General features: G+C 41.5%; 2 protein-coding genes across 2 annotated transcripts in view; both read left to right on the top strand.

The window, feature by feature from the left end:
* The first annotated feature begins 13,131 nt into the window (after positions 1-13,131).
* JAKMIP3 (Janus kinase and microtubule interacting protein 3) lies at positions 13,132-51,997 on the top strand. Its single transcript, XM_009325849.1, has 21 exons — positions 13,132-13,266; positions 16,538-17,035; positions 27,929-28,144; positions 29,760-29,879; positions 30,333-30,479; positions 31,364-31,495; positions 32,004-32,039; positions 33,444-33,503; positions 34,983-35,111; positions 36,597-36,725; positions 38,785-38,868; positions 41,849-41,911; positions 42,309-42,407; positions 43,429-43,527; positions 43,617-43,670; positions 46,401-46,466; positions 46,921-46,989; positions 47,094-47,171; positions 50,378-50,581; positions 50,931-50,996; positions 51,947-51,997. The coding sequence occupies exons 1-21, from the start codon at positions 13,132-13,134 to the stop codon at positions 51,995-51,997; spliced, it is 2,535 nt and encodes an 844-aa protein (XP_009324124.1).
* Positions 51,998-60,839: 8,842 nt separating this feature from the next.
* Positions 60,840-70,713, top strand: part of DPYSL4 (dihydropyrimidinase-like 4) — a 29,178-nt gene continuing 19,304 nt past the window's right edge. The window contains exon 1 of the mRNA XM_009326006.1: positions 60,840-60,893. Coding sequence (XP_009324281.1) covers positions 60,840-60,893 — 54 coding nt within the window. The remainder of the gene's footprint in view (positions 60,894-70,713) is intronic.

Here is a 70,713-nt window from a genome sequence, read left to right as displayed (position 1 = left end):
GTTTCCTCCTGACTTAAGTGAAACTTGGCTCAAGTCCCTCATTCGTAACCCAGTGGAACAGATGGAAACAGCCTGGTTTCAATGGGCCGTGGGTGAGGCTGCAAGGGGATACGGCAATTCCCAACAGCATCGTTCTTCTCTAGCATCCTTATTCCTTGCAGAGATGCATTCTTTCTAAAGATGTATTGGAGCTCTTGTATGAAGTTGGCTAACACTTTTTCCTTTTTTACAAATCCTTTTCTGTTTGCTAAATATTTCTATATTTTCTCTTAACATGTATTTTATTCAGAGCATAACTTAAAACATGCAGTATCAGTGAGCTGGGTATTTTGACTTCATTTCTTCATAATGTTTATTAGGTGTGAAAAGACACTGCTCATGTGCTGATTATTGGGTGAATTGTGAAATCTGTGAAAACTTACAAAACAGTTAGATATGCAGCAGTTCATATTAACAGTGATCTGGTATCCCTAAGGGTACTAGTGGTAAATTCAAAATTCAAAAAAAAAAAAGAAAAAGATTTCTGATATTTTGTAGCCAAGTGTATAAGCTAAATATGGCAGTTCTGCTCTCTGAGCAAGATTTACATATAAGTGAAGGTTTGGTTTGTTTCTTTTTCTTAGTGTCTCCGTTAGTGATTTTTAACAGACAATTTGCCCAGAAGACACGGGTGAGACACAAATGTGCTGTGGAGGGAAGCCTTGTCTGGTTGGGCTGCTGACTTATAGCTAGGATGCTCAGGAGGTGTTTCTAGCTGTCGTCAAATCTCTGCCTGACTTCAGGTGTGACACCTGGCCCATCCCATGCCTAAGATTATTTTCAGTGGGAACCAAGCTATTCATATAACTTTACACTCAGTAAATTCGCCTGCTGTAGCTGCCACAGGGAAGTGGGAAGCCCCAGTTCTACAGGAGAACAGTGATGACTTGCTGTTGCTGAAGTTAGCGCTACTCCAGCTTAGAACTGCTGTTCTGACTTATGAAAACCTTGGCTTTTTAACTAAAACTGACAGTAGTAACACTCTCGTTTTGTCTTTTGTATCTGTGTATAACTTAGACCTCTTATGTGTGTGTCTCTGCAGCTCTTTCCTTTAAGAAGACAAAATTTGTCTCTCAATTTGTCATGAGAGATTGTACAAGTACATGGATGAACACCAATAATTAAATTCAGCTCTCACTGAATCCTGCAGAGCTTTGGTATATTGAATTGCCAGCTTCCTTCAGGAAGGAATATAAGGCTGAGTTAATAACCCTCAGAGCACATAATAATTTCCAGAACTGTTTTTTATTTCCCTTCCACATGCTATGATGTTATCACGTGATAGAAATCTGTGTACCTAAAATAATTCCAGCTAATTGAAGGGGGCTTATAAAAAAGATGGCGGCGAACTTTTTAGCAGGGCCTGTTGCGACAGGACAAGGGGGAATGGCTTTAAACTGAAGAGGGGTAGATATAGACTAGATATAAGGAAGAAATTTTTTAGGCTGAGGGTGGTGAAACGCTGGAACAGGTTGCCCAGAGAGGTGGTGGATGCCCCATCCCTGGAAATATTCCAGGTCAGGTTGGACGGGGCTCTGAGCAACCTGATCTAGTTGAAGATGTCCCTGCCTACGGCAGGGGGGGTGGACTAAATGACCTTGAGAGGTCCCTTCCAACACAAACTATTCTATGATTCTATGATTGTGTGACAATACATATAAATGACCATTATGTTCATTACAGTTTTCCCATCCTAGTTCCAGTTCTCACACCAAGTATTCATTTAGTGCTGCCCACTTCAAATGTTAAGAAGCCCCATTGTGTGATACTGAGCACCAAATCTTAAGTGATGGTAATGTGACATTTGAACAGCTTCTCTTTTCTGAACTCGTTTGTCATCTCTAAATTGGATATCTCTCTCAGCTTTATCTTCTCTAGCAATGTTCTTGCCAGAAACTTGCCCAGTGTGAAAAGCAGCACATTGTCTCTTTGGTTACTATAATGCAGAAGATCTCCCTTTCACCAGAATTTACCTAAAGCTCTCTTGGTCTTTCCCAGGGACCATCTTCCCGTCTGAGATCATGCTGGAAGGCTCACACTTGATTCCATGAGATTTTGGACCTCCAGCCCCCGCCAGGACTGCCCTGGTCAAGCAGATGTTTGTGGGAGAGGAATGGTGTTAATCCCCAGCGCTGTCACCTTCGGTGGGTACTGCAGCTCATCCCCCTAAAGCATCATCACAATAAATCTCCAACAAGTCTGTCAGTTTGATCATATTTTTGCTTCCTTTCTAAATCAGTTTACGGGCCGAGGGACATGCTCACTAGTAAATAAATGGGTAGAGATGGGCTGAAATTAAGGAGGGGAGTCTCAGCAACTGTCAAGAAAAGGTTATTTAAACTAGGATATTTAGTAGTGAAAAATCAGGTTTAAAATAATCTGATCCTCATTTTTTTTCAGGCTGAAGGAGCAGTTTTTCATTAGAGTTTGATGGGCATCTAACAACTTGCAACTGTTTTCACTTGGGAGATTAATCGACTTTCCATTCAAATTCTTGTCTGTTGCTGCTAAATGTAAATTTTTATCTTAGTTTAGAACTGGGCACACATCTACTGAGAAACAAAACAAACTGTCAAATAGAAATATCTTTTTTTGGATAACCATGGTCAGCCTAAAAAAAGGTTCCTCCTCCTGTCAGTGCCCTTCCAGGCTGCCCAGTTCCTCAAAGCTGAGTTTGATGAGGATGTCATTCTGGAAATTAGTCTTAATTCTGAAATCTAAACCACAATGTTTTTGTTGTCACACTAGAGTCTGTTATTTTCAAGCTTATTTATAAATTGAATAAATCCAAGAACTGAAAATCTTTTATAACAGTGTTGCAGTTAAATACTGCCTTTTCCACTCTCAAATCCAGCTGTGTTGTGTGTTCATGCGGAAGAGGGTTGGAGAGGTAGTGTTAAATAGTTATTTAGGGATGTTAATAACATGCTTAAAACATTTCCATAAAGTGCTTTTGGATCATACGATGCCATCTGTGTTACAGTTGATTGTAGTTAATTATACAGGCATGAATTCCTTGGGAAAATGGATGGCATTACTCAAACAGTTTGTTTGTGATCGAGATAATGGAATGACACAATATTAAACTGACAGAATTAAGTCTGAAATGCATTCCTCACTAATAATCCTCCACAAATCAGTGGAATTATTCTGAGTTGCTCCAGTTTAACCGAGAATTTGGCTAGGTGTACTATGTAATATTATTGCAATAACTCCCATGTATTTTTGTACCTTAAGTGTTGTGGAGTATCTGAGAAAAAAGAAAAATTAGCTTCCTACATAATAGCCACTGTTTATTATTTCACTTTCTGCAATTTAGCCATAAAAGATGTAGAAGTTAAACAGGTGGCGTGCTTAGATGACAATAAACTTGTGTTAAGATATACATGTTGATATTTAGCAGCAATTATGTCTTCCAGTACTGAAATTCTATTAATCTCTTCTGTTTTACTATAAACCATTAACTACTCACATAATTGACACCCAGCTGTGTTTTGCATTTAAAAAAAACCCAACAAACTGTGTAAAACTTATGATGAAAAATCAGTGGATGTGATTTAGTTATGTATGTGTGTGATGCAAACAGGTAACGATACACACAAGTCTGCATATAGGAATCTATGTAAACTACATATGTATAGCTTACAAGGCACAGGATTTGCTTGGGTTTTGTAAACGTGGTCCACCCATCAATGAGTTAAAGCTAACTATGGTTGAACGATTAATCTTTGAGGAAAAAATCAGGTCAGTCAGGATTTGACATGTGTCTGTTAAAGCTGTTGTTGGAATTAATCCTAAGCAAAACATTGGCTAGACTTCCATCTGCAGAGACTCATTACTGTATGGTGGGGTTTGGGGGGAGGGGGTGTTTGTTATTTTTAATTGAAATCAGATATTATTTCATCAAAGACAAGTTTCAGAACTTATTTCACACTGGGAAACATGGGTTGGTTGGTTTTTTTTTTCCCTTATGGAAACTGAGATTTGCTCTAAACCAGCCAACTGTTGGTAAAGGAGTACATTAACTTTGCAATATGGGTAGCCCACGAGGGATTTGCTAGCATATGGTAGTGTGTAGTAGTTCTGTTTAGAGTAGAAATCTTCAAGACAAGACACTATTTCCCAGTGAGCATGGCACTGGATTAAAAGCAGGGCCCTGCACACAAGTCTCTCTCATACTGAATTAGTGTCCTGTGTACTCGGGCTTTGCTTACACTGGTGTCTTCTGCTAGTTTTAATGAGAAGTTTTGTTCTGAACCTGAAAATTTCTCAGCAAACACGTGGTCAAGACAGATATGCTCCATTGGAAGTTTGGGTTGAGTTAACCACATTTGGTTGTATTCTACAAAAAAAAAAAAGTGTTTTATCAAACTAGTCTCAACTTAACCATTATCTAAACAGCACAGAGAAAAAAATCCTCATGGGATGTATACAGAAAATATGCAACATAACCATATATACATGACAATACATGTCTTGGCAATTATTTCTTGATCTTGGCACTTTCAAGACTTTCTGCCTGCTTACTGTATTTTCCATGTAATTTCCAACAGATTTTCTTCTCCTCACATTGCAGCTGAGTGAATAATATACTATTTGTGACAAATGTTTGTACAGGGGAAAAAAAAAACAACACAAAAAAAAACCCACAAAACCAGCACGTGATGTGATTACATTGGCAGAGCACTTTGGCTTAGCATGAAATACCTTTTCAGAGCAAAACTCATTTTCTTGCATTCAGATCTGTAGACTGCTGAAATCCTAAATGAAAAGTTGAGATTACTCAAGAAGAACTTCCCCATATGAGGAAATGGAAATTCAGCCATAGACAATATTATATTTTCTTTCTATTAGAATACTTTGAGATGCACCAGAGACTCAAAAAGGTTTGTCTAAACTAATTATAATAATTTGTCAAAAAAAGAAAAAAACAGTGTTCACAAGGCTGTATCATCATACATTTAAAACTTTCAGTATTTGTAAGAATAGTGTTTTGCTTAAGCTATGTTTTGCTTGAAATATTGGTACTCTGGGTAGGGATTTAGTCATTTATTTTTAAGTGCAGTGAAACATTGATTTCAGAAACTACTCTCTAGAAAACATGTTCTCCAATTAGCCTTGATGTCTGAATTGCAAGTCAGGAGGCAAAAAGAATGATGAGCCCTGCTAAAGGCAGCTTATGATGCATTATTAATGCTATTTTCAATATCAAACATGCCAGGAATCATATGCATAATATATTCTCCCAAAATCAAAAATATGAAGACCTTTCTGTTCTATTAAGATGATGTGTCTTGTAGATGTCCCCCTCTACATAACTCATCACACACAAAAAAAAAGGTAAAAATACAAAGGCAACGTAACTGGTTTTCTAGGAAATGGCTTCTGTGCCCACTACTGCCCAGCACTCCAATGATGGTGTCCCACTGAGCTGGTCTGTTAGCTGTAGGGGCCTGGACTTTTTAAGGGTCTATGGTCAGTTTTGGCACCTCGGCATTAGCCTCCTGGGCTTACCTCATGTTAGCTTGCTGTCAGAGCAGAGCACTGAGCAACCCGGGAATGGCAGGTTTGCATTCCCCCGCCAGCATGACAAACCATCTCTTTGCTGCGTTCTGTATCAGCACAATGATGTTGGCTTGGAAACATTTTTTGTGGAAAGTTTTTCTCCCGGTATTTGGGAGAAATGTTCTTTTAAGACTGGCATTTGTCCACCAGTCCCCAGATGGCTTTTCTGTGCACAGGCATGCACCAGCAGACACTGCTGTCTCTGGATTACAAGACCGGCACTTTTATTAATACAGATAACTACTTTCATAGTTCCCAACAACGATGCTTGTCCCATTGCATACACAGAAGCTCATGATTGTCACTAGAAAGCTGTCTTACTCTGTTGAGTCTGATTTCCCATTATTATCCCTGAAAATAACAAGCCAGCATACACCAAATGGACCGATGACTCGAAACTGTAAATCCCTTTATGGTCTGCAGGGCAACAAATATGGGAGGGGACCTCTGTGTGTATCACCAGTTCTTGAAAATAAAACCATTGCTTTTGGGTTTTCCCCTTCAATCTGTACAGCAACCTGGCTGTTTGAGAAATTTTGGTTGGGAGCCCTGGCCCAAAACAATTCTGCAGTTATTTCCCCATGCAGTCTGCTGCAGCCCACGTCGGTGTGACGTATACCTGCAGCCAGAGGCACATCTGTGGGTGGGAGAAGGGAGCTGGGATTCCCTTCGCTCTTGTTTGTGCCCATTCTTGGCAGTATTTTCCTCTGTGATGCCCAGCTCTGAGAGATGTGCCATTTAAGGATGAGGAAGCCACAGCCCTCTGGGCTGTGCAGGCACGCCCGGGGGGAAAGGTGCCAGGGGAGAAAGGGCTCCTGTGCCCCCATGTCCCCTTGCACCCGTCCTGCTGCTTCCTGCACCAGTGTCTTACCCTCAAACCAGAAACTAGTGCTGCCTGGTAGGAGCTGGGCAGGAGGACAGGAGGCAAAGTGCTTGGTGCAGTGGGCTGAGACCTCCCAAGGAAAGGCAGAGCAGCAGAGAAATTATCTCACCAGAAACAGTCTGCTTCCGGGGAGTAAATCACAGGTCATGTGTCAGACCGCAAGTGTGTGAGTACCTGTCTGCTGCCTGCTTTTCTTTTATTTATCCTTCCTGTAGCTTTCTTCAGCGTGGAAAAAAACAGTGATAAGTGAATGGTGTATGTAATGTGTTTATTGAAGCTTTTATTCTCTGACATGAAGTCTCTGTTGTAAATACCAATAATGGTTGCTTTTTGATGGTTTTGCCTTCAAAATCAATGTCCTTGCAGGTGAACAGCAAGTCTGATTATGTTTCTTGGTTTACCAGAGATAAATCAACCTGGTCAATATTCATATATACTGCTCACACTGTTTTAATCTTTCCATACTTAAAAGTTCAAGAGCCTGTAGGCCTCATTAGTTTAAGGTTTCATAATGTCTTTGAAACCGATGGAGTTTCATGAATGTAGATTATCTAAAGATCTTTGTATTATTACTCATAATTCATTAATTTACATAGGATAAAGTAGAATTACAGGTAAACCGTTGAAGTGAGCATTTGGTAACACTGAAGCTCCTCAGTCCTAGGCTGACTTTCCTTCCCTCTCATCCCCCAGGAAGGACAGAGTTGAGTCTGTAAGCTCAGAGGCATTTGGTCCCTGTCTTGCTGGGAGGGAAAGCGGGAGCCTCCTGGGCCCCAGCTGGCACCCTAGCGAGGGTGGGGACACCCCCTTTTCTGTCATTCTCAAGCATGTGCCTTTTCCGCTTCAGAAGGGACGTGCAGAGCATCTCTGCTAGCTGGGACAGCTGCCAGCAGGGCCTGAGCTTTGATGTATCCAGGAACAAACCCAGCTGTAGCATCACTGATGGGTGCTGCCACTTCTTGACCAGCACTTCCATCCCCCACTGGTTTCTAAATGCATGTGGAAAGGCTGCCACCACCTCCGCAGGCTCCTTCCCACTCCATATAAGCAAATCTACAACTAACATAGCTCATTTTTGCCTTGAGAAAGGGGAAATATACTCCTTTCTTGCAGGTCGTCTTCTGAGAAACCTTCCCTGCCTCCCCCACAGGTTTTTGGAAACATGGCGTGCAGAGTAGTTTTCCATTGTTCTGCAGATCTCGTTGCTATTAGTATGGTTGTGCAGACCGACCATTACCAAGGCTGATCAAATTCCTATTATCTGGATCTCTTAATCCTTGGATGTTATTCTTGGCTATTCAAGTTTTATCATTATGTCCCTTTTCATCCTTAAAGATTTAACTGAAAGAGTCCTCAGCTAATTTCTGCATAGTTCTTTCTGAAGCAGTCTTATTACTTTAAGTACTGGCAAAGGACATGATTTTTCTCTGGGAAAATCTCATTATGGCTTCAGCATTCCAGTCTGGAAGACATTTCTGATGTCGGCCCCTTCACCCACACTGCACCGATGGGAGCCTGTAGGGTCTGAACATCAGTGCTGTCCCCTTTGTCACCTCAAACTTACCATGGGACATGTAGACATGAGCCATAGCTGAGCTTGCAGAGGAGAATGTCTCCTGGCATTGATGTCTGGGGGGATGGATGCCAGATACAGGCGGTGACTTTGGGTAGTGAAGCCTTAGCAAAGCTTGGCTGAGGGTGGGCAACTGCAGCCTCTGGCAGATATTCAGCTTACTGCACTTGGGCTGCTTTCATGGGACAACAGGGAACACCTTGCTGATAATATTTCAGATCATCTTTAAAGGTTTTGTAGACCCGTCCAGAGCAAACGTTGCAATACAAGCCTTTCTTTCTTGAAATAAGCTAACCAATTTTAAATTTTATTTTTTAGTATTTAGGCAGTTGCTTGGCATGAAATGTGTCGACTCATACAATTAAACCTTGATAACATTTTAAACAAAATTTAAAAGCTTAAACACTGAAAGTATGAGGACACGTAGTTCTAGAAATAGAGCTCAGACAGAATTCCCACCAAGCGAACCGTGCTTAGAAACCATTAGGTCCCCAGCTCTGCAGGGGAGGTGCCAGGATGGTGTGCTCCTCTGCATGATGCTCCTGAGAGGCTCTCTGAGACAGTACCAGCATGTGGAGCGAAATGGTCGACCTTCTGCTACTTGGATTCACAGGGACGCCCAGGGAGTGTGTGCGCCGAGTACCTGACTACTCTGTGCTATTACCATGCACTGCCTCCCAGAAAATCAGCTGCTGGGCTTGCACTCCTCCTGGCATGCCTCTAATACCATTTTTGCCTTTCAGCTTACTTGTATCAATTCCTTAGTTTTATTTTCTGTAAACAAACAATAATTCTTGTAGCCCTTGTCTGTCAAAAATAATCCTTCTGATTTGAATTATTTTCACAAATCCCTGTATCATTCAAATTATTATTTGTCTAACATTCAAATGCAAGCAGTTAAAAGCTTGTATTATGCAGGAATAGGGAAGCGATCATCCCCCTATACTCAGCACTGGTGAGGCCGCACCTCGAATACTGTGTTCAGTTTTGGGCCCCTCACTACAGGAAAGACATTGAGGTGCTGGAGCATGTCCAGAGAAGGGCAATGAAGCTGGTGAAGGGTCTAGAGCACAAGTCCTATGAGGAGCGGCTGAGGGAACTGGGGTTGTTTAGCCTGGAGAAAAGGAGGCTGAGGGGAGACCTCATCGCACTCTACAACTACCTGAAAGGAGGTTGTAGCGAGGTGGGTGTCGGTCTCTTCTCCCAAGTAACAAGCAATAGGACAAGAGGAAATGGCCTCAGGTTGCACCAGGGGAGGTTTAGATCGGATATTAGGAAAAAATTCTTCACCGAAAGGGTTGTCAAGCACTGGAACAGGCTGGCCAGGAAGGGGGGTGAGTCACCATCCCTGGAGGTATTTAAAAGACGTGTAGATGTGGTGCTTAGGGACATGGTTTAGCGGTGGACTTGGCAGTGTTAGGTTAATGGTTGGACTTGATGATCTTAAAGGTCTTTTCCAACCTAAACGATTCTATGATTCTCATTTCCTCAGGTTGTGAAATAACCTGACTCCACCTACTGCATCTATTATTATAACATACCATTTAAGAAAATAATTGTAATATGCACAAATGCTTCATTCATCACAGTAGGTAGAATTCAGTGCCTGTGGCTATAGACTGCCCCATTTTTTTATCTATAAAGAAAGAGGGTTTTCTTAAGACCTCCGTTGTAGAACAATCACTGATGGATTGCATCTTCTTACACAAAGAAGCAAGAATCTTAAATGCTAAGAACATCTACTCCTTTTTATAGGTTTTTCAGGCAATATCTGTAAAATGTTATTTATTTCTATTTCTTTGACCAGCCAAACACACTTTTTTAATAGAAACTTCAAGGCTACAAAGCCAAGCCTGACTGAGAAACAACAGAATTAAGACTGTTTGTACTACCTTGGTTTGGTCAACTAATATCAGGAATTTCACACACACACACACACACACACACACACTTTTTTCTCTGTCTCAGCCTTCCCACTCTTACTGTGACCCAGTGGCTGCTTGTCCTGCTTGATTTCCTTGACTCTCAGCAGCTTTGCCTGGTTACTCCCAAACTCCAACCACTTCTCCCGGATGCTCTCAGCCCTCTCCCAGCTTCATATCCCATTTATATATCCCCTGAGGCGGCTGCCTCCCTCTGCTCTTTTCTCCCTAATGGATGCAGGTTTTTGCTTTTAGAATTCAAATTGGGCTGTTCTAGTATTATTAATAATTATTATTATTTCATTATTATTATTATTATTATATTGTTATTTTACTATTATTGTTTCTTGTTATTTTATTATTACAGCTGCCCTGAACTGTTAAGCCTCTTTACTCGTGCTTGGACAGGGAATAGTGCTGCTCTGTTGTGCTTTTGACTATGAGTCAGGATGAATAAACCAATGCATTGAAGGTCATAATCCAAAAAGATTATCCACATTAATAAGGTTAGTATTAACAAGGTTGGAAATATTTTCCCAAATCTGAGCTTTTTTGTGTATTTCTATAGTATAACTTAAACAGATCTTTAAAACAAGGGTTTACTTCAAACTAGAAATGTAGTGACAGTTAAAAATTAATCCAAATAAATTTTTGAACTGAGAAATACATGTAATCTGTTCAGGATATAGTTTTATCTAAGCAAGTCAAAGTTTTCCAAAGTGAAACATTTTTTCATTAGATTTTACATTCTTCTGTAAATGTATATGTTGTTGTAAAAATCCCGATCTGTTCTGCTGTTTGCTCTGAAACAACGAAAGCATGTTGTCCTCGTCCTTGGGTCAGAAGTTGGCCCAAGTCTTGTCTGAGAACTTTGTTGAAAGACAGAGCCTTTACACCACTGGATTTCACATCTCATCTCTCACTACGGTCTTTAGGATCATCCAGTTGTCTGAATATTAATTTGATCCTTCTCTTTGCTGATGATGTTTCCCCATTTTGCATTACCATGAGTGTGTATCTTTTGTGTGAGCTTGTTAGCTGGTCCTCTAGGTGTTTCATTCATGATTTCACTCCCATTAATTTTTTTCATAGACAATTATAAAATAAACTTTGATAGTGAGTCTGAGCTTTGTCTAGAGAAGCAGAGGCAACAGTTTCTTTGCCTGTGTTGCTGTTTATCTTTTAAATAGGAATGAACTGGGTTTTCACAGCTGTAGTCTATATCCACAGATTGAAAAATTGCATGGGATGATTACCAAGGAGCCTCTGCATCAGCGTGGGGATTCTCCTTCCACAGTGCTTTGACAAAGTAGCATTGTTATAAGAGAAGATCCTTCAGAAAGTATACAAAATGTGAAAGAAACACTGGGGAAACATCCATATTTTGGGATAGAGCAGACAGTACCTACGTTCCACTGCTCCAGAGCTAAACAAAGCCTCCAGGACACAGCGTTTTGCCCAGAATTTCTTGCTATCCTCAGGTTTCTATTAAATTAAATCTGTTCATGCTATTGGTGAGCACTGAGTTAAATACCGATCAGAGGAAGAATTGACAGCAACCTGAACACCCTCCTCTACTGACTTGTTCAGCACAGAGTGATCAAGTGCATAATATTAATGGACTGTCTGTCTGCATCAACAGCTCTAAGAAATGAATCAAATTAAGTAAGGACAAACTGTGATACCTTCAGTCAAGTTCACCTCTGTACAGACAACTCACAGATCACAGGGATTTAATTTGATTTGATGAATAGTTTAATTATTTATTTTTACATAGAACTCTGATAGAGTTTTCTGAACCATGGGATGGATGCAGCATAAAAATGGCATTAACAGATAGAAAATACCATCTTTCTCCCTACTTTTATCTGTCTTTGCCTCAGATTTTAAATTCTGCGGAGTGAGTTGGTGTCTTGCTCTTAGGCTCCTTATGCCTGACAGTTATACTAAGCTAGAATATGTTTTTTGCAAGGATATGAGGTTTTCAATAACTCTTGTACTCTTTCCTTAATAGTATTGATTATAAAGGACATTTGAGTTTCATTGATAATATGATCTTCTAAGTTTGGCACAGTCTCTACAGACTTTAAGAATGCTTACCCATTCCAGAATACTGCTGTTTATTCTTGGGCAATGTCTCTGTTGGAGAATTTTGAAATAAAAATCAACAAATGCATGTAGCTTTTAGCACTGTACTTGATATTATGTGTTTTGTTGACAAAACTGAAGTTATCACTATAAATTGTGTACGTTGTATAGTTTATGAATGTGTTGGGATTAATGGGTAGACATAGAGTGCAAACTATATTAATATATGAATTCTGTGAAGCTGGGTCCACTTTTGCCCAGTTCTCCACTGTTTAATAGAATGAATTTGCTTGTCTCAGTTTCGTTTGCTTAGATTTGACTCAAAACCTCTTAGTGCGAATAGAACTCCTACATTGTTACCAGACTTAGATAAACCTATATAGAACTTAATTGCTGTTTTGATGATACACAGCACACTCTTGTATAGAAAGCTTCTGTTGCCTTTGGGTAATCTCTGCTTGCTTCTGTAGCTTCTTCCTTTTTTTTTTAACTTTTATTATTTACATCATGAATATCTGAAAAGTATTTGTAGGAAACCAAACACTCTTTTTCTTAAGACTTTTTTTTTAAAGAACATAAAAGTATTCTGCCTATACTGAAAATAGTTTTCCCAGCTGTTGCTGTCTCCAAGCTGTGACGATGCCAGGGGATGGCACTTGAACGTCCCTCCCAAACATCCACATCCTCCGCACTGTATGAATTCCAGTGCAAATGAAGTGACAGAAAATGTTTATAGTTAAATGTTTTTCTCTATACAGGTATAATACAAAATATTATTACACCTGACAATGTGTCTAGCTCTTACTTAATCCAGGAAAGAGCCACTTTAGCTGGCTGACATGTACCTCGTGCTTTCTAGAAATGTCTTGTGTCTCACTGTGCGTTTGGTGGATATCGCATCGCCTACCCACCTCCGGCACTCTGACAGTAGTTATGTGATTTCCCTCCTTCCAGGCAAGTAAGAAAATGTAGTGGGACGGAGAAAAGGACGAGAAGCCCCGAGCGAGTGCTGGGACGAAGGCCTCCGGGCGGGACTCCCCTCCCTGCCGCGTGGCCTCACCATGTCCAAGAAGGGCACCAGCAGCCGAGCTAGGGGGGAGAAGCTGGACGCCTTGGCTGCCTTGCAGGCTGCCAATGAAGAGCTCAGGGCCAAGCTCACCGACATCCAGATAGAGCTCCAGCAAGAAAAGAGTAAGGTGTGCATCTTTTCCTTTCCTTCCCCCATGAATTAAAATAAAGGTAGTCTGTTGTTTCTGACTGCTAACCATTCTTTGACCCACTTGTAGCTGACTTGTACATGACTTCAACAATAAATCATCAGAGTGCGTGCACCAGGAACTAGCCTTCCGTGGGAAATGAGGCAACCCCTTTATTGCAGATTTTTAAATTGTTCTTGTATTTATAATGTGCATATGGGACAAAAGATCTCTGAAAGAGAGGATGCTTCAGCAGTATAGCTCTTGGTGGGAAAGCTGAGCAGTGAGGATGGCCGGTCCCTGGGCAGGCAGGACTCAGCTTGCAGGCAGCACGCTTGCTCCCGCCAACCAGGAAGAAATGAAGTTGAAAAATTGCATAGCTAAATGCCAGCAAAAGATCTGGAAAAACAAACATCTGCTCAAAACAGATGGCATACTTGTAGTGGTGGGCTGAAAGCTGTCCATGTCCTTTGTTTCTCTCGCTAGAACTTTTTCTAGTAAATATTTACCTATTTACAAGGATGTCTGCATTGAGGGGTTTGAATGCTATTTTCTGTTATTCAGAATTTCTCTTTACTTATTATTCTCTTTCACATTTACTCTAATTTCATTTGGATTTTATGCCTAAAGTCCTTCAAACTGGCTGCATACAATTTTCAGATCTGCGGTAATAGGCCTCAGCTCTGTCTCCCCCTCTGATTGCCAAAGTTTAAGGAGCCGCAATTTCACCCTGAGCCTTGGAGAGAGTGGCAGCCAATGCAGCTTGAGCCTCAACTTTAAGAGCTTTTACCCATAGCCTTCAGACCACTTCTCAGTGAGGGCATGAAAAATTTATTTGCTTTTCCATAATCCCCCAAATTAGTTTCCACTGATAAACTTTGGGGTTTTTTGGTTCCAGAATGCTGATAGAGACATGCATTATCATGCCAGGGACAGAATGATAATCTGCATTTTTCCATTAATTTGCATCATTATCAGGCATTGTAGACTACGAATCTAATTTTTAAGGAAGCTTCTAAGGGGGGGTGTGTGTGTATATATTTAAATAGAACAGCTTTTAATCCTTTTGTTGTGAAGCAGTTTTTGCGATTTTAAGACTGAGGACCCTGTTTTCCTTCCCCCTGTCCTCCCCAGTCCTTTTGATACAACGCTTCTCATCATGGCTCCTCTTGAGTTCATGGTATGGTTTTAAATTGAAATATCATTTGACGCTTCTGTGGTCAGATACAGTTAGTTATCCGTAATGCATAATTCATTGCTGAAAAAGCATCTGATAAAATGCAATTGTTTGGGGCTTCACAGTACCTTGCACAGAGCTTTTTCTGTCTTGCATATGCATGTGCGCACAGCACAATTTGGATCTGCATGCCAAAATACTGGCTTAGCAACTGGTTTCTCATGTATTCTTTCGGGGATGCAGTGTGACAGCTTCTGCAGATATCCAGCTGAAAAATGAAGAATGGACTGAGACTTACTCCACAAGATACTGGCTAATTCCTAAATGTCTATTATCTTAAACATTACTTTGTTTCTAGCAACTATTACACACACATTAGGCTAGTTTCTGAGCATACACTTCCTGTAGTGTTTGGATATTGATGGCTAGTTCAGTTGGGTTTTGTGCTTCTTGCATAACTTTATGATACTTATTTATATTGTGTTAACTCATGCTTTTTAGGGCACTGAATTGGGCAAATTAAAGAATCAATATGATTGCAAGGCATTATTATTTATTTAGAAAAATAGAATATGATGCTAAAATCAGCATTGGTGCCTAGACTTTTATCCTCAGTATCAATAATTTGCAAAATGACAATGATACATTTTTGTTTTTCTTTTTCTAAATATGCAAGTATTTCTGCTTATGCTGATCTCCAGTGAAAGAAAACTCTTTTCTACAAATTTGTCAGGGTTCTTTTTCTGATTTTCACAAATTGCTTTGTCCTTAGAAGACTTCTCGAAGTTCTTTGTAATGTCACAGTTTTTTCTTTACACCTGCATGGGCAGGCTTAGGCATATTCTTAGCAAGGAAACCTTGTAGTGTCAACTGGGGAAGAAAAATGCATCTTTACTAAAGAGAATTGACCTGAACATTTTTTCCCAATAAACACTTCAGTAATTAATTACAATGCAGTGAATATCCACTTCTTAATTTTAGCATTTAAATATGCACATAGGCTGTTCTGATAAACATTACAGGACAGAAAAGACAGAGCAAACAGACGTGCACTCCCTGCCTTGGAATAAACCTGCCCAAAGGAGAGGGTCAGCTATGCAAACACTGCAAATGCTACTGCAAATACGTGCTGGGAATATCTTCTAGTGCAATACCTGCCATTACGCAGCAACCACTTCGATAAAAAGCTGAGGTGGTCATATTTTCCCCTAAGACACGATTCTCATTTGTACCCCAGAAAATCACTGATGACCCAACTCTGTTGTCTCTTCTGGTGTGTATCCACAAATGTAACCTCCCAAGCAGGGATGTGTAGTCACTAGTGCAATGGACAGAATCATAGACAGTAAGATGTACATCAGTGCCTAAGTGCCGTGTTTCATAGCCATAGCCACCCAGAGGACAGGTTGTATCTCAAGGGTTTTAGTCATTGTCACTGTTGATTTTGATTCTGTGGAGCTGCAGTGACAAGGTGAACACTCACTGGTGCTTCTGGAGGGAGGATGGGTCTGGCAGGACTAAAACAGAGTTGTGCCCAGAGTATTTGTGGTAGATTTAGAATCACTTTTACAACCTCACGTTCTCCTAACTGCATTGCTAGATTAGCTGTGTTACTAAAGATCCCCACAGGTACCTGCCAAACCTCAAGTCCAATGACAACTGTGACAGTGCATTGAAAGTATTTGCCATAAATAGTAAAAAAACTTTTCCCTGTGAAAATGTTTTACAGGGTTTTGTAATGTGTATTTTCTTCACACAAAATGTGTCAAGAGAGGAAACTGCTCTTTCCTAAGTCTGCAGCATGAAGGCTGTGCAGCAGAGCACAGTGACCCTAGTTTTACCTGGAACCTCCTTAAAAAAGGGATGCTTAGTATATAATAAAGTATTAGATCATGAAGAATGAACAAAATGCCAAATGTGTAGGTCTGCGTGTGGTAATGCTAACTCAGCAGTTTGGGCGGGCTTTCGCTCTAAGGCACAGACATGCAACCTTAAGGTCTAATATGGTAAAGTGAGCCGTACCATTTTTAGATAATATCATAATTTGTATTAATCATTGTTGATTAAAAATACTTTTTTTTATTTTCCTTGTAGGTCAGCAAGTTAGAAAGAGAGAAAAATCAGGAAGTTAAGCAGATCAAAGAGCACGAACAGCATAAAAGTACAGTGGTGGTAACAGAGCTCAAAGTCAAACTTCATGAAGAGAAAATGAAGGAGCTCCAAGCTGTTCGAGAAGCACTTTTGAGACAGCATGAAGCTGAACTACTTAGAGTAATAAAAATTAAAGATAATGAAATCCAGAGACTGCAGACCCTTCTCAGTGCTGTACGTGATGGGGCTCCTGACAAAGTGAAAACAGTGCTGCTCACAGAGGCAAAGGAGGAGGCCAAGAAGGGGTTTGAAGTTGAGAAAATAAAAATGCAGCAAGAAATTTCAGAGCTGAAGGGGGCTAAGAAACAAGTGGAAGAGGCTTTAACTATGGTCATCCAAGCTGACAAAATTAAAGCAGCGGAGATAAGGAGTGTGTATCACCTGCATCAAGAGGAAATCAGCAGAATTAAGAGGGAGTGTGAGAGAGAAATTCGTAGACTGGTACGTGTTGCTATCTGCATCTATGTTTTTACTAACACTTATGTTATTGATAGTAAGTAAATGAAAGTTCAGTGCTGGACTCAGATTAATGGATAAGGACAGGCATTCAAACTTCTGGAGCTTGCTTCAAATCTCTTTTACATTTACTAGTAGAAATGTCAAAATGTTTTTAAAAAATGATTAGGATGTTTTATAAGGAACTTCTTTATCCATGTCAGTGTTTATTAATATTGTTCACATTTCAGATATCAGGAAGAGGCCTTGGGTCACTAGCTGGTTAGGGGAATTCTACAAAACAGTTATATTTATTGGCCCATGCCTCTATTTTCCCACCATTTGTTCCTTGCTGATCCACCTTGGTCCCCCCCTTTCCCTGCCTTTGCTAGTTCCCCTAAACATCACATCATGAGCTTTACACAGTCCCAAAATGCTCTTTCTTCTGCATCCCATAGTGAGTCCTATACCCTGTAGGCAATGACGCCCTTCACTCTGCAAGGAATTCAGGAAGGGGTTCCTCTCTGTGACCCACCTTGGTGGCTTTCCCCCAGGAGAGGCGCTGGTGCTCCTCCTTTGGTGGCCCCGTGAGCAGCGACTCAGCAGGCCCCCAACCTCAGTAGGTTACTGGGATTCCTCACCCGTCATTGCTCATCTGATCCTCACTGGGTCTTTGTGTATGCTGATCAGCCTTCAATCACCTAATTGAACCATTTGAGTCTCAGGTGCAATAGTGTGATTCACAAAGGCAATAGCTACATGCTTCGGAGCATTCCTCCAGTGTGTTTGGAAACTTGTTGGAGAGATTAAATTGGATCATGTTGCTTGGAAAAGGGGAGAACTTCCTGTGGGGGGGAGCTCCCTCCAAGAGGGAAGTCTTTGCATGAGAGCCTGGCAGGCCACCAACACTCTCTGTGTTTTAGGATGATTTCTTCTCCACTGCCATCTCAGACACTTGCGTTATGATTCACACAGTCTTGTGAGTGCACAGCTGATTTGCAGGACTGTATCCCTTAACTGTTGCTGCCATTCCCAAGGACATGGGGACAAATGTAACACCCATACTCTCATGATGCATATTTTGGGTCTTGTCTCAGTATTTATTTGAAGTTACCATCTTTCTGCGTTTGCCATGCTTTTTTACAGCATTCAGTGTCTCAGTATAAACTCATCCATGTCTCTTCTAAGTCATCATCCCTTGACTATTATCCAAACCTAAAAAAAATTTTAAAATGCACGATCAGCTTGCAGACTGGCCTCAAGTCAAAGCATGGCAGTGCAGACATGCTTCAGCGAATGCCCTGCAGAACCTACCCACCACAGAGTTGGTACAGCATCATCTGTGTCCTAACGAACCAAAGTGACTGACAGCGACTGACACACTGTGCACTGCTCCATTAGTCAGTGGAGCATTATGTACCCTTCATTTAGCCACCTGTTCTCTCAGACTTTAGACTGTTAAGTTTTTTTTCCCCTCATAGATTATTTTATTTTTATGAAGAGGATATTAAAATAATTTATAATCAACAGATCTATTGATACTGTTCAAATATCCTGCAGTGTAAGTACTTTCTTCTCTAAACAAAATTACTAGATGCATTGATTTTATACATCAGAATGAAAGGATGGCTAATGTATATCCTAAATAAACTTGCTGCATTACATGAAAAGTCCACGCTAATGGCCTCTAATGTAGAAGCTATAAAATAAATATGTTCTTAGTTATAAGGAGTAGAGTGGTTTAAGGTTATGGTTTCTAAATTGCCTTTGAAAATCAAACTTTTTTTTAGTTCCTGCTTGAAAGAATCAGATTATCTAACTGTAGTAATTAAACTACATGATGCCATCATTTTACCAAGCCCTGAGTGCTTCCTGAATGACTTTAAGTACTCTCAGCTCCATTGACTCGACTGTAATTGATTTCATTGGGAGCTGTTGGCTCCCAGCACCTTGCAGGGGAGGGCCCTGCCATTTCAGGGGGGAAAGACTGGTGCCACATCATATGATAAAAGTTCTCCTCTCTATGAAAATGAGGCAGTTCTCAAAACACTTAAACTATAACTGAAAACCAGTGGTTTTTTCCATTTTTAAGATGGGCCATCAATAAAGTACACTCATGGAGCCTCACTGGGGTTGCACTGAGATAGAGAGACACACAGAATAGCCTGATGTGAGCAGGTCCATCCATCCGGCAGAGCAATGGGATTGCACCTTCATGTAACAGCTGTGGCAGACATCCAGCCCTGAATTGTTAATGGATTCACATCAGGATTTTAAAAGCTCTGTGATTCATGTACAATGCATTATTTAGCCATTTTAACCAAGGGGGGAAGTAACCTTTGAGCAAATTTTTATTTCATGCCTAGAAAAATACTGCTTTTTTTGTTTAGTCAGAATAGAGAAAGACAAGTTGTACTCATTCATGTTTAGTTTTGTAATGATGTGAAGTCCTTTAATGTAAAGTAATTTTTGAAGTTATTTATCTCTGATAGGTACAGTTCTTCATTTCCAGTCAAGTACATCTATGCAGGCTTAGCTTATGGAAAATACTTCCACACATAGTCAGACAAAGATTGTTTTAAAAAGGTGAGTTAGTACTAATCCATTATTCTCCTTTCAAATTAAAACTAGATTTTTTTCTTTATTGGACAGACAGGAATACATTTGTTGATATCTCACTTTAGACTTTTGGAAAAATGTTAGATGGCCTTTAAGGTAACAGATGTGGTAGGAAGATACGGCATTATGCAAAAAGGAACTGTACAGCCGTCAAATTTACTTCAAGCAAATTGGAGTTTATTTTGGTCTTCGACATCATCGTCTTTTGCCAAGGGAGATGCAGGGTATATATGCTCAGGCTTTCAAAATAACCAGCTCTAATACGAACTTTTCTGTTTTGTTGACTTACAACTTTGAATGCAGTTAAATTGTTGCATCAAGCCAAACTCAGTGCCAGTGAATGAACTTTGTCCTTGCCAGGTTTCTAAGGGGAATCCCTGCATTTTCGCCCTCTTCCAGAAGAGATCGTGGAGAAGGCACAGCTGCACTGCAGCCTGTCAAACCAGTTGTGCCTGCCTGTGCGCTGTACTCATCTCCAGCAGCAAAACTAAATCCAAAATATTCTTGTGGTCAAAAGGAGACTTCCAAATGCAACTGCAAGCTGGCTCCTCCTCAGCTTGCACTCTCATGCCAGGACATGTTTTCAGCAGACCCTACATACACATCAAACAGGCTGTTACAGTAGAGGGGCAATATTTGCAAGTGGTAATTTTGGTAGTTTTGCACTACAGGCACACAGAGGCTTGCAGATTGTAACATCTAACAAGGTGTAATCTCTCGTTAGAAACAGTTCCCACTTAGTTTTTACCAAATAAAAATTCTAGCTATTTATTCTAGTTATTTTTCAGGTGCCAGGGTAACTATTACTCATTGATGCCGATGGCTTTGGACTAATCCCATACAGTAGAGCTGAGCATCTTTCAGTTCTGTGAACAGCATAGGAAAGGAAATAACGTGTTTTGCAAAAGTGTATGTTAAAATTATTCTGGCCGTGTGGTTTCTGTTTGCACATATGGTTTGTGCTGTTTGTGTCTGTAAAGTCTGAGTGTGACGTTCTCCAGAGAAGTACAACTAACCCAGTTAAGCTATCCCTGGCTCAGAAGCTTAAGAAATGTTTGTGTAAAAGATGAAAGTACCTTGCAGATGGTAACAAGTAAGTATGGCAACGACCTTCTTTCTAAAGAATTTCTAATTTTAGTAAACTTTTTTTAAATTTTAATTTGTGCATTTTAAAACAGCTTAAAATACTACACGAATGTATTTAATTATATTCATATGGTCTCCCACTAATAACAGCACGCCCTATGTTAGTGTGTACACGACCAGGGAAAACAGCTCTTCAGTCAGGAGAATTCCCTGAGCTTAACTGGCCTCAAATTTTGCTTAATGGGGACTAAAATTCAATGTGGTAAAGAGCATTTAAATTTTACTTAAATGTAGATTGGTCAGAAAGGAGAAGTGCTGAACAGCAATGGCCACTGCAGCCCCCCTTCCTCCTGTCTTGTTTATAAGGGGACTAAAACAGAAATCAGAAAAACTGAAGAAATGAGATTTGTTAGAGACTGGAAAGTGTTTATTTTCAGTTTAAGAAACTTTAGTTGATGATGACTACCAAAAGGTTTAATAACCTGCTCTGATACCTCATGTAAGACCATTGTACACTGAGACCTTCATGGCTTCCTTATGGCAAACCAACACCACAAAGAGGAGATCAATCTTTTCAGTATCACTCTGAACCTCTCTGTTTACAGGCACTTCCCTCAGATTTCTCTGTTAGGCAGTGGTAAATTAGTGAAGATGTGTGATTTAAAGGACGATATCAGATGAAAAGTGTAGGAAGCTGACTTTTTAAATATTAATTTCACTGGTGATTGATTTAGTCTTTATCTTCTACTTTTTGTTCCCTTATGTGGTGAAAAATTACCATATTTGGTATTATAAAGGTATCTCAGCAGTCATCCTATACTGAAAGGTAGATAAATTATTCAAGGTGAATAATTCCTTCTTGCAAATGTGGATTTTTTTCACCATTTGCCGTTTGAACCTCATTTACAACAGTATTTATCCCAACTAAACCTGGACTACTGAAGGATTTTGTTGTATATTAAAAACTATACAACATTACTCCTACATTTTGGAGGGTCAATACACCTCCTAGTTCCGAGTTGTTCCTTTTGAGTCTTACAGTCCAGTTTTTAAAAACATTTTTCTCTACAGTCCTAAACAAGAAGTCTACTCTCTTCTGTGCTGTAACCACGTTGTTGTTGTGCTACAACACACCTAACAGGAGGCTTGGAGCTCCTGTACGTCTTGGAAGTGCTTTGAAACTGTTGGCGGTGGATGTGAGGTTTCTGCTTTCAGCAGTGTACGTCTGAGACACCACACACTTCATTTTATGGCATTTACCAGTGGCACTGAATAGTTACACTGTCCTGAGCGTGTCCTGAGTGTGAGGAAAGTATGATGTATGTTTGAAGGTAGAGCAAAAAAGGGGAATGCAAAACAGGACAAGTGTGGGAAAAGTCTTTGAATCTTTCTTTATGCACGATTATTTCTCCCATCCAATGTACTTTACTCTTCAAGTATACTATTACATTTAATTCTGTTAGAGTTTTTGTTACAAACTGTGCAAGTTATTTGTTGAAAAATCTACTCTGATTACTATTTTTTTCAATATATCTTAACAAAAATCCAGAAGTATCTGGCAATTTAATATGAGTAGCTTTACATATAACACTACCAATGCTGTGTACTGCAATTCACACCTCACACTCCAAAAGGAACCAGTTTTCAGAAACAAAAGCCTTTAGTCACCTAGCAAAGGAAATTTTTTGGTTATTTATAGCCTGAGTGGGGCAGCAAATTATGATTTTACCTGCACCATTTAACCTTTCTATGTTCAACAGCCTAACACTGAATCTCTCTCAACATCATTCCAGTGATTTCAGTGGAATTATGGTGATTTGCAGGATGGTAATAAGGGTCCAAACCCTGCCCATCAGTGTCAGTCATTTCAGCCGGTAAAGCTGCCGGCAAGGCAGCCACAGCATTCAAGTGCGAGAGGCTGTTCACAGGGAAGCAGTGGCAGCCCGTGCAATCCCAGGGGAGCCGTGCCGTCAGCCCCGTGCCATGGGCTGCTCTGCTAGAGGAGTGGTTTGCCGTGTTGCCAGGTCCTGGGTAGTACTTGACTGTGTGTAACAGTTGCTGTAGCATGTTAACTGTCTGGAAATGGGCATATTACATTTACTGGGCGTGTTATAAACATTTTCTGTTTGGTTAAGTGTAACTGGGATTCAATCAGTCTGAAATAGAATCGTTCTTTGGCCAAAGTTGTAGCGGAATCACATTGCAGAATTAAGTTTTTGGTAATAGATATCGCACGTGTCCTTGTGTAACTGAAAATAGATGACATATCGCCTCCTCTCATGCCTGACGATTTGGCAAGGTTACTGGAACAATGGTCATGCACTGCTGACAGTGAGCACCTTTTTATGAGGCTTAATTCTGGAAGGAGATGTGAGAGAAGTTTCCTGGATGATCCTGGTAGGTACCACTGCACAGCTGATGAACTGCTGTCCTGCGGGACAGTGGTGCTAGGGCGATGCCAGACAGCTTCCAGGCGCAGGTGATGGCTGCCAGTGTGTGAGGGTTGCTTGATTGCTTCAGAAGAAGCAATGGAATAGCCACAGGTTTTTTTCTAATGTCATCTAATGATGACTTTTAAAAACCCGTGCAACCTGGGAGATTCAGGAAATTCAGAGACTAGAGAGCGTGTTTTCACCTTACAGCTGGGCTAAGCTGAGCACACGAGGCTACCAAAGCCTCCAGCCGTGCGCCCCCCCAGCGTCATGCCCACCCCACCTCTCCTGCACTGGGCCATGGACACACAGAGCGAGCCAGTCCAGTGAGCTGTCCTGGCAGAAAATTAACCATGAAAAAGAACAGTTTTCTCATGGACCGACATGATGAGCCAACTTCTCCTATTGTATGACCTAGCACTGGCATAGGGTTTGGGAGGGAAAGGCAGGGTGTAGGACCACCTTTTCTGGTGGGGGTTTGCTCTTGTGTCATAGTTTAACTGCAATGAGCAATTATCCTCTTGAGGAGCTGCCGCTTGTTGTAATGCCTCTAGCAGCAACATCAGCATGAAACGCTCTCAGCTTTCATCTCCTCCCTCAATGATAAGGGATATGCATCAGTTTCTGGCCCCACTCTGCCAGGAGGATCAGTAAAATGGTCTGGGGTGTTCCTGGGAGCCACAGCATGGGTGTGGGAATGACACAAGTGACTGTAAGGAGCATTTTGCTCTTCTAAAAATACATCATGTACTTCGCAATGTGCAGCTTATTATTGCAATATATGTTGTAAAGTATATTGTAACAAGATGTTACAATAGCGTGAGAGGTGATTACACTTCGCATTTTGTTTTTCGTCTGTACTGAAACAGGGAGAATTTTCCTTGGTCAAAAAAAAAAAGAAACCTCAGCTGGCTCCTGTATTGTGTCGGCTGTGTCCCCATCATTTACAGTGGTGGGAATCAATGCGGATTTGGTGCTGCAGCATTGTATGACAGCCTGACTTAGACGTGTAAGCATGTTAGCAGAGTTTAAACACCTTGAGTTAAGAACATTAACAAGTCAGCAGTATCACTCTGCAGTTTGATACATGCTACCGCCACCCCCCCAAGCTATCTGTAAAACATAAATCATAGTAGTTGATATAGATGTGCGGTATCAGAACACCGGCTTGAGTAATTCTTGTAGAGTATTTGGCAAAAAACGGTTAACTTAATGTAGCTGGCTGTTGCTGGTGAGTGATATATATCACCAGGACAAAGGGGCAATTGCATTTATTTCTTTGAGAGCCTTAAGGAAAACAATAGGAAAATGGAGAGGCAAGGTGAACGTGAGCACCACTGCACGTCGGACAGACATCCCCTTCTGCCAGCCTGTGTATGTGAACCCTGTCTCTCGGGGTTCACGCTGGAGGGGAACCCCAACTCCTCTCATCTGGGCCTTCTGTTGTCAGCCTGGGTGATGGGGGCCTGGCAGTTCAGTCCCCTCTGCTCCTGAGGACCGAGGCCCGGGGCAGGTCTCCTCGTGTGTCCTAATTGCTGGCTCTGACACCATGCCCATGGGAAATGCATTTGTCATGTAATAGCTCCAGCTGGAAAGGGGCTTCTCGTTTGCATTTAAAACCGCTGCCTACGAATGACTGGCTGTTATCCACCAGGCACTGGTGACTTCAAAGGTGGATTTCTGGGGTGTGCGGCTGTGCTCCTGATGGTGTCTGTGAATTTGCAGAGCAGCAAAGGCCCCTGGAACATTGCAAGGAGAAATTTCCCGACCAGGGAACCTACATGTTGATTTTACAATCATGATGGAAATAATACATTTAAAAAGAATCACATGGCTTAAAAGCAGCTGCATGTCAGACCATGATAGGCATTGCACTGGGTAGCACAAGGAGCAAATAACAAATTTAACTCTGCATGGGATTATGTTTGCATAATTGGCATCAGCTGTGCTCATGGGCTGGTTATTAATTAGCACCCCCACATAAATATTCATCCCAAGTCGAGGCAGCCTGCTAGAACTAAAGTGGGAATATCCACAGCGCAGCGCAGGGCATCCTCTCAGGTGGTTGGATGCTGTGCTCCTACGCGCGCTGACACCCTTTCACAAGCATGGCTGGTGTCTGAAGCCATCAGACACACAGGTGGGGAGGAGGAGTCCCGCTGGTCCCGCACCCATTGCAGAATGAGGCCGGCGTGTGTGACAGCCTGGTGGGGTGCGCACCTGGGGACCAGCGCATCTTCCAGTGAGTTGCAAGTTGTTTCTTGTCTTTATGTTTTCTTAGTGTTACTAATGCTAGGAAGAAATGTGCTAAATAATATTTTTCAGTGAAATGCTTCCTTCAATTTGTACTATTTCTACAACATTGCTATTTAATAATGGGCTGCAAACATCAAAATGTTATGCATATTTCATGAATGTGAATTTAATCATATGAGGGGAAATGTGAATGTTGATGTTTCCTTCGTTGTTTATGAAGATTATGTTTAGGGTTTTTTCTGGAAAACAAACCATTAGTTGAAATGCTGCGAAATCATTCGTATTTTCTCCAGTTTCTTTGTTCCTCCTGATTTAAAGTGTTGCCTATGGGGTAACATGTCTTTGTTTTCATATAAATTGGGATCAACTACCCAATAGTCTGCTTATTTTAAACAAATAATCATTTGATTATGTGTTACCTTTTCATCTGTACATCCATTTAGATTTCTACCTGATTAGGTATTCAGCAGAAGGACCTCAGGGTACATCTCTTTGTTTCATTCAAAGTTAGTAGACTGTTGCCTTAAGGTAAATTGTTGAAAGCACCTTTAATAAAATGGCACCCAAAGTACATTTGATTTGCTCCGTTTTACTAAAGGAATCAAAATTTTGCATAACCTTGAAACACAGCTTCCACGCAGCTACTTTTGAGTTGTCCTACGTTGTCTTTTGGCAAAGGCTGGCTCTTCCCCCGGGGATGATGCGGGATCTCTCTGGGTTTGTAGCTCCGTTCTTCCTTCCTGCAGCTACCGAAGGGCAGTGCCACCCTGAGCAGTGCGGCCCCTCAGGGAGCACCTTGGTTCTCACCTACAGCTGGAGCAGGAACCACGGAGCTTCCCCAGTGCATGAGGGTGATGGGGTGACAGTGCACCTCGCCTGGCCTGGGTCCGGACGCAGCCTCCACACTATGCAACAGAGGGACATTGTGCCCCAACCTGCTGTGTCCTCTCCTGCGTAATTTATTTCACAGCTGTAAGCTGTAATCAACCCCTCCACCCAAACACACCTAATGGAAGTAATTTCCCGATACCATTGCTGGCTGTGCGTAAACTGCAATCACTTGCTTTTTCCCTGGGTGGGCCATTTTTGCAGTTATTGGAAACAAAGTACTTTGAGTGATCTGTTAATTCACAATGTCATTTTTTTCCAGGTTTACAGACAAAGATATCAAAGATAAAAGTATCAAACGCAGTTCTCACAAGGCAAAATGTTCTTATTTCAAGCAGGCCACATTTTAAAAATCAATCATTTAAATTAAATGTGTAAAGTCTCAAAAACTTACGCCAAAAATCTTATGCATGTATGGTGTCTGAAACCAGATCAACAGACATTTTAGGGGATGTATATGATTTCTTTCTTTCCATAGAATCATTATCTGTAAGCACATTTGGCAACCCTGTGGCGTGTGAGTGTAATTAATACTTTATATTCATGTATAATGTATATGTATGCAATCCAGCTGGGAAGAGCCTGGGATTCTGTTGCAGTGCTGTACATCATCACAGACACAGAAGAAGATTTCAGGCTGTGCTCAGTAATTTTTCATTATTAGGCAGGGCACAGGCCATCCTTGTCTGTCATCCTAAACAGACTCTAAGGGTCTGATCCTGGCGTAAGCCATAGCATGTGCACGCAGCCTGCAGTGCGAGCCACCCCTCTGGCCGGCACACCTCCGAGCACAGCAGTCCACACGGGTGAACATGGCTCAGCTCCATAGAGAGGGAGGCTTTAATTCCACATTAGCATTCAGAGAAAATATCCAGAAAATATTCCTTGAGCACCTGCAAATTCAACATACCCAATCCAATGGCGATGAGCGTGGCTCTCTGAACTCATCGAGAACAGTGCAGGCAAATAAGAAAGAAGAGAATTAGAGATATCTGGACATGAGTCATTTAAGCACTTAATGATTTTGCATAATGTTTATTATGCACAAGCAAAACCTTTAATGGAAAGGGGATAATTAAACAAATTGCTCTCATGGGAGACTTTTGGAAAAAGAATTTTAAAAATTCACATTCCTTCTATATTTTGAAAATTAAAAGGATATTCAGGTTTTAATATTTTTCTTTTAAAATTATGAATCCAAATTTTCAAAAGGTGATGTCCAAACAAAATGCTGCAGAATCACTGAAATGTTTGAGTGAACTAATTCAAATTGTGATATGAATATTAGGTTTTATTTTTTTTTTAAGATATTCTGAAATGGTACTAAGAATATGGATTATTTCCCAATCATTTTCATGAAAAAATTCCAGCTGAAAAGAAAGATTTTATTCTGTGTGGCCTCCAAAAGAAGAGTAATATTCATGAGTTGGTTAAGCGATTCAGTTCATATGTTCGCTGTCAAATATTCATTGATTTCCAAGAGAGCGTTGTTGTATTTTCCGTGTTGAGGGGTGTCAGCTCTGTGCCACTGTTCTTTGGCCGCGTTTGGGGTCATAAGATGCTCTGTTGTTGTCAAGCCGCTGCCTGCCTGTGTGATTGTGTTCTGTTCTCCTTGTAGATGGAGGAGATTAAATTTAAAGACAGAGCAGTCTACGTGCTGGAGAGAGAGTTAGGGGTTCAAGCCGGGCATGCTCAGAGACTGCAGCTCCAAAAGGAGGCTTTAGATGAACAACTTTCCCAGATCAAAGAGTCTGATCGGCATCTGAGCAGCCCCAAGCGGGAACTTCCTTATGCAAGTGGTGCAGGAGACGCTTCAGATCATTCGGGAAGCCCCGTAAGCACTTTCACGTGGTTTCACCTACACAAATGAGCAGAGTGACAAAATGGCACAAAGTGACAGAATCTTGATGAGTGCACCCTCAAGCAACAGCTTTCCCATAGCCGTGCAGGGGAAACCCCGAGGCACCAATTTCTTGCTCTCGTTCGTTAGCCAAATCTTTAAGATTTAAAATCAAATCTTGTTATGGGAGAGCTTTTGCTTTTTTGTTGTTTTGTTTTCTGGTTTGTTTGGTTTGGTTTTGTTAGCAGGGTGAAATTTTTCTGTTCTTTTTCTCTTCCTTTTCCTCACTGTACCATACTTCTGCCACCTGCCTTAATTTGACAGTTTGACACAATTTTGCCAACAAATGATGCAAATGCATTTCTAACCAAGTAATGTATGTGTGCTAGCTTTTGGAACTGCTAACAATGGATTTTGTGAGCAGATGTACAAGGCCAGTTTACAAAGGTAAATGGGGGAAGGTAATTGGTGCATGAAAGTGTGGGAAGTCCCACGGTCCTCCTGGAACACCGCTGCTAGCTCTGGTTTTTGTGCTGCTAAGTGCTCTCGCTTTCAGTGGACCAGAAAGTGAATTAAACACCTGTTAACCTATTCTCTCCTATTTCTTTCCTATAATGCAATATCCAGAATTTTAGTCACCCTTTCACAATGGCTTTTTTAATATAACTATGGCACCCGTCTGCTTTTGCCTTAATTTGCTAATATTAAAAAACCCTTAGTTAACTGACCTCCTATATCTGACATATGCAAATTTTCTTCATTGCTGATTCTCATCAAGATTTCTTTTGCAACAGCCTTAATTTTCTCAGTAGAAGTGTAAATACTTGTACATGAGCAAACCAATCTATTTTATTCTTTGTCCCAAGCCTCTCCTGCACCTGTTGAATGAGGAACCCTAGACGTCCCAAAAGTGCCACCAGCACTACGGACACTAATTTGCTTGTTTCGATTTGTACTCAACTTCCGCCAAACATCAGAACAAGTCCTAGAGAAGGGGAAAAAGTCTGTCACATTTGTAAATAGATGTAACTTCTCTCTGATTCTGAACGAGAACATGTCGTCCTATATTTCTAGTCATTTATAATTTGATTTAAGCATTTTCACTCAGATAAAGTGCTACCCCTTTGGTTTTACAAGTGACCCTTTAGAACCCAATAAGGGCCACAGCTTTATGGAAGAAGAGCTTATGCAATGGTATAATTGCATGGATTTTCCCCATTTGTACTTCAGTATTTTTAATATCATTTTCTTATATCAAAGTCCTCAGAGTGGGTGATGTGTCTGAAGCACTCAGTTCAACAGTGGCATACATTGGAAACATTGCCTTAATTTTTGATATTTTCTTTTCTATTTCCAAGTTTACCATTTGTGACTTTGTATTTGCATATACATACTTCTGCATTTGCATACTTTGTTACATTTTCACTCCTAACTTTCCGTTGGTCTCATCCTGCAGCTTTCAGTGGTCAGTTAGGTTACATATGTTACACTCTGCTGTATAATGTTTCAAAATGTTTGGATTTGGGGTAAGAAAAAGTTTGAGCTTTGAAAAATATTGATATTGCGTGTACACTTAGGAACAGTTATTTGCAGTTGATCTTTGTTTTAGGAACAGCAGTTGGATGAAAAGGATGCCCGGCGTTTCCAACTTAAAATCGCTGAGCTGAGCGCCATCATCAGGAAGCTGGAGGACCGGAATGCGCTGCTGTCGGAGGAGAGAAATGAGCTGGTGAGTGCAGCTGCAAAGCGCGGCAATGACTGCTTGAGAATGTGCTGCTGTGGCTGTGCCTTATCCCCAAAATATCGAGATTTTTTCCCCTGTGCCATTTTGAAATCATTGCAGGAGTAGCAGGCTCCTCCTTACGCTCTGTATTTGGTGGTATGCCACATTACACTCATCTTCGCTTATATAACAATGACTTTTTAAGATGGCATTAGCTGGAATTATTTTTATTTATTTAAAAAAAAAAATACGTTCCCCACATGGTATGTTTGTTGCACAGAGTGAATACCTCATGAAGAAGGAACTATCTGTTTCCCAATGGAAAATACCAAGAATTTTTTATCAATTCTGCTTTGCATTAGGAGAAAATACTGCTAGTGTGGTAGTTAAGGAAAATGATTAATGTATTTGATGAAAAAGAACAGCTCTGGAGGTGTTAATTATCTCTTTATCTTTCAGTTAAAACGTCTTAGAGAAGCTGAAAGTCAGTATAAGCCCATTTTGGACAAAAATAAACGCCTTAGTAGGAAGAATGAAGAATTGTCACATGCCTTACGTCGAATGGAAAATAAATTAAAATTTGTAACACAAGAAAATATAGCAATGGTAAGTCTCTGTATGCTCCAGGAAGAACATGTAATTTAGTACTCACAGGGCTGATGAAGTCAGGCATCATCCCAAACTTGCAAGTTTGATAAGAAACTTTCCCCTTTCCGGTGCTTGCTGAGATGTTCTGCGGTGCGCTACTGAGTGGTTTGTGGCTCAAACATGTTTTGTTTTACATAAAATGTTTTATTTTAGCTTTAAAAACAAATAGTTCTGAAGAAAAGAAATTTGTGTGAGCTTTGCACATTTTGATCAGACTGCTCAGTCACTGGCTGCTCAGCTTCCACATGAGCACAAATCATCCCACTTCACCTTTGACTTTTGTACCAGAATCACCTCATAATCCCTAGGAAATCTGCACTTGTGACTCTCTTCCCTTTTTTTCAGTTGAGTATTGTTAGTGGGCGATAGCCGGTAGCAAGTAGCTGTGGCATTGCATGAATGTAGGAGGGCTGGGGTCATCCCTATGGCTGCTGCAGCTCCGGGACTGCTGCAGATCAAAACTAGTGAGAGGGACCTGGAGAGAAGCAACATTGGTCCCAGCTCTCTGAATTCCTTCTCCACACAGCTCTTGGCAGAACTAAAGAGCAGGTGCAGCTGAGCAGCTGCTAGCCCCCATCTTTGGCAGACTAACAGGCAGGGTGTGATGGCCCCCATGCCTGCTGTCCTCCCCGGTGACCGCGAGCTTCACGTGGTAATCTGAGGGTCAGGAACACCTGGTGTGTTTGCAGTCTAGCTGTATTGCCCAGCAAAAGGGGAGAAGGATAGCTGCCACAACAGCCATTAGATTAGATGCATCACTAGCTGTAAAGGGAAGGGTTGTGTACTGTCCTTTGGCAAAGCCTTCTGATCGTTTCCTCTTCTGCCGTGTGGGTTTCTTTTAGAGGCAAAGAGCTGGAACAATAAGGAGACCGAGCTCTTTAAATGACCTTGACCATAGCCAGGAAGAAAGAGAAGTTGATTTCCTGAGACTACAAGTTATTGAACAGCAAAATATCATTGATGAACTCTCCAAGGTATGATGTAATACTGCCACTCTCATGCAAGGTCAACTAAGGCCATAGCAGAAGAACAGGAGGCCTAAGAAAGGGGTGCTTGGGGTTCTGTGAGCTAATGGGCATAGCTTGCATCAGTGGAACATGGTAGGCATTTCTATGATTACTAGTAATTGAACTGAATATAAGTTATCTGTGGCATAGTATTTGGAAAGATCCTTTCAATCTACATTGCACTTGCATGACAGAAGCATTGCAGCACATCCAGTAGATATGCTGATGGCCGGATCCTGCACCTGCGAGAGAAAATGTCAGAGCTCCTTTAGCTGGAGACAGCATCAGGGCTAAAGATTGCTGTGTACAAGGCGGGTGTTCTGCAATGTTGTGTTTGGGGTTTTGCTTCTTTGTTAATATGTTCTCAGTCTTTGGAAAGAGAAAATACTGAAATCGTAGTACTCCTCAAGAAAATACCTTTTTTTTTTTTTTAAGTCTGTACACTTACTGACATTATTTCATTCTTTTTCATTAGACACTGGAAACTGCTGGCTATGTGAAGAGTGTCATGGTAAGAATGACGTTAACTTCATCCTCATCTTTGTATGCTTTAAATTGCTGTTCATGAAAAGCATGCAGGGTATAATAATATTTATTATCAGTTACATCTCCATTCAGGCAGCAAGCTAACACAGCGTTTCTCGCAGTGTAGATGTTGTCAAAGGCCATATCAGCAGAAGTTGTTCACCAGAGAAAAATGTAGTGATAGTGGAAAGGAAAGCTCTGTTGAGAGAGGAAAGCTTTTTTCCACCACTAGGATGACCTTAGAGGCAAAGGTCAGTGTGGTCACCCTGTCCTGATGGCTGATAGCGAGTGTCCTCCATCTCCGGGACAGCTCTGACACAGAGACAATGTTAGAATTGCATTTTTTTTAGAGTCTGATTACCACTAGCTTTGTCTCACCCCTACTGGCATGTTCTCAGTCACTGCCCTTGCCCGACTCATCGCTTTGTTATTATCAGTAAAAATTTTGTGAAGTTAAGCCACTAATATATATTGATAAAATGTGGGCTGTTTTGTTCTTCATTGCCAAGTGTACAGCAAAGCTTTTGTTGTCAAGCAAAACAAGTATTTGATTTTCTTCTGGCACTGCTGCTGATGTTAGGATTTGCCATTGGGCTGATGGTGTTGGGACATTATCAATATCCCACAATGTCATCGCATCCTTTTACCAAATGGTTAAAATGAAAGATTATAGGGGTTTTCCCTTTAGAACTTTACTCTCTGCAATCCTGGCATTTGCTGGTATTTGCAATCCAGAATAAAGAAATTTTTTTCAGTACTATAAAAAATTGATGCGACTCTATGAAGAGTGTCATCATTTCCACTGAACAGAAAAATTTGCTGGCAGCAATAAATGCTCAAACCCTTTTTCAGAAGCACTGGGAACCTGCAGATCCTTAGAGAAGTCAGCTGAGACTGAAAGTGCTCATTTCAAACAGTCTCTGAATTTTGGGTAGCTGGGCTGTTACATGTGTGCACCTTCCAGAGGGCACTAACAGCCACAGCACGGAGACCCAAGGGAAGTAGTCGGTCTTTGCTTATCACCCCTGGACAGAGAGCCCATCTACCAGAGACGAGCCATAGCACGGGCTTGAATGCGCATGCTTGCTCACGGAGCAGCTCTGAAATGAGGCCTAAGCTGTCAGTGTGTTGTGTTGGTTATAATGAGCTTTCTTTTGCTGTTTTGATTTTCATGAATATAAAGAGCAATTGATACTTGTACATGGCAAACTTAGAAGATGTTGGAGTATAACTAACATTTGACTGATGAAAACATGGTTATTTAATTTTGAGGCAGTGGCCAGCACTGACATCACTATTTCTTGATTGCCTAATGACTACTAGTACTGACATAGTTAATTTAAGTAACAGCTCTTTGAAAACAGCTAACGTATGTATCTGATTCTTTCAGGAACGTGATAAGCTGTTAAGGTATAGGAAGCAAAGGAAAAAAATGACAAGAATTCCTAAGGTAAAAAAAAACCTTGTATCATGACATGCTGATGGGCATGCTGGCTTCCTGGGGTGCTCCAAGCGCCTTGGAGCCATGCGGGGGGACACTCTCCTCAAGGATCTAGAAACGGGTCCTAATCTTAAATTTGGGTTCAAGGACATTCATAGACAGTACTGGAATAATTCAGACAAGATCTGGTAGGGGTAGGGGAACAGTTTGCATTGTGCATTGCAAGCATTTGCATGCTCTGCAGTTACCCTGCGCAGTTTCGGTGTCCTGTGGGACTTCCATGGTATGTGGTTGTCTTAAGATGAGACAGATTTTGTGAATTAACACATCTCAAGATGATCTTTTAATGGCACTGCCTGAAAACATATGTAGGTTGTAAATAATTCATTATGGAGTTTAGTAACATGCAAAAATTGCTGGTTACAAGGAGCAATGGTTAGAACTCAGGGAAAAAGAAAATGTTAGTTAATGAATACTTGGCAGGATGTTAATATAAATATTAACACTGTAACATCATAAGGTATAATGTCAGGGACCTGCGAGTAAGCTGTGCTCTGCATATGAAGAATTAAGGCAGTGATGGAGCTAATGAATCTATAAACAATGAATTGCAGTCAATGCAAGATAACTCCTTAACTCCTGTCATCCTGCAAATGGCAACCAGGCCTTTGAAGGAGAGTTACATTTTGTCTCCTTCAAAAGTTATCCACTGCAAATAAAAAAAAATAATATCCAAAATCTAGAAATGTTTTTTTGTAAATCAACAATTAAAAATATCTTTAAAACTGCGTTTGAAATGTCATCTTTGACTTTCAAGCATTTAACAGTAAATCTTTTTTTACCAGCACTACCCTCATTCTTTTAAAAAGAAAGCAGATTTGAGTGGAAAAATGGATTTCTTCAAACTGTAAAAACATCGCTATGGTGATTAACTTCAAATTTTCAAGTAGAATATTTCTTGAAAATCTAACTTTTCATGTGACAGTTGTGGTAATGACAGGAGGGATATCGTGGTGATGACGATGGATTAACAAAGAAATTTCAATGCATAACTCCCACCCTACACTGAGATGAACACACAAAGAAGTAAAAAGGGTGGTCTGCCTTAGCTGGAGAAATCGGGAGGAAAATACATTAAAAAAAGGCGGGGGCTTTGAGGTTGCACACCATTATACCTAATAACAAACATGATGATTCCATGATTTGAATAGGTTTAGCTATTGTAAAGCACTACCATTGGGGTGAAAAAGCTTTACAGAATACATGTAAAGAACTGGGTGGTTTTTCAAAAACCAATAGGGTGAAAATTACCAATAAGCTGGAATTCAAGTTCCTCCAAAGGTGTATATGTTCAAATCCTACAAAGGCGCAGGGTTTAGCCATGTGTCCAAAGTTGTTGCTGTCCCCCTGATGCTGTCGGGCTGGCGCAGCCGATGGCACCGCTGCCGCGCCACACGGCTGCGCTCACTGACACCTTGTCTCTGTCAGAAGCCGGTTGTGGAGACGTTTTTTGGCTACGATGAAGAAGCTTCCTTGGAGTCTGATGGTTCCTCTATCTCATATCAAACTGACCGGACAGATCAAACCCCTTGCACTCCTGAAGATGACTTGGAAGAGGTATTTGTCAAAAATATGTGTTATTTTGTTTTGAAACCTCACTACTAATTTTTGATGAAATTCCTGGTCTGTTATTCATTTGTCACTTCTGACCAGAAAATTAAAAACTTATGTTAAATTCAACACTGTGCATGTTGGTTAATATCTCTGGATCTCAAGTCTTCAGTAATTTCACAACTTTTAGCCAAGCTGGAAATATTATATCCTAAGAACGTTAGATTTATAATGGGTTTGTAAGTTAGAGGTCTAAAAAGACTGAGAAGTTGGATAACCCTAGGAAGATCTGTTCACACTGAGATTTACTGCAGGTTTGTGCATGTGTAGTTTGGTTCAGGTCCTTCTATTTGTCATTTTAACCCTGGCACAGAGTGCAGCCTTAAGCAATAAGGTTTGTGTACTTCTGGAGAAGTAAGCAGTCACATAAAGCACCAACCTCCAGAGGAAAGGCTGTCTCCTCACCAGTATATTGAGGTCCTAACTTTTCTGGAGGCTCTGAATGCAGAGTACACAAAGGTAGTTGGTAATACAAATACAAGTGATTATTCCTGGTGTTTTGTAGGGCTTCCCTACAAATGCTTTCCCGAGTGTATGTCAGATCACTGTACATGTTTCTGGGTTTAACAAGGACCTCATAATAAACAAAAAATTGCTAATAATGACTTGCAGCCTTTTTCATCTGCCATTTCACCTGTTTCATGGGTTGTAATTTGATCTGTTAAAAGGGAACCTGAAGAATTCCTATCTCCATCATAAAAGATACATGACCAGTTACCAGGTGTGTGCTGCACTGCAGGGAATCTGAATGTATTTTTATACATATGAGCCTATTTATTTTTCATTCCTGTATTGACATTTTTTTCCCTGTTCAGATAGTATGAAGTTTATGCATGCAACCAGCAGTATAATTTCATTTCATGTCGAATGAAATATTCCAGTCAACCTGACATGAAAGCATTCAATGCTGAATATTTTAAGGAGAGTGAAGAAGATGAAGGGGTCTTTTCATGTTGATGTCACCATTTCTACAAGTATTAACTCTAGATTAGTGTTTTAATAATTGAGTGAGACTGTCAGGGCTGGCTTATTCTCCAGGTTGGAAACCTTTTGTTGTTTCAAGAAAGTTGTATTTTTACCTTTAAACGTGATGACTCTGCCTGTTACAGTAATAAAGGGCGATTCAGTCATTAGTATGTTATATGGATGGCGAGTTTTTATCTTTCCAAGGTGGGGCAAATTCTCTTTTTTTTTTTCTATATTGCATTTTCTTGAAGTAAGTGTACAGAAGAGATGCTTAAGGGACAAAAGAGAAATAGTCTGAGGGTACATAAACAAGATCCTTAGTACTGTGCTTCACAAATTGCATTTTGAAAGTAACAATTTTTGCACTTTTTAGAGAAAGCAAATGTAACCCACTCTTATAATATTTTTTACTTTCATTGCAGAAAAAAAGCAACTGGTGCAATGCATATTTGTTTTTAATTCCAGGGCATGGCCAAGGAAGAGACAGAACTGCGGTTTCGGCAGCTGACAATGGAGTACCAGGCTCTGCAACGAGCATACGCCCTATTGCAAGAACAGGTCGGAGGAACATTGGATGCAGAACGAGAAGTTAAGGTCTAAATGGCTTATATTACATGAAAATAAAGGATTGTAATTGTATGGGGGTTTCCAACTGTACTTGCTCAGGTTGTTTTCAAGCTAAATCAGGGTCAGCCAGCCACTCCAGCCCGCTGCTGGCTGAGAGTGCAGGGCAGGGGACTCGGCTGGGCTGGCTGCCAAGGTGGGCTCCAGGGTCTCTAACTCCAGCCAGGTTGTCCGGCATCCCCTGTGAAGTGCTGGTTGGCTGGAGGAACCACCATTACTACGGTTTAGTCTTTTCACCTCTGATCAGTTTAAGAGAAATTCAGAGAGAATTTTAATGGGAAATCCTTAAAATTAAGCTCTTTTTCTATAAAAATCTAGGACAAATAGCCTTAAATATATAATGCTTGGTATTTAATTCTTTCTGGATTCTGTGAGATTACATGATTCCTCATAAAATGTTTAGAAGGCTTATAGCTGAGATTCTTTTTCTTAATTAAATTGCAAAGTGTCCTATGCTATTCTGCCTGCCTATCTGCCTCACACAGCCCATGTGGCTTCAAACATCTGGCATAAAATGTTACATTTATTATGAGTATGGTGTATATTACAAGGACTTGACAGGAATTATCATACACAGAATGCAAGGGTGAATACAGTAAATAAAGGAGAAAATTCTGTTCTGAGCTAACAGTTTCAAGTTTAATAGGAGAAATGTAACTGCAAAGTCTTAATTTGGCTTTATATCTATTGTGTGAGCGTGTTATCCAGGAACGCTTACAGTAGTTCAAGGTAAGGGTGACAATGCTGGGACATACCCATATCATCCAACCTGGTGCCCCCGGTGGGGACACCTCTGGCAGCTGCAGCCCAGCACCACATACCACTGAGCTGTGACTGTCCCAACCACGAGCAGTTCCCTGGCCCCAATTAGACATAAAACAAATTGCCAAATTCCTCTAGCTGAAGTCCATCATTATGCTAATATTTTGGCTTTCCTAGCTATATAACTAATCTGGTTTTCTTCCACTGAATAATTCAAAGAATTAACCTCTAAGTTCTCCACTGTCTCCACTGTTGAGTACCTCTCAGACACCCAGATTTAGCAGCATCCCTTGTCTCCCGGCGACCTCCCTGTTTGGCAATCATAGATCATATCTCACTCTCTCTGAATGCTCAAACTGCGTTAAAACTAACGTTCCCAGAAGCATGCACTCTGCTCTGAAGTGTTAGGGATTGCACATGTAAAGAAAATCGTAATGAAACAAGACATGCCCAACTTGAAAAGTGACTTGATTTTACTTTTTCCATAGTGAGACAAAAAGAGAGAACAATGCAGGTAATGCAAACAAATAAGATCATTTTCATTGTAAATAACAAGATAAATAGCAGATAAATGGTTTGAGGAAAGAAAATGTTCTATAAAGCAATATTTCATGAATAAAACAGCTAATAATAATTACATTTATTCTCCAGAAAACACGTGTAGGAAGATGGTATATATTTAAATAAGCATGAAGCTACAAGTATAGTAAAAAATTACACACAATACAGTAAGACCATAAGATAGGGTACTAAATGCATAAGGAGGAATGCAGTTTGCCAGTTTGTAATGTTACATATGTAGGGTTTGTTCTGAGCTTTTTAACTCGTCAAAAATTTAAAGGAATCAGGTGTGCCCAGAATTGTCGCATAATAATTTTCATTCGTCTTCATGGAGAAATGAATCTTTGCATTACACTGGCTTTTTTAAATGCCTTGTTCTACAATAGGGAAGGCTGCTCACTGCAGACTGTCATAACCAGCTGTAAGAAGCCATTTATATTTTGCTGTCCTACTGTCTACCTAATGGGATGCTGTTTATGGTAATCTTGACTTAAGTCTCAAAATTATTATCTTATCTTACAGACTTCTTTTTATGATTAATGACTAATGTTATGTGCTTAGTTGCAAATTTATTCTGCCAAACAACTTTAAAAATTATTTGTTAGAAGTATTTGATGTTTTAATTATTTTCTGTACCTGTGTTAGCTTTCGTCTTTTAGAGAAAGTTTGATTTATTATTTTTTTCTTCTTCCCTCGTATCCTACAGACACGTGAGCAGCTCCAAGCAGAAATACACCGATCTCAGGCTCAGATAGAAGACCTGGAGAAGGCCCTTGCTGAGCAGGGGCAGGTAATGCATGCAGCCAAACACTGGCCCTTTCTCCAGCCTTCGTGCTGGGGGCAGGAGGGGGCTCTAGAAACATGCCTGTTCATATTACCATATAATACTGCAGATGCTAGTGAGCGTTTATGTATGTATAGAATAATCCTGATGCGACTCTTCAATAGCTGTTTCACTTCATACAAAGCAGACACACTAGGGAAGCAATTATTGTCCCTGTCAATGTGCACTGTAGTGACCTACCCTGCACAATCCCCATCACCGCTGCACCTCTGATTTAGGCGACATTAATGTAATCTACCAAGTACTATTTCAATAAACGTGTCAATTAATTGAAAATAAAACACTCAATACATGTGGTCTAGTTAGTTTCAAGGAGAGTCAGGCTTGCAAGGGCTTTTGAAAACCCCACTCGCCACATTTACATGTGTTAATGTCTCAAACATCAGTCCCCAAAGCCCTGAGTCCCTGTCAGTGCTTACATGCTAACTCCTGAAATCAACACCCATTAAAGCCCCATATATCTTTGCTGATCTCAGCCTTAATGCCTCACTTGCTCCAGTGTAATGGAGAGAACAGCAGGCGATGCCTGCGTGAAAGGATCTGTGATGCGTAGATGTTACAGTAAGGGAAAGCAAAAGTCAGCTGGTAAAGAGGTGCCTGAATTCGGTACACGTACAGCTTTGAAGTCAAAATGGGTGCGATATATCTATAGGACACTGAGAATTTCTCTGCACAGCCAGAGAGGAAATGAATTCCCATGCTTATTGTCACTGCCTGAAGCCCCAAAGCGCAGGGTCTGTTTGGCACCCAGCTGACAGCCATGCCCATTAGTCCTCCTCTATCCCTTTACTTGTCCCTAGCTTAAAATTGCTCTCTGTTGTTTTATTATGCATCTCCTGAAAATTAAATCGGTGAATAACAGGTCAGTTCCCTTATCAATTTGAAGATGAATATAAATACTGAGAAAGTATTATGGCAAAGAGAGGGAACAATTGTGTTTGGCAAGAAGTTGGTCTACTTTAAAATCTCACAGACTACCAGTATTTTTGATACCTAGGAGAAAACTGGGAAGGTAAAATAAAGGAATAATATTTCTTTTCTAATGAAATGTTTATTTAGTCAATGTAGAAGTAAGCTTTCCTTGCCAGCATCTTTCCTTGTAGCTCCACAAGATTTTGCTTTCTTAAAAGGAGAAAATCGGGTGTTAAATTAGAAAGTGGTTAAACGTTTCAAGGGAAGGAGGAAGTGCAGAGCACAGGCTGTGTATTTTCAGCAAAGACAAAGTGGTTCTTATCATGTGAAAAACTTTGCTGTGAATGCTTTCTTTAAATACAGAGTAAATTTGTGTATTAGGGCTATTTGAAGTGTCCAGTTCAGCTGTTTGTGTAGGTCACTGTGCAGCCTGTTCATGCAATAGCTTGTCAAATCATCTCAGTCATTCTTTCAAAAAGGATTAATTTGAAATACAACTGAATAATCTACGAAATTGCACTCTAGGAAATTTAGTCTAAATGATTAACATGAAGCACATCACATTCAACCAAACATCTATTGAGCTCTACCTTTTTCATCCCATCAGGCATTATTAAGATGTCTTATTTTTGCTTTGATGTGTTAAGGCTTACACTTGGTAATTTTAATTTCTGAATTCACTGCAAGGTGTCTGCTTTTGCATGACTGGCTCATTCAAGGCTGGCTTGGTAGTCTGTCATCTTGGTCCGACCTTGAGATTTCATTCTGCAAAGCCAGCCCCACTCAAGTTCTTGGCAGGTTTGCATGCCACTGCAGCTTTCGGTGGGTGACATTCAGCCCCTCGCAGACACCACATTATACTTCTAGCTGTTGCATGCTATTTGGATCCCTTTGGACTGTAGTGCTGCGTCCAAATATTTGCCGTTTGCATACGTCCTTGCCTAGCTAGTGTTAGAAAATTCTCCCTTGTAATGTTCCCCAAACAGAAAAGGCAGCATGGTGTTGGGAGTTTCTGATTCCCTGCCTGCAGAGCCGAGTGGCTCTCAATGCTCACAGTGCAGTTGTGCGGTCCCTTGGATGCAGGAGGATCCTGCGCCCATGTCCACACCACCAAAATCGGGGAGCATCCTGGCAGCGGGGTGGCAACTCAAGCCAAGCACCTCTACTCCACCACGCAACACCCTCCTCCTCATGGCTCAGGTGAACTAGTCAATCCTGGCACTGAGGTTACACAGTCCAGAGATATGGATAAAGTAGCGTAACACAGGAAAAGTTAAAAGGAGAATGCACCTTAAATTGGAAGAGTACAGAGTTTAAAACCACCTCGCACACTGGCATCCAAAGGTGATAAAGAAACAGGCACACCTCTAGCCTTGGGATAGCCTTGAGAATTAAATATCGCAGACTGCAAATATCCAAGCCCCAGCTGGAAATACAAGAAATGTTCCTTGGCTGTTTCTAGCTTGTGTCTTACTTTTCCAGCCAAAAAAACCAACCAAAAAAAAAAACCCAAACCCAGAAACATAAAATGTTTTTTGAGAACATTAAAATAATACTAAATCATTTGATCATTACCTTTCCAGCTTAGCCTCTTATTATTGTTAATAATGTTCTGGGGTTTGTGGCTTTTATATATACATCAAACTAAGAAATTAGTTTCAAAATAAGGTTTATTTTTCCTAGTGTTCAGAATATGTAATTTGTGTTCAGTATAATTGAAATTTAATAGTAACTGCACAGCTAGAAATACCCCTTTTAATGCAAACCAATCTTTTATCTGAAAGTGTTTTTTTTAATCATTGGAGTGTTTCTATTCCATTTGTATACTACAGACTGATAAAATAAGATGGAAAGGGTGAGCTTTCATATCATAGGAAATAACGGAATTACAATTTCATATGCAATATTATTCTGTCCCTCTTCTCTAGATGTGTGATTTAATGAAATACTTGCTACTGTGTTTGTGCTAAACATTGCCAGCTTCACCTACAATATTGGTCATTTCGTTTTCAAGGATATGAAGTGGATTGAGGAGAAGCAAGCATTGTATAGAAGAAATCAAGAACTGGTAGAAAAGGTGTTCAATGTTTCTATTTGTATTATTCAAATAATATTTGTAGCTTAAGGAATGCAGAAGGTGCAATATTTTAATCTGTATCACACAGCTCTACTGGAAATAATTCACATGTAATAACAAGATCCTTATAAACCTGCCAGAAAAAGTGGTTTTCTGGCATTCCCTATTGCCCCATAAAACATCCTGGTGTGAGGTTGTGTGAGGACGTGGTTGTGGGGGAAAGCCCCGTGCTCCCCCAGTGCTGGTGCTGCAGTCCCCACTCGTGTTGACCCCAGGGTGTGGGCTCGGACCCTCGGCGCTCATGCTGACCCCAGCATTTCCCCGGCACGGTCAAAGCGGAGCGGATCTTGAGTGACACTCTGGAAACGGTGCTAACACATGTTGCTTTATTTTGCAGATAAAACAAATGGAAGCTGAGGAAGCTCGCTTACAACATGATGTCCAGGATGTTAAGGATCAAAACGAGCTCCTGGAGTTCAGGATCTTGGAGCTTGAAGTGAGCACGTGTTGCAGCCATGGTCCTGCCCACCTGCCCTGGGCTGCGCAAGCCATGGCCGGGAGCACTGTGGCTTTGGGAACTCGCCCATGTTTATTCTAAAGAGCTGCATTGCACTGAACGAGACCAAAGGGTTTAGTACAAAGTGCTAAAAAAGAGAAAAAAAAAACCTCAAACAAACACCCAGGGATCAATACTGGTGTTCTTGATAGGTTGTTCTGGCAGTCTTACTACTTAAATAATTTTAAGATCCAGAAGATTGGCTCATGACGTACATACACATTTTACTATACTCTATCTGTTCTGAAATGCAAAGAGGTAAAACCAGAACAGATCATATGTGGGAAAGAAAAAGAAAAAGGAACTTTTTTCCATTGCCAAAACTCATTGCTGTTTTTCACCTCTTGCTAAACCTGCAGAGAAGGAATCACATGGCCTATAGACTGCTCTGTTTACTCCACTGAGCCTTCTGTTTTCTGTATCATTACCTGTATAAACAGAATCCATAAGCTCTTGGAAGCTGTTTTCCACGTTCTCCAAAGAGAGAGTAGCAAAGCAGCCACTTACAAGAAAAATTTAAATGCTATTTATATTATACTATCTGTAAGTGTATAGTTTTATTCAAATATATTATGTAGTCAAAATAATAGGTAAGTGGTCATGGTCACTGCCCAATGAAGAAGCATGGTGGGAAAATATTAGCACTGTTAATATGTACGTCTATCCTGCTTTGCAGTGAGGTGGAGGTCTTCCCTGTCAGCCCTGAGTACCCTCACAAAAGCACATGGTCTGGCCAGAGAAATGGCTCTTGCTCCTGGCTGTTAGTGTCAATAGCTACAGGGTGTAGGAAGAAGGGTTTCTGTGCTCTGTTCACCCAAAATAAAGCCACTCTGTGACAGCATTGCTTTGCAATGTGTTCAGTTAGAGTGAGCCTTTTTGAAACCATAATTATCAAGTTCTTGGTGAAGCTGCCATTTGTGACATACCGTAGTGTATAACCAAGCAATTATTGTCATTTCAGGAGAGAGAAAGACGATCACCTGCCATCAACTTCCATCACGGTCCTTTTACAGAGGGGAAAAGCCCTCTCCAAGTCTACTGCGAGGCAGAAGGTGTAACAGTAAGGGATTCTTGCTTCATACTTTCCTTTCCCTAAATAAAATCAGACACACTGTTCTGACTGCTGGTTTTCCATTTCTCTCTTGTTAGGACATAGTAGTAGCAGAGCTGATGAAAAAATTGGACATTTTAGGGGATAACGCCGTAAGTGTATGTTCCTTTAATAAATTGTGCATGCTTTGGTAAATATTTGTCCTCATGTTAAGTTAGCAAAGCCTTCTTGGTTTGCTACTGTACAACCTGTCCTCCCTGCGGTCAAAGTACTGGGCTATGAGCTAAGCATTTTCTCTCTTTTTAAGATTTTGTTAATAGCCTTCTGACCAGTGCCATGGGGGATCTTGGTGTCACAGTATTGCTTTTAAATCTGCAATGATTTGGAAAATATTCTGAAACTTTGGTGGGGGGTTTTTTCTGGTCACTGTTCACACATGGTTTGTTTATTTGCTTACTCTGCATTTGCTTTGCTTTTGCATTTTAGCAGCTGTGTATTTTAATTGTGTCTAATAACCCATAAACCTTCGACAGTAACTAGGATATTAAACAAAAAGTTACAACAGCAGCAAGAAAAGAAGAAACAAATAATATGAAATTTGAAAGCATCTCTCCTTTAGCAAATGGAAGTGATTAATTATACCTATAGTTACGTATATAGAAGATACAGATGCCCTTATATATTTTTTCCTGTACTCTCATCTATCAGCAGAGCCACAGAGCCCCCGTAGCTATGAGGGGCAGAGGAGAGCAGAGGGTCTCACAGAGCCCTCGGCCGCTGCGGGGCTCCTCCCTGGGACAACCCCGATGCAGACATTGGGTCTGCAGAAAGGTCCCCACCATTCTCACAGCTCCTCACCTGAGCTGCCCCAGCTCTCCCCTGTGCCTCTGTCAAAAACACCGTCCCCAGGGCCATGGGGGTAGCCTGGAAGTACCTCTTGTCCACCTCTCTGATTAGACCAGTTGGGTCATCGTGTCTCCACCATCCCCAGTCTCTGATATCTACAAGCTCTGCCCCACAAAATCAAGCCACGAGTTAGTGGAGGAGCTGAAACATATTGAAGCAATTAATAATCTTCACCACTGCTGCAGTTAATGATATTCACACTGGCAGAAATATGAAGAATCCTAAAATCTTTTGTGTGCAAAGAATAAAAAAAAGATACATATAACCTTAATCATGAACGAGCTAAGACTGACCCTACTAATGTGTAGAAAGATAATACCCCTTCATCTGTTAATGCCTGTGCTAACGTTGTCTTCAATGGCATTATTAATGTCAGGTTAGTCCTGTGCAGACTGTTTTGGGACAGCATCCCAAACAGGCAACTTGGAGATAAACAGGAACAGAAAAAGTGATAGCTTTTCTCAAGTTTTCTATTCTCTTTCTTTTCCTTTTGGCTTCTTTACTTACATTAATGATCTCTAGTCTATAATGTTATTTCCTCCTGATTTTTTTTTCCTATTACATACAACAAGTTAACTCCAGATGCGACACAAGGGGGAGTTCTCAGTTCTCACCTCACATAGCTTTAAGATAACTGTAGGCTGTTACCACTTGTTTTTTTCTTGTTTTCACATGTTTAACATCAGACTTAGCCACCGATGGCAGACTCCGCCCTGTGGGTGCATGTTGTCATGTCTGGCTGTTAGGGAGTCTGGGAAAGTGAACCTGTGTCCTGCCTGTGTGCAAGTGATTCCATTCTTTTCTGCACAATTTCTCACCTGCATTTCTGTAAAGCCTCCTGGCAGCTTCCAGCTGCTTCCCGCTGAACTGTCGTGAGTTAAATACGGCTTTGAGTAAGGCAAACCCTTGAGAGAGTACCTCTAGGAGTAGAGCATAAGGTCAGAGGAGTGCAATACATCCCCTGCAGCCTACGGGTTCACTGGGGACAGGCACAGAGAAGGGGGGCTGAGGAACACAGATGCCCTCCTCTTCCCCACAGACAGGGGAGTCAGGTCAGGGGATAACTCACAGAACAGGAAAGAACACCATTAATGTTCTGTGTGGATGTTTTCATTTTTAATGTAACATAACTTATTTTAAAAAAAAATTACATTTATGGAAGAGATAATTTTCAGGGGTCCTCAGGACAGGTCTCCTCCCATCCCTGCCAGATAGCACTTCCACTGTCGCCAGCTTTGTGCATTAAATTGAAGTTCACCATAGTCACCCTTCTTACCACTTCCTAATTACCCTGTGGGAATGATAACACACGGAGACTGGCCCATCCTCCTGTACCTGACAGCAGTGGGTCAGACTTGGCTCTCTGGATCTGAGCAAATATGGGTCCCAAACTAGAAGGATTCACTTCTGCTACTGTAGATGTGGTCAGAGTAAGACTGGTTTGGGATGAATGCAAAACAGCTTCAGTATTTTCATTAAAAAAAACCTCAAAAACAACCAAAACAAACCCCAAAATATTAACTGAAAAACTAACATCTTAACAAGTGTTTTCCAAAATCATGACTTTTAGCTGTGCAGAATAAGGATTGTGTATTAACCTACTGTGCATAAAATGGAACACAGAGGACTTAAGATTGCATCTCTTTTCTTAATGGCACATTGTGCTAAACTTGATTTTGTCTTGTGTAACTGTGTGTTTATTCCCTGCTGGGAAAAAGTAGATCCAGTCTCAATATCTTTTTTTTTTGTAAATGTGGGAATTTTAGAAGAATTAACTATATGTATGATAACAATTCAACATGAATAGTTACAATCATTTTTACAATGTTGCATTACAATACTAGTTTTCTTTGCCTTAGTTTATTTTTCCTCAAACATATTTAATTTCATATTTATTTAAAACAGCAGTAGCCCAAGTAGTGGATTAATAACAAGACACTGGGATTTGTTGTAATTATATTCCTCTTTTGGTGCAGAATCTGACCAACGAAGAGCAAGTAGTTGTCATACAAGCAAGGACAGTTCTCACATTGGCTGAAAAGGTAATGACTGCATCACTCATCAGTAAACGTGTGTCATGAAAGCATCTGACCCTCTCAGAATAGCTCACTTGAGGACACTGGTGATGTAAATGATAGTTTCATCACAAAATGCCCTGATTCTTTATCTGGAATTACACTTACACTAGTTTTTGTCAAAATAAAGGTAACATTCAGACAATACAGACAGACATTGCTTATTTTAAAATGTTACTTAATTAACAAAATGATGTTAGAAGGTAAATGGCTAGGCTTTGAAATAATGCTTTTTTCCATCACCAATATATATAAAAGAAAAGATGTAATAATAAAGTTAATTTTTCCCCTTTTATTTAGAGAATTTAAGTACTTGTAGTGTGTGCTGACACACCCTAAAGTCACAGTGAAAGCTGAATACGCAGACGTGCTTGCCTCTGCTCTTTACGCTTAAGCACCCGATCTCTGTTTTTGTGCACAGTGGCTACAGCAGATAGAGGTGACAGAGTCTGTGCTGCAGCAGAAGATGCTGGATCTTGAGAATGAAAAGGTACGGAGAGACAAGGGGAACAAACCGGCGGGAGAGGCAGCAGGAAGAGCAGTCGCGTTAGGGCCACAGCCGTTGCACTGACTGCCTCTTCCTTGTGTCCGCAGGAGCTGTTCAGCAAGCAAAAGGGCTACCTGGATGATGAGCTCGACTTCAGGAAACAGTCCTTGGACCAAGCTCACAAGGTGAGGAAAACCAGTCTTGACTGAGTTATGCCATCTTGATTAACTTACCTCGTGTAATATGGGTAGTCTGCCCTCTATAGAAAAATTCTTTGCTAATGCAGAGAGCCAAGGACTAAATAGGCTGAATCTTAAACAAACCCTCTATACCCTGAGCTAACAGTGAGTTCCTTATGAACCAAGTTCCTTGTGTTTGCAAGGTTCTTGCAGGATTAGGACCTCAATACTGATTTATTAAACACAAATTGTAATTTAGCAGAGGTTTTGGTAAATGACTGATAAGAAAATGATGTTTTCAGTAATTTCTCTTTTCCTCTCAAAATAAAGATTTTGACCTAGACATTTCCTTAGATCTTAGATTACAGCCTCTGTAACCAAAACAGCTGGAGGTATTATGTGATTCTGTAAATTGGAAATGAAACTGCTTTTATGTCAAGTTCGTCATTAGCTGGTCCTAACCCATTTCAACCATCTCTTCAGTCATCAGCTGTCTTGTTTCCTTCAGTTAGAGAAAAGTTCAATGTATACTCATGAAAGACATAAATGCATAGATTTTCATATTGATTTATCTCATTCTTTCAGTTCCATTTAAATCTTGAGCACAGTTACACTTCCTGAGCAGCAATGAGTATTTATGCCTCTTTTTCTGGATACCTATTACCTATTTGTACCTCAAACCATTTGGGGGAAGCTTTTACTCACTACACTTTCTGTTCCTGTAAGGATGATTTTTAAGACTGATTTTGCCAAATGCTGAGCTATATCTGGAACCAATGTCTATGGACAATGGAAACCCTGGAATGTACACAAGCCCCTTTTACCTGTGGTCTCAGCCCTAACGCCAGATTATCTCCTGCAGCCTTGAGCTGTTCTGAGAAGCAGTTTGGTGCAGCCAAAGATTGAGCCTGTAGGATTCATCTTCAAAGATAAGCCCTGGGAGAGGTTATCCTCTGGGTCTTGGGCGAGTTCTGAAACAGATCCATAAATCTGAGTATGCAGAAACTTGCAACAGCAGCAGAGTGGGAAAAATTGTATGGCATCACTTGAAACTCCTAGTGACGTCATGGAGTCTGCAGGAGAGCTCAGACATGAAGCTGTGGCTGTCGATTAGGGCGTTACTCGGCATCCCTGCGGCTCATGGCCAGCCACTCGCTCTCCATCCATGAGATGGATTTCCAGTTCCAGGATGCCAAATTTACCAAAGAGTCCAACAACTACCTGCTCCTTGGCTCTGCTGCTGGTGGAGAGGGAACGAGCGTAATAAATGTGTTGCAGCCCATGCAGAAGTAGCTGAGGGTTATTTGCATTTTCCTGTATTCTTTGAACGCATCACGCGAGTGTCCCCAGGCAAAGTGATGGGCTTTACTCCCAGGCACAAATGCAGTCTGAAAGCAGCGAGAAAGCTTTGTTCTGCCCCAAAATTTGAGTGGCAAAAGCTCTTTTGATTTCTACAATTTGTTCCACTTCCGTGTTTCCTTTGTGCCCCTTGAGATGAGGAGCCGCTAATCTTCCCCCGCTGACTGCAGCCAACAAGATTACCAGCTGTAACCGCTAAGCTTTTTGCATGGTTTTCACTCCCTTTGGTTGCTGGCAGGGGATTTTGCTCCAAGAAGCACTTGGCTCACACAGAGATTTCTGACACAGCTGCTGCTCTGGAGATCGTGAATTTCCCCACGCTCTTCTTTCTTTAGAAGTCAATATAATCAGAGAGGGATAACGGTTGTGTAATTGAGGTTTGGGACCCAACTGAAATCCATGTCTCAAATAACAGCATTTTGTTGAGACAGTTACAGTTAGCAAGGATGTTAGCATTATTTTTAAAAGTGAAACCAGAATCTGCTTCTGAGATCTGATCTAATCTAATCTTCCTCATAGAGGTACCACGGTTGCTGTCTTTCAGTTACCATCAGTATCCATAACTCCTGCCATGATGTTGTTATTCTTGCAAATGCTTGTATTCTTCTGTCCTGACTCTGCTAAGACATAGTAAGAAAACACCACCAGCAGCCTCAGGTGGAAAAACTTGTCGATTTTGAGCTGAATTATCACAACAGACATCTACAGCATTTTCAAACAGCCTGTCTAGAGGTTCAAGCTGCACTATGGCAGCACTCCTGTTCTGAAGCCATGGAGACCTCTGCAAGGTTCAAACCACACTATTGCAGTCGTGTTCTCCTGAAGCCACGGAGAGCTCTGCAAGATGCCACCAGCTTTGGAGAGGGTGTGCAAAGGTGCCGTCATTTGCTGCTTTGTCTCTTTCTCTATGTCAAACTTGCTGAAAAAGATTTTGTCTTGGTTTTGGCTTGCCTGAAGGAATAGCATTCATCTTGGCCTTTGAAGCAGAAGACATTGTCTGGCAAGGTCACCAGGAAGGTGACCAGGTGTCAGGAGGGTACCAGGCTCAGTGACCCTGGGGAAACATTGCCACTCCGTTTCCTACACACTTCTATATCTCAATAAATCTGGAGGGTACATCTGTCTTTGTGCAAGAGACATTTTCTGATGCAGTGAAGTAAAGGCTCTGCAGCCTGAGGCTGCAGGAAGAGAGCCCAGCTACCAGATACATTTTTCTTGAGCATAAAGCCTCTTGGAGCTGACCGCTCTGCCAGAGAAAGTGCTGGAAACACCTTTTGGTGGGGCATTTCAAGCAAGTTGGTACAAAATGCTGCAAGCACACAACAGGGAGTCATTCCTTTCTGGCAGGAGTATGAACTGGTGCTGCCATGCCCTCTGCTGCTGTGAACAGAATAGCTGGGAAACGTGAACTGAGAGACTGAACATTACATTTAAAAATATCTGTAACTCACAAAATGAGTCTTTTATGACCCTCTTCCCCTTTCCCTTTTCCCCTTTCTCCCTTTTCCCTTTTCCCTTTTCCCTTTTTTTTTCTTTTTGCCTTTTCTCCCCACAGCCATCTCCCCATCTCCAGAAAGGAGAAGCTGACACCCGTATATTTTTTGAGAGGCAGACTAGGTTGGGCCCAGGGGCCGTCCCAGTTCCAGTGCTGCTCAGAGCCCCACAGGATAAAAGCAGCCTAAAGTATTTTCCCCCTGGATTGAGTTTTCTGCACTGTCCTGTGTGGGAGGCTCAGCACACAACCCCTCTACCACTCCCATTGCCTTACCGGGGTAGGAGTTTCAGTTCCTCACAAAATCCTCATCTGACCAGAGACGAGGTCAAGCTGACAGCCTTATATTGTTTTTGATTAGCAAATTCTGGAATTAGAAGCCATGCTCTATGATGCCCTGCAGCAAGAAGCTGGAGCCAAAATTTCCGAACTTCTTTCAGAAGAGGAGAAAGAGAAACTGAAGAGCGCCGTAGAGCAATGGAAGCGGCAGGTGATGAGTGAGCTCCGGGAGAGGGATGCCCAAATCCTGCGAGAAAGGATGGAGCTCATTCAACATGCACAGCAGGTAGGCGCCGGTGCACAGGCATGGCGAGATTTGGGGTGGGACGGTCCCTCAGATGGAAACGTAATGAACTTGTGAGCACCAGCCTCTCCTCATAGAGCTGTACCAGAAATGGCTGGTCCTGCGGCCAGATTTTGATTTGCCTTGGATAATCCCTGCAAACAGGGCATTTTGATTTTCATTAATTTGTCACACATAGTGACATTCACAGAGGACTCATCTACAGCTTAGCACCCAATTTATTTTTTTAGAAGCACAGCACATACAATTTATATCTCCAAAAATAATGCATCTTCTGGGTACATCTGTATTTGGTTGGTTAATAAATATTTTTTTATTTGACATCTGACAGAGAATTAAAGAGCTAGAAGAAAGAATTGAAGGCCAAAAAAGACAAATAAAAGAGTTAGAGGAAAAGGTAAGGTAATGCAGATGAAACAGTTATTGTATGTGCACATGACCACATATTCATTTCACCTTGGCTAAGAAAACACTCTTATAAAAAGTTTGTGTTTGTTAGTGCAGTGAGTTAATGTGAAAGTGCTCCAGGAAACCATTTTGCATTTGCATTAGTCCCTCTGAGAAGGAAAGGTTGCCAGCTTAAATTGAACCTTTCCTTCTGTTATCCTTCAGAAAAGTTTGAAACACAGGACTTAGCAAGGATAGAGGGGTCCATCTGCCCTGGGAAGGGAGTGATGGAGAGCTGCTGGATGGCAGAGGGATGAGGTCTCGCACGTGCTCTGGGGAAGGAGCCAGGGATCTTTTCTCCTTCCCCTCTCCAGCATTTGCACGTGCAGCTGCACTGACCTGCCTTCCCCAGAGGGAATGAGGAGGCTCTCTCTCCTGTCCTCACCTGCAGCCACAGCAGTCACTGCCATCGTGGTTAATGTCATCGAGCTTTCTCTGGTCAAGCCATAACTGTTGAATTTTGCCCTAAAATTACCCTCATCTGAAACCATCTATTTCTAGTGAAATTGCCATGGGAGAACTTGTTCAGGTACAACAGGGACTGAGCTGGACTTTCACCTGAAACTAAACCCAAACCTTAGCACTGTGGGGTTTTTTGAGGTATCAGAACAATTCAGCTAATTTTTTTCCTCCCCATTTTTCCTGAGCCCTTGGCTGCGACTGGGCTGGGCTCCGCTGGGGCAGGAGACGACTCTCATCAGTCCGAGGGTTGCTGGGCTCTGGCTGAGCTGAGCCAAGCCCTGAGCCCTCAAAGCTTACTTCACACTTTATATTTCCTTTCAACTGAGAGTTTTGTTGCACTCTGTCTGTAACCACAGCTTATTTCTCAGCTAAACACACTGTAAACTCTTGTTCTCTTTCTTCTCTTCCATTTTTTCCTCTCCTCCCTCCCCTTTTCAGTTTTTATTTTTGTTTTTATTTTTCTCTTTAGCTTTCATTCTTTGGTCATAGTCCTTCAGGCCACACACAAAAGGTAAGCCCTCGGATCACCTCTGGTCTCCCCTCTTCTTCTTGTAAAGCATCAGAGCCTTCCCCTTGCTGCTCAGGCTTCAGCAGTATTGGGGGTGGTCTCCTGGGTGCCCAGATAACCCCAAAATGGAAATCTCTAAAGCCACTACTCCTCGCCACATGGTTGGGCTGTCTGACATGCTTGTCCTGTCTTCAGACTAAAAAAACAGAATGGTGGGGGGGGGTACATGTCATTTATAAATGTGCATTTTTCCCAGCATCGTGCCTTAGGGCCCTAGATATTGCCCAACCCTGCCTTTTTTCCCATGTAAATAGGCGATAAAAAGCCAATCTGTTTGTGCTTCCAGAGATGGTAGAAATGCCCACATCATGCATGGCACTGAGGGGAACATTCCTTATTAGTCATCAAAGTCAATAGAATACAACACAAATCCTTTTTTATCAGTTTTACAATTCAAACAGATAGTTATAAATATAAACCTTACAGAAATTTCATGCGTGTTATTTTTGCCCAGATATACTTTTTTTTGATCCATGTTTTTATACCTTTTTCTTGTTTCAGCCCACTGAGGAAGCTAGAATTGCTTCTACTGTTATTAACAAGAAGACAGCACTGATTACCAAGACAGAAAAAGAGACATTGCCATTTCAAAAACTCCAGATATCTCTCATATTTTGCTACTGGCGGTGGAAGACGCGATCTTTCTGACCCTTTCAGACTGAAGCTGAACTAGGGTATGTGGAAATTTCTGCACAGGTGGCGTCTGCACCACTGAAACCTCTGACTGAGCATTTTGAAAAGCTAGAACTAAGCTGACAAAGAAGAAAGCCAAAAACCCCCTCCCTCCCCTACAGCCACAGGCTCCTTCCCGGAGTCTTGGCTCTGCTGCTTGAACTAACTTTCAGTGGAAGTCCTGGGTCTGCTGCTTGAAATAGCTCTCAGCTTTACGTAAGGAGCAGTATACTAATTCAGATAAACTGAATATATTTCGGTTCCCTGCTAAGCAGGTAGTAAATTGCTTCTCTGTAGAAGTGACCGTGTCCTGTTTTATATGCCACACATTTATATTTGTTATTCATAGTTATTTAAAAATCTGTCTTGAAAGAAGATTTTAGGAAGAGTTCCAGAGGAGTGACTCACAAAAAGATAAATGTGAATGAAAATGAAGTGGTTTGTTCCAAGGTATTTCTTTATAACAGAGGGTATGTCCAATAGTTATCCCACAAGCCTGGTTTTAGGGAAAAACATGAACCTATGTTTGAACCCTTCAAGAAAGAAAGTTGTAATTTTGGGGGGAGTTTTCAGTAGACCATGGCCCACAGCACGATGAGAAAAATGGCACAATAATTTATAAATTGCTGTCCCTAAATGATGACAAAAGACTTAACATTGTCCCAACAAAAAGTTCAGCCTGGAAAAGAGTGAATGGAAAACACGTTGTCCCTGATCCGCACGCTCTGGGCTGGGGGAGGCGGCAGAAAGGAACAGAAGATTTTATCACCTTGAGGCAAGGGAGCACAAGTACCACAGAGCCCGAGCCCAGGAGGCTAACACAGGAGCCAGGAAGGAAAAATGGATCATCTAGAAAAACGAGTGAAGGAGGGAAAATCCGGAAGAAATCCCACCGGTGTGAGTTGCTAAATGGGAACTGCAGCCGAGCGCACAAACCTGGGGCTGTCGAGGAAGAGCAAGAACAAGCTCCTGTCTGCAGCTTTCCACAGCTGCAGTGTCACGAAGGTCCCCAAGGATGCGGGTGCGAACTGCCTGTCCCTTGAAAGCACGAGGCAGGAAGCAAAATCAGAGCTCCTGACAGGTAAGACTGATTAACTGGAAACCAATTTATTATATAATTATATATACTATGTAACTTCCTTTACATGGCTGTTAGTCCCTCTTGCTCAAGTTAAAATGTTTCTGATGATAATGCAGAGAAAATTTTGAAATGACCAAAGACTTTATGTAAACATTATTTATATTTCTATCTCTATTTTACTTTAGTAATTTAGGTACTGAATTTCAGTATGATGTAATCACAAATGCTTATAACTTTATTTCTTTAGATCAGTGGTCACTCTTAACAAAAAAGTACTAGGTAGGTAATGAAATGCACTGTCAAACTTCTTGTATAAACAGCAAGCAGTCATGCTACTTTAAAAATGTGTATTTTAAATGCAATAGATGAAAATAATTTTCATTTTGGATTGAAAAGACATAGTATTCAGAAAAGTATTTTAATTCACAATTTCACTTACTTTTTTTCTGATTTACACTGGTAATGAGTTACTTGGCTGGTAAATATGATGGGGACAGTAGCAGCGGTCACCCTAGCACTGCCTGAAGCTGTCTTTTTTCAAGAATATTTAAGAATACAGGGACATTAAACAGGGGACCGGAACCCCGCTGGACAGTTGACAAGAAATCGCTGCTGCCACAGCCTGGGGGAGTTTGTCATGCCCAGAAAGACTAGTGCTCGCTGGACTCCGTTCTCTCTCTCCCCAAATGAGGGAAAATACTCAAATCTCAAAAAAATAACAACCTGGAATACAACTCTTGTTTTCCAATCACTCCTGTGGATAATGCTCAGGATAACTCAGTCAACAGGCAAACCAACAGGCAAATCAGAGCGCTCATGATAGTGCTTGGAGGCCGTTTCTTTTTTCAGTGTTGTTGGGGCTGTCCCAGTACTTGTTAATGTTATACTTCTTACATCTAGTACTTCTCACAAGACTTGTTTCTGCTTTAAAGAAGGAATTGTCTCTCTGTACTTCATCCCATCTGTTTTCTTCTTTTTCTTTTTTTCCCAAATAGTTTTTCTAAGCAGAATGTCTATCAAATCTGAGTTCAAACATCTGTCAGATCTTAAGGTGTTTGGCAGCAGGTTATTGATTTGCTGCTCTAGATAGGATTGCTGCTTTTAAAATCAATCAGACATAGGATGTCTACATATAGAGGGATGCATACAGGGAGTCGTGGAAATTATTTGTCTTACACTGTGCTCGCTGAGGTAATCTGTGCTCAGGGTTAGATTCGACGATGCCCACTCTTCTTCAAAACTTGCAGTTGCACATCTCAGCCCTGCTAGTTTTTAGAGAGGGGTCAAAATTCTTCATGTCTGTCAGTGTCACGCCAGTCTCCAAGGGGCTAGCATTTCCTGGGCAGTAAGATCAATGAGATCTATGCATTTAGTAACCCAAAAAAGAAACCTTAATGCAGTCAAAGGAGGGAAATAATTTAAATCAGGAAATGGTTGAGATGGGTATATGACAATGGGAGGGCTTTTTAAAAACAAGAACAGATTTACAAAGATGGCAAACTGAAACCAAGAAGAAAGACTTACCCAAGTCTTTCTTTCATGTGAGACGTAGCGTGAGCCTTTCTGGGAGCACTGGCAGGAGGGTGGTTAACCTCCAGGTCTCAGACTGCTCTCTGCCTTGCTACATGGAGGCATTTCAGACACTTACTAAAGCAAAAATTAAGTGCTCGCACGTGGGGTTGGCAAACCTATAGACTCTGAGTTGATATATCTTAATGTGTGCTTATTATTAGAGGCTTTCAGGATAATACCATTATTATACCCTTAACACACCTACACGCCCGTGTTTCAGCAGTGCTCACATGCAGCGGGAATCACACCACGGCACAATCTCCAGGTTATGGCGAACGGCTGAAGCGGTGGGTGGGAGCTGGTGTGGAGGAGGCTGTGGGGGGCTGCGCCCCAGCCTTTCCCAACAGGGTGCTCGGTGCAGCCCGGGATATGCTGGAACATGCTCTGGAGAAATGGGAAAGGAAGGGAGAAGTATTGAATAGGGATCACAGGCTGCAAGCGACATAAGGTGCTGGGGGCAACACAGGACAGTGGCATCAGAGGTGACACCAGCACAGGAGGCCAGTCAAAGTCCAACGAGTGCCTTTTTCTGGCTTTTCTTAGTTTATGACTGCTTAACTTCTCAGCATACTTTTGATAACATTTTGATATGGGGGGGGGTGTATAAATACATACATGTGTTGTAAGCACAGGGAAAGTTGCAGTTTCAAGTATTTTATAAAAGTATTATTTATGCACCAAATGTATGCATTAATTATGCACCAAATTTAAATTTCATTACAAGATTAAGCGCTCCTGTTGGGTTGCACTTAACTGTAGCCGGAGCGGGCGGTGAGGCGGCGGGGGGAGCCGAGGGGTACCAAATTGTAGAGTAACCCATCAGCTGGATCAGCCACTGGAGGGTGCTGCAGGCAAAAGGAAACTGGAAATAGTGTGTACTGTAGGGTAATAAACTGCTGCCTTATCAGATGTTTTGTTGTTTTAAGCAGTTTTAGGAAGTTGCTTTAGGCAGTTATCTTAGTCATTTTTCAGTGTACGTTTAAGTCATACTGGAGATTAGAGACTCCCAGGGATAGGTAGCACTCTCATATTTCCAAATACATAAGTTGTCAGTTAAGCTAAGAGAAACTTTTCTTGATAGAAGGGCTTGAGCATCCCAATTTTTTTTCCCAATTATCTTAGTTTAATTAAAAAAAACACATTTATTATAACTCTAATATTTGTTTATTCAAAAGAAATAATATCTGAAACATGCTGAAGCCCAGGTTTCCGTAAGGGAAATCTGTACTTGATGCACAAGCTTGTACTTGAATGTATATGCTTTAGGAATTCAGCGGCATGTGTCTAAGCATATATTCAATCAAATCCAAAATGAACGCTGGGAGTTACATCCCAGCATTAGACTCATATTTTATATGTCTGGCCAAGAGGCTTTCTGGTTTCAGGTGCAAACCCCTAAGACCCTGCGTATCATAAGGAAACCCGTCCCTCGGGTTGGAATTGCTCAGGACATGATGCTATTGGGTTTCAGAAGGTAATTTTCCCTGTCCCCTTTTTTTGCTGTCTACAAGCTTCTTGTCCTGCTCCCCTCGCCCTCACAAAGTATGTACACCCCTCTGGTCTGTGGCCCCATTCATCACTCTGCAGGAGGTGGCTACTGACCATGCCATTCCCACGGGGAACCCCCGTGGTCCCAAAGGCTTCTGGGGCCACTGGTGCAGCAGGAGGGGGAACCCCAAGGACCCAAACAGCTCACCCTTACAAAGAAGTATTCCCTCCATGAAGAAGGATCACATCTGGGCAGTGATCCAGTTTGATTCATGACTGTAAGGTTTCCTGTTGGTAATAGAAGGTATTACTGTAATTACAATCTTAATTATTTTACTCTTAATTAAAACATTGAAAATACTAACATTAAAAGAAGATTATTTACATTTTTTCAATGATAGAAGGATAGAGAGAAGACCTCAGTCTAAAAGAGGGTTGCCATGTTTAATTGGCGCATGTGGAACAGCGCATGCTTCAGAAGCATGGAGAGATGCCTCTCCCCCAAAAATCGTCAGTGATGTTGACCAGCAGTGAATGGGCTTTAGGCTCATCATGGACAACGACCTCAGACAGTAACCCATCTATTTTCAGATCCTCTAGCCCTTGTGTTTCTTACATCAGCATAAATTCTTTTTAGAAGTGGTTTTAAGATTTTTAAGAAAGAATATACAACATATTTCCTACATTAGGCAGCAATTAGAAACACCAATTTCAAATCTTCAGAATCTGATCTCTTTATTTAACTGTGGGTAGTACGTGCGAGCGTGCACTGCGGTAGGGTGAGTGGCATTTCTCCCAGCGAACGCCTACAGAGCTCCCGCTGGGGTCACCTTCTTCTCCACCAGTGCTGGATCTGTCCACGTGAACCTGTTTGGTTTGTACATAATTACTTTTCTTTAAATTACTTTATGCATTGATCCCATAATCAAATTGCTTTTTTATTGGTGTGCTCTAGTTGTCAGAAGACGTTGGGTGTTTTTTAAGGTCAGCAGCACATTTTTCCAGAAATGATCCACAGAGGAGATGATGAGCTACTGGAGCTTAAATTTTCCTGTAATGTTCTATCAGCTGCCTTCTGTATATATATATTTTCATGCATTTTGAAAGGGGTTGTAAATGGCTTTCTTCATGGGGGTACGGAGATAAGGTTAATGAGCTACATTATTAGAATATTAATTGGCAAGTCTTTGCTGTGCAGGATGACCCAAAACATGTTTGTTTAAAGTGAACTGTGTAGGGGAAATTTAAGCCTTCAAGAAGCCTCCAATTGAGCAAACGGCATTCGGGGGAAGATATAAAGGAAATGACTCAAAGGCTGCTCATTTTTACTGCACTGTAATTCTTGTGAAACTTTCTTGATATCAGCAAAGGGCAGAATTTGGCTCAATAATAATAAAGTGATTTCCGGCACATTAATAATCATCAATTTATATAAAAGCATAGGGTGTCTCGCTGCACAGTATTTCTGCTTTAATGTTTCAGGGGTTGTTACAAACTGAAATGCAGAGAAATGACAATGTCAGTCTGAATTTACAGATGAGATGAGATGGAGGTCCTCAGGCAGGAATAACGACATCGTTGGTGCTTAAGGATAGCTTCAGCACAGTGCAGATTTGAGGCACATCTGGGAAAACTCTGATCATGGAGAGGTCTCAGTTTATAAAGAGGCTGCTATTTACTGTTTTACTAACTCCCACAGGAAAACAATTTGAAGCAGACCTGCTGAGATTTTCCTTCCAAGCAGAGCATCTGTGTTATGGCAGTAACTTTCCGTTGTGCTTCCTGGACAGGTTAAGAAACGGCAGTAGCTGGGACAATTCTTTACGTTATCCTCTCTACAATCAAGAAGCCTACATTCCTGTTTTGTTGTAGGGGTATCTGATATACAGCATAATTAATAAAGGTGTTCTTATATCTGGGAGAAGTAGCGAAGAGCTTTCTCAGAGTGTAAACATCCTGTAAATTTGTGCACAGCAGCAGCAATTCTGTGTCGTGTCTGCTTCTCCCTCAAAACCTTGGGAGCTTGTATCCCATATCTTTCTCTCAGAAAGAAAATTGCAGACATGCAGAGCCCGGAGTTTGGAATAAATCGCCACAGAGGCATTTCTGCGTAAACTGACCATTTCCTGGTGTGCCTCGTGGACTAGACACGCTCCACAGTGACTATTTGTTTCACATCTGTATCATATCAGCAATGTAGGGTTTTGTTAGGGAAAAACAACAAATGAGTAATTATCATTGAAATACACATTCAGTACAGAACTGAGATTTGCATTGTAAAAACCTGGTCCACGGAGCTGCTTTTAAAGATAATCGTTTATTTAATCATTCATTTTCCAAAGTACTCCCAGGCATAGCAGATTCAGTTGTCATTAAGTCTGAAGTGTTCTTCCCCTTAATTTTGTTCGTGCTGAGTTCTTGTAAATAACAAGGTCACAGATTTTTATAATGTACCAAATTCAGTATTAGCCTGAAGAATTAATTAGCTGGAAAATCTATTACAAAGTGAACTTTTTTTTTAGAAAATGCATTATATTTGTAACTTAATATGTTTGTGTACACACATCTGCATATATATATAAATACATTTATATATGCATAGCATTAATTTGCAAGGCTTGCAGCAGTCAAAACTTTTGGAGAAGTTGTTACACTGATACGTAATAGCAAAGGAAGAAAAAAGATATATTTTTAAGCATTCTCTAGCATAAATTAGCAGGAACCTTTTCTTGGTTCCTGTCAGGGACCTCATCCTTTCACTTCTGATAGAGAGCCAAGGCACACAACAAAACACTTAAATATTATCTGGATAATCAAATTTTAAGCATAAATGCAAATTAGCTAGATTAAACTTAATTTTTTATGACTAGTTCACAGTGCTGTTAGGCACAACTTTTTGTGAATTCATGCTCTTCATTCATAAAGATTTCACATAATAGGCCTGAAAAAGTGGTACAACTGTTTGGTAGTATCATATCATGGACATTATGTATCCCTTCCAATGCTATTATAATATGCATATATAGAAGCATAAAAATGTATTGTGAAGATTTTGTTTCGAGATGTATTGGGAAGAGTCAAAATTCTGAAGATTTTTTGTTAGATAATTACATGAGAAAAATTAATATTGACTTACTATTTAGCATTATTAGCTATTAGGATGCTGTGTTATTGAGTCTTAAACTTCTAGTTTTCTGGTTTTAGTCTAGTTTTGTAAGGACACAGAAACATTGTGTGTCTGCCTGCCCAGCTAATCCCGCTGCATGCAGATTTGGGGTTTCGGGGGTGCTGGCCTGACAGCAGAGAGGGGACAGCCTGGCCAGGGGGTGGATCAGACATGGGACGGCTCCAGACTGACTGTGCTGGAGAGGTTAATGTAAGGGTGGCTATGTGCAGATGGGATGGTGCTCTGTTTCCTCCGTAAAACTCTGCTGCTTATAGGGTTTGGGTGTTACTGTACTCCACTAAAATGAAACCAAATTTTTGTGCTGAATCCAGGGAGCAGGATGTCTCCTTACACCTCTCATCTGCTCCACAGTGGCACAAATGTGAGGGCTTCCCTCAAATGTGTGTTGTATCCAGCTTGCGAGGTCAGCCCCTAATCCACCTACATGTGTGCCTCCAGTCCTGCACATCCCAAGCCCACCACATTTGCTCCATGCATGCAGATGGTCTTCAGCGCATGAATGCAGTGGGGTTGATACGCAAAGTGGATGTTTCTGCACTTCTGGGTCATTAGAAATCCCAGATAAACCTCCCCCAGGAAAGGAGAATATGTCCAAGAAACTAAGACCTGTAACGGCCTTACGCAAATCTGTAGAGGCAGATGCAGGAAATTTTGTTCTGTCTATGGCTTTTTCTAGACAGATTTCCCCAATGGCCCATTTCCTTCCTGTTATAAACAAGAACACACCCTAGGGATACAACAAATTGATGAAATGAGTGTCAGAATGGCTGTCAAGGAGATACCAGCATGCGTTAGCAATGTTGTGATGGTCATGAAGGTAAGAGGACTGTAAAATATTCACACATCGTCAAATCAAAGCAACCTTTTCAACCTACGCTAATTGTACCGAGAAAGTGACTGTAGAATCCTAAGGCTGTAAATTTATAATTTAGCAGATTTCTGAGAGTGTTAATTGTAGCTATGTTTCCTAAAAACCACTGTGAAAAGGTCATCTAGGAAAGAGAGCTATGTTTCAGTAAGATTAAGAAGCTGCCTTCAACCCAGAGGACCCAGGAGTTCCTCATCAGGGCTGAGATTGGGGCTGACGTCTTGTCCTGAACTCTCGCCCTTGGGCTGCCTTTCCCCCAGGAGCAGCCTGAGTTACAGTCAGGGTGTCAGTCTGCATTTTCTGCATTAGCTCCGCATTTACGGCTTGACTAGGTTCCCCACCACTTTGAAACCCTTCCTTTTTAAATGTCATGTATTAATGCTGCAGCTGATCTCGTATCTGTGACCTGGTGATCTGTAATAAGAAATAATGCTTGTGAGCAACCAGCTTCTTGACAGATTGTCATGTTTTTATTATTTATCTATCTTTCAGAGCTCTTTCAATTATTTGTTTCTGTTCCCTTCAGAGCCGATGTAGTATAGAATAGGTGAACCAGGGGGATGCTTTTATTCCCTGCTATGTTGTGTAATTATGATTTTCAAATGGTACGGAAGACGTGGCCATGAATTTAGCAGCGGAGCACACGTTCTCCTAATGCAGCGGAAGGGACCGTTGCAATACCTGCTTGTGAAGGGGTCTGGACAGGGACGGATGCTGGAGCCTAGCCCCAGGCCTGGGCAGTGGCAGGTGCCAACCTGCCTCCCCCAACTGCCAGGGCAGGTGTACTTAGCTCTGGCATTGCCTGTTGCTGCCATCAAAAGGCTCCATTTTCTACAGATTAATTTTGAAACTACAAAAAATCCATTACTATTTGACTAGGCTGAGTGGAGCCAGTTGGCTTCTTTGTCTGCAGTTTTCACAGGAGTCCCCCAAATATGAAATTCCTGATCCCCAGCTGCCCGTAGAGACACTCCCAGCTAAAGGCTTTATTTCCTCATGGGCCTCTTCAGCCCTTCCAGCCACGGCAGCAGATGGATGCGTATGCTACATAAGGGACTCCAACCATAAACTTACTGCTTATACATTACAAATAGAGATTTCTGTAAGGGTTAAGTGCTAATAAAGTTTTTAAAATCCACATTATTTCAAATATAGAAGACATTTTACATTCTGTTCTTTAGTTGGAAAACAAATTGATGCTATTTATGTTTTCTGGGTATGTAACAAATAGTGATATTATCTAATATTTTATATATAACACAACATGTAAATATATTTTATAGCTATCGTACCATATTTTCCAATGCCATAATGATTGTCTTCTAATAGATTTGTTTTTTTAAAAAGCATTCTAATACCATTTACCAATTACATGAAAAGTATATGTAAATGTATTACGAATTCACTCATAAGCACCGTTTACCCAAATGAAATACCCCCAATAATTAGGGGATGATACCAGCAATTAATGTAACCCAGGTTTCTAAAGGGCAAAACAAATAGTTTTCAGTGCAGAATCAGCCGTTATTCTAAAAAACAATGCACAATTAAAACAGATAAATTTAACCTGTTCTAGTGGGAGTGCAAGAACCAAGGCCATGCTGTCACGTGCTGCTTTTTGGATGGTATAGCAGTCATCAAATAGTTTTAATTATAAATCTTCTTCTCATTCTCTGTTAGACACTGCTTCAAAATCCAACATGAAAAGAAAATGCTATAGACTTCTTCTATGCACATATACATATATGTGTATATGTGTGTGTGTAAAGTGAATAGTATCCAGTTTAATTCCAAAAGATTTTATCACAAATAAATCATTTGTAATGGAAGGAAACAGCTTTTAAAAACTAAAAGCTAATAATATTTTAATAATAAAAACTGCTATTAAGCATCAAAGGATCAACACTATTTTGTCCTGTAGCAGAAGTAGTTTATAGCGTATCTGTGTCGGATTTCCTCCTATCTCCATTAAAGAAAGATGGGTAAGCCTAGTTGTGCTGCGAGAGCCCCTGGCATTCTGCACTTACACTTCATGAGTGTGCTGCTGATGCCAGAAATGCAGCTTTTCCCTAACATGTGGGTCTGTTTATGGCATAAAATTGTGAAGAAAAGTGAACAGAAATGGTTAAAAATCAGACGTGCTGGTTGTTACCCTCGTTAGTCACAATCTCAGCAGAGCTCCAGTGATGGGAGGTGAAGGGTGGAGGCTCCGCACTCCAATCTAGGTCAGGGCTTGGCGCAGGCAGCTCGTGTTAGAGAGGCGATGCCTGAAATCCCCAACACGCCCTGACAGCAGTGCCGGCTCCAGGCTCACCTCAATCCCGTAAAGATGCTGAAAGGCTTCAGGGAGGCCCAGGGCCCCAGGGACAGTGTTTCAGATTCCAGTCCTATAAATATTTATGAACTGAAATGCTTTTATACTCATGAATAGTTCTTTTGCGTAGCATATGTTCACAAGGTTTATCAACATAAATGGATAAAGTTGGGTAATTTTCCTTCAGTTGGTGTATTTGACTATTTTAAGGGGGAAAAAACCCTAGAATTTTCCAAATCAGCATGGTCAGGAACAAAATACACCATAGATATATTCACTGGAATGTCCTGCAAAAAAGTGCTCTTAATTCTTAATGCCGAAATCAAAGTAAAAATTAAGACTTTAGTAACAAATGAAGTGGGCAGTAAAAGACTGCTGATTACTGAGATTCTTGGAGCTAGTAACTGATACTCATGCCACAAAAGCCATTTGAATGTGGCCTTAAATGCAGTCAGTCCTGCTGCCTGGTAATTATTGCTGTCTTGGCAGCTGGTAGGGTGAGCAAACGGCCAGGGAAAGGCAAGGCAGGGACTGCGGGAAGCTGGGGCTCCCGGGCCGTAGCAGCAGGCGAGCGGGGCAGGTTGCAGCAGGTGAGGATCGGGCTCGCCCTTGCACCACAGGACAGGCAACATCACATCAGGCTTTCACATAAAGGGAGAACGTGGAAGTTGACTGCGAGCCCTGGTTGCTCACAGGAGCTGCTGTGCCCACAGGTGAGCACTGTGGGCAAAAAGTACAATGAAGTTTTTATAGTCAAACTAGCTTTGCCCACAGCACTCTTTTTTTTTTTTCTTTTTTTTTTTTTAGCTTTAGGCAGGATTATGCTCCTGTAGAAGCCTCTGAATTTTTGCAGAGATTTATTTTCGCTCAGTAGAGAATTAAACTAGGGAAATTGCAAGAGTGGTCTTCATCCACTCATCTGGCTCACACAGTCAGGTTATTAGCAAAAAATGATGTCTTAATAAATAAGGTGCACTTTTTTCAAGCTGTGGTTGCAGCTGTAATTTGTGTAAGTATTGAAAGATCCATAACTATTATTAGCCTGATCTTTAGCTACTGTAAATCACCATAACTTCATTGCAACTAGCAGTTTCCTCTTTCTCACCAGGAAAAAAGAAAAAAAAAAAAGGGAAAAAAAAAGAAAAAAAAAAAGGAAAAGAAAAAAAAGAGGGTGTCCCCTCTTCCTCATCAGGGACCTGCCCTGTCATCTTCCCTGCCATAAAACATTCACCATTCTGTGGAACCTATTTGAACTAAATGGCCGCTTTTTTTTTTTCTATTTGAAATGGTTAAATAACCCCCCTCAATATTTAATTCTGCTCATGATTTCTTAATCTTCCTGTTTTCTATGACCTCCTCCCTCCCATGCAGTAGATATCAATGGGTTACCTGCATTTATAAGAAGAGGGGTTGAATATGCAATAAATTCACTCATGCACGTGGATCTAGTGGGAGAGGAAGGGGAAAATAAAGAGGAAGCCAAGCCTAGCCCATTTTTCCTAACGTGAAAATGAAATCCCACCTTTTTCTTCTCAGCATGGATGATAAGTGGGAAGACAGTAGAGAATTTGCATTCACATGTACGAGTGACAAAGCTTGTGGTTTCCCAGGTGAGGGTGAGATCCAGCCCCCAACGCCCACAGTGTTTGTGTGAGGGCTCTCTGAAGCCATGGTTTCTCATAGCGTATGATAAGGGTCCCAGGAGACTGATTTATTGGTCCACCTACATCTCACAGAGGGCAGCTGGGTTCCAGACATGTTCAAGTTTTGCAGACGATAGAGAGCCTCAGGCTCGTACCCGCGGGCTCTCCATCGGGAGAGAGGGGTGATCCACTTTAGAAACACCTCCAGCATCTCTTGCCCTCCCTGCAGTGCCCAGGGTGCCCGAAGTGGGCAATGGGCAATGCCACTGCATGGCACCAGGCTGGGACGAGCACCAGTACGAGTCCAGGCTCATGAAAGGCATTCAGCTGATGGGTGCTGGGGACTGAAGCCACCGATTCAGGTTCGTTCTTCTAATTCCTGGCAATTCGGCCCCAAGCAGAACGCCTCCAGGCTAGGAAGGACTATTTTAGTCCCCAAATTCACTGTGTCTTTGGCCTTTTCAGCAAGACAGCTGCCGAGGTTACTCGCTGTGACACTGGGCACACCATGAAGCACACCTCCAGGTGACATTCACTGCACATTGTTAGGGTGCTCAAGCAAATATTATTTCACATTTTCAGCCAATTTAAACCTGCACCCATGTTTCAACTGATTATTAACTCTGCTTAACGTAAGCAGAGTAAGATGTTGTAAAGTATTAAGTTAGCAAGCTGAATTACTGCCTCTGTGTTTTAGTTGCCTTTTTGTTGTTCCCTGAACATTTCTTATATTTTCCCCAGCGATTGTAAGAGATGCACATCCAGTGCTCACGGTGTCTGCTTCTCTCAGCCATATGGTCACTCGTGCTGCTAATGCGTGGGTCAGTGTTGGCTGCGAGGGCAGATGGCCCATCTGCTGAGCATCACTGAGGATGGTCTCATCCATAACCGCCAGCCTCCTCACTTCCTACCAGCAGCGTACAACAGGCAAGAGCATGCAAAATGGGATTTACAGCTCAGGGTAGTGTATTTAAACAAACTCCCAGCAAATCCCCTCAGTACCGTTTATAAATAAAGCAACATATATATCTCTCTCCTTCCATTGCAGTCTTGGTAAGAGGCTGTGCATAATAATAACAGGCTAATGAAGGCCATCGTTCCTTTTCCATATGAAATTTTATCCATAATCTTTGATGAATTGCCTTTCTGGATTGCTCTATTTCAGTGAAGCTGCAGTTTTTCACAAGCAGTGAATGACCAGGTGCACAAACATTAGAGTTCCATCCATTACCATTTCTGAAATGCTTCTTTTGTCCCATTTTTATAGCTGTCTGAAAAAAAATCTCTTTGGTGGAAGATTGCATGGTGAGAAAATGATAACTGTTCCTTTTAAAATAAGCAAACATCAGCCCTCCAGACAGTGCCCCAGACAGCATTTAAGTGACATCTGAAATGGCAGCGGACGTGATCTTCAGTGAGCGCACAGCACCGTTGTTTGCCTTACGTAAACTCCTTGTGACTTCCTTACCCTGCCCCAGCGCTGCGTACCTGGTTGCTGTTTGGAGCGACATACCAATGCGTAAAACAAAGTGGCACCTTTAAAATTCAATGTTATTTACTCTTGATTTCTCCAAGTTCCATGTCTTTTTAGGAATTGCTTATTAAAATTCTTGAGGTTTTATTTTCCGCATGTGAGTAGTGTAGCCCTGTCTCGAGGCCGCTGGGGAAGGGCTCACTGCTGAGGGAAGGAAGAGCCACCCAACCTGCAGGACCTGCAGGCTGGGCAGCCGGACGGGCTGGGAAGGGTTAATTCATTGCCCGCACAGTGCAAGAGGGCTGGGGGGGGTGGGGAGGGGCATTCAGTGTACCTACCGGTGAGGTTTGGGGGGAGAAGGGATAGGGAATGGCGGTTTCTCTTCCTTTCTAGTCATTGGCTGAATTATTCAGCTTTCCACGTGTTTGCCCTAGAAATTCCCCTTCTGTCTGATGTTGGTCTTGTAGCTAAGTGTAAAATAGAAAACGATGAAGAATGGTCCAAGAACAGAGGGCGCGAAGGGCTAGAGCAGCTGGAAAGCCACCACCCTTTCCACCTAAGGGCATGGTGTCCTTTTGTGCCATTTCTCCTCCCTTGAGGAGGTTGAATTTGGCTCCGTGGGTTATTAACTTGTCCTCTCCGCGACACAATTCCTTTCCCTGTCCATTATACTGACGTAAAACTATCGGTAGGAATCAACTATCTCTGAAGTAGCTTATACTGTTGTATTGTCTCTTTGATGTCCCCCATGCCTGGCAGTAGAATTTAGCATCTATCGCTATCCTGGCGACATATGGAGATGTATATCCACACAGGATGGCCACTGAATCCCGGGTTTGGAAATGGAGGGAGGGAATCGTTTCTGCTTGGAGGGCATGTTCTGCCACCGAATTAGGCAGCCTTTACCAGCTCAGAAATTTAGCTAGACTTGTCTTAGCCTTTCTTTCCTTTAATTTCTGACAGGAGAATAATTTGTACCCCTCCTTGTAAATAATAATTATCAAACAAATCATCTGATTACTATTTACTGACCGTAATGCAGAAGTGGCAGTGTCTCAGCGTGTTGCAGGTCGCTGCTCATGCACTCACTCTCTTTCGGGGTCCCGATCCGCAGCACTTCCCATGTCCCAGGAATTCACTTGTACCAGTGGGATGCTCCGAAGGGGAGGCATGTGGGCGCTGTGGGAGGTGGCGTTCAGGAAAGGCGGCCTCAGAAGTTGTGTGAAGCTGGACGTGGCAAATTTCAAATTCATCATTCATCATTATCATCATTATGTACTGTTACCTGAAACCTATTACAGGAATATCGCTTAAGAAAAATGAATAATACAATATATGGTACAGCCTTTAGAAAATAGTACATTTACCATTTAATAAATTATCTCTCTTTTTCAGAGAACAACTGGCAATTGGATAAGCCTACTCCAACTGTAACTTAATTGAGAGCTACTTAACACAATCTAGCAAACCCCATGAAATGGAAACGTTGCAGTGCTTGGGACTAAAAATCGTGTGCTGGAGAGAGAATCCCAGTCGTAGTTAATCCTTATATTTATTTTATTCTGTAGGTACCTGCACCGCTTCCAAAACTTGTGTTGAGTTTATAAAGCTATGAAGAAAATCCCTTGATACTGAAATTCTAAAAACTCTATCAATCGCCTGTTTTAAACCGGACAGTGTAAACAGCAAAGGGAGCTAAACTACAAAAATGTAAGAAAATCAATTGTTCAGAGAAGTGTTATATTTGTACCGAAGTAATATGACATTTTAAGTCAAAGGTTATGGATTTTGATATCAGCATATGATTATATTATAAAAGTAATTTAACAAATTCCAGTTCTACCAGATAGAAATACCAATACTGGGAATTACATTGACGAGCTACATTTTTACTTCTGCATTTCATGCTTAAAACACGTGTCCATTTTCAGTTCTGCTTAAATACTTAATGTCTTAAAATATTTTACTTACTTGGAAGAACTGCAAACAATAGTTGAGGCCACTGCCTGCAGTCTAAGGCACTACTGAACTCTCGCTGGAAATCTGCAGGAATGTGCGATGCTGGCACCTCTGAAAATGCCTTAACTGAAAGGCCTGAAGATGCAGCCCTGCCGTCCCGGGGGAGGACGGGAATTCGGGAGCTGCTGGGGGGGGGGGGCATGGATGTGCGCGATACCCAGTGCACTGCTGGGGACTGGGAACGGTGACGACGCGTGCGTTTGGAAGTGGCGTGGATACATTTCATCGCTGTTTACTCAGGCCATGCTTTTGCACGTTGTGTGTATGCGTCCAGAATTTCAGTTCTGTTTTCCCATTAATTAGACTTTCCTAATCATTGTTTTTAATTAAAAAGCTAACTGTACAGGACAGGTACATGTGTAAATAAGGGATTATGCTTATGTATATGTTAATATTTATATGTAAAAAGATATGTACATAGGAAAGAAAAAAAAAATGGCTCAAAGAAGGTTTTCAAAACTGTTTCTTACAAATGCACAAGCAGGAAATTTACATAAATGTGCTCCTTAATGTCAACGTAAGGGTTTTCGCTCAACTTTCAGTCACTTTGAGTTTGATCCCGCTGGGGTTTTGTACGATGAGTTTGTATGATGAGTCCTTGACCATAGCATGGAGCCATTCTGGAGACGGTGCCACCCTTCATCCGTGAGATGAGTTGTGTCGGATCTCGTTTGCTGTCTTCTCACCTCTGGGTCTTGCGCATCTTTTAAAAACACAGTCTCAAAGCCACAGGACTGCGGCGGGGGGGGGGGAGGATGGCAGTACCCTAATCTGGGGCTTTTTCCTGCAGACCCTCCGTCCCTCGGTGCAGGTGTAAAACAGCAGAGGAAAGGTGGGGTTTCCATCCTGGGGAGGGACCCCCAACCATTCTCAGGCTGGCGAGCACCTGCTCCTCGGGCAAGCAGCCCTAAGTCAGGGGCTGCCAACCGCTCTAGTTTCTCACCTGTAAGCGTCTTTTATAAATTCCCCAGATGTCCTTCACATAACGACAAGACAGGGGGGCAGATAAACCAAGTGCACCACTAGGTGTGTTACTGATACAGTGCGGTCGCTACGTTTTGCCCAAGAGAATTGGAGCAGTTCCCCTGGCACGCCGAGTTTCTGAAGGAGCACCGAAGCGGTCAGAGACGCTCCCGGCCCGGGTCCCGCGGGCGTGGTACGGGCCGGCTGCCGCACCCGCAGAGCAACACGTCTAAACTGAAATCCATTGGAATTGCAGCTTACTCTGTCAACAGCCGTGCGTTGTGTATTTCAGGCCTGCACTTCTTCTTCAAGCTGTCGGAGGACCGTGGCTCTTATTTACAGCGTTCTGCTCTAGTAATATCTGTAGCCTTCAGCGTATCCTTGAGTGCCTTACACAGCTTGTGAACAACACTCCCGACCGTGAAGAGAAAATGCACCCCGGAGTCCCTCTGGGGGGACCGATGCCAACTCCCTTTGCATCCCGAATGCCACCACCACCACCTCGCGATGGGCCGCGTGCGTCAGCACAGAAATGGATTTAGTTTAGACTCAGGAAATCGTATTGTGAATATGTGTATTAAGCCCTGTACTTATGTATTGTACATTTTATAAAAAAGAACTATTGTAAATTTATGCAAAATGTAAACCAGAGAAAATGTTTTTTTTTCCAATGGCCAGTGTGTTCTCTAATATAATCTCCTACTAACCATATCCTAAATACGTAATATTTGGTTCAGTGCTGAAACAGTAATTGACAGGCCTAAAATAGGGCGGGATTGATCAATTACAGAATTTTACACATATTTTTGTATTGTGATTCATATGATATATATCAAGAGACTTTCTATTCATTTGTAAAATACATAAAGTATTGTAAAGTTTTAATAAAAAGATCTGTTTTAAACCTTCAAATTAGCTAAACTGTTTTGGTTCTTTTCCCAGGTTGCACAAAGGAAGCATTTGATTAGTTACGGCGACTTTGCTGATTTTTGTTTTATAATGCAATAATTTTTTAACCACTTTTTACGTTCCACCTGAAAATTTGATTAAATCGTGAATAAAAAATATCCTGGCAAGCGCACAGCGATGTAACTTACCTCCTACTGAGCTGAACACCAGCTTTTCGCATTTTCTCATCGCTTAATTGCCGGTGGGATCAAGCCCATCCAGCACCTACTGAGGGGAAGGGGAAGCCGATGCCTGACGCGAGTGCCGGGCGAGATGTGACAGTGTCAGGCTGTGACGCCTCGCCTCGGGCCAGCCCTGCGGGAGAACCCTCCGTCGGAAGCCGGAGCCGCCCCCCAAGCCCCGCGCCGGGGGCTGGCAGGCGGGGCGAGCGGGAGGAGCGGCCGGCCC

Source organism: Pygoscelis adeliae, unplaced genomic scaffold (assembly GCF_000699105.1).
Source record: "Pygoscelis adeliae isolate BGI_AS28 unplaced genomic scaffold, ASM69910v1 Scaffold4, whole genome shotgun sequence".
NCBI lineage: Eukaryota > Metazoa > Chordata > Aves > Sphenisciformes > Spheniscidae > Pygoscelis > Pygoscelis adeliae.
The sequence above is the reverse complement of the archived record's forward strand: the minus strand, read 5'-3'. Positions and strand labels throughout refer to the sequence as shown.

Coding starts and splice junctions, on each gene's coding strand:
- JAKMIP3 (XM_009325849.1), top strand. CDS start 13,132: ATGTCCAAGAAGGGCACCAGCAGCCGAGCTAGGGGGGAGAAGCTGGAC. Junction 42,408..43,428: donor TCAGGATCTTGGAGCTTGAA/GTGAGCACGTGT, acceptor TTGTCATTTCAG/GAGAGAGAAAGACGATCACC. Junction 47,172..50,377: donor CCTTGGACCAAGCTCACAAG/GTGAGGAAAACC, acceptor GTTTTTGATTAG/CAAATTCTGGAATTAGAAGC.